We start from the raw sequence: 70,293 nt of genomic DNA, 5'->3' as shown, positions 1-70,293 counted from the left end.
TTCCCCAAAAAGGGCCCTATTTTCCCCGCTTTCCCCAAAAAGGGCCCTATGTTCCCAGCTTTCCCCAAAAAGGGTCCTATGTTCCCCGCTTTCCCCAAAAAGGGTTCTATGTTCCCAGCTTTCCCTTAAAAGGGTCCTATGTTCCCAGCTTTCCCCTTAAAAGGGGTCTATGTTCCCAGCTTTCCCCAAAAAGGGCCCTATGTTCCCCACTTTCCCCTTAAAAGGGTCCTATGTTCCCCGCTTTCCCCAAAAAGGGTCCTATGTTCCCCACTTTCCCCTTAAAAGGGTCCTATGTTCCCCACTTTCCCCTTAAAAGGGTCCTATGTTCCCCACTTTCCCCAAAAAGGGTCCTATGTTCCCAGCTTTCCCCAAAAAGGGTCCTATGTTCCCAGCTTTCCCCAAAAAGGGTCCTATGTTCCCAGCTTTCCCCAAAAAAGGGCCATATGTTCCCAGCTTTCCCCAAAAAGGGTCCTATGTTCCCCACTTTCCCTGATGAGGTTGAAGAAGATGATGGAGATGATGATGAGGATGAGGATGATGATGATGATGATGATGAGGATGTGACCTGATGATGAAGGTGTGTTTGTTGTTCTGTGGTGCAGGAGAAGAGAGACGGAGCTCTGCAGAAGATCGGGGAGCTGCTGCAGAGCTCTCCGTCCATCCTGGGCTCTAAAGGTCAGTGTGTGTGTGTGTGTGTGTGTGTGTGTGTGTGTGTAACGGTGTGTGTACAGCAGCCTTTGTGCGTGTTCTTCAGGCCGTAGCTCAACCACCATATGAGACGTGTTACCAGAGTTTCCACAGTCTGACTTTTCTCCTCCACTTTCCGATGTCGACCATCGGGTCAGTCTGTCGCGCCTCTAACGGCCGCGTGACATCGTGGAAATGTGACCGACAGCCCATAATAATAATAATAATAATAATAATAGATCTGATTATTTAGCTCAAAAGAGGAATGGATAAAAAACTTTGTGTGTTCGCTCTGTCACGCGTCAGAAACTAGAGCGGTGTGGCTGCTGTGATGTCACTATGACATCATCAGGTTCAGACCTGCTCCTAACCCCCCCCCCCCCCCCCCCCCCCCCCCAACAGCTAAAACCATCATCGGTCTGGTGAGTGGACACTCGGTGGAGAAGGAGACGGTTACCACAGCAACCAAACCGCGGCGAGGACGCAGGAAACTTTTCAAGACGAACACCTCAACGCCCCTGCTCGACTCCCCCCTCACGGTGAGAGGGCCCGTCGCCGCTAGCAACCAAACTGCCTCCGGTTTTCTCCTTAGAGGTCAAGGCAGTTCAACTGTGTGTGTGTGTGTGTGTGTGTGTGTGTGTGTGTGTTCGTCCAGGTGGGCGAAGCCGATGCCGTAGAGAAAGAGAGTGACCACGCCACCATCAGGAGGCAGCTACGCTCTAAAACCTGCAGGAAGTGACATCATCACTGCGACGTCACTACGCTGTGGAAACGTTTGTTTTTAAAACTGTACAGTTTGATTTTTACTTTTATTTCTGTTGCTGATGAAACTTTGATAGAAAATAAAATCTGTTCCAAGCTGCTGCTCTGCTTCACTTCACTGCTACGCACACACTGACGGGGGGGGGTGTGGTGACTGGTCTATGTGCCGTGGGCGATTGTGTTGGGCAGGAAGTCAAACACAGAAACATGAGAGAATCCGGTCAATTTTCAAAATAATACATGTTCGGAATGACGGCCCTTTGGGGATTTTCGGAATGGTCATCCCTCAGAATGGAGGTCATTTATTCTGGATGTGATCAGGAAGTGACCAGAAACACAGTCGTTTACTCAGGACTCAGCTTTATTGGTTCTGTCCAACAGGTTACAGCATCTGAACAACAGAACAACACAGTGATGACATGGACTCTGGTTCTGGTTCTGGTTCTGGTTCTGGGTCTAGGTGGTACCAGAGGACCCAGGACCAGGACGTTTCCTGAGTGGATCATTGACTTGACGTCTTATTTTTCTAACACAACAAAGCAACAAAATGATTTCCTAGATCTAAAGAACTGATCCTCTAAGACGTAACCACGGTGACTGTGATGTCACAGGAAGTCAAAGAGCTGCCTAATCACCAATAATTTCATTGATAGAAGTTTTAATTGTCACACACATGCAGAAAAGCTCCTCCTACACCTGCTGACCCCACCCACCTCCACAGGAAGAAATTAATAAGTCACACAGCAAACAGAGTGGGCGGAGCTACTATCATTAATCAAACTGCTCAGCATTACATCACAGAAAACCCAGAGTAAATTATAGCTGCTACACAGCGATGATTCAGGTTCGGGCTGTTTTTAGCAAATGTAGACAATTCTGAGCAACAAACATGTGAATAGGAAGAGAGTCATTTCAAGGTTGAACTACAACCTCTGACACCAAAGTTTATTTTTCTAACACAACAAAGCAACAAAATGATTTTCTAGATCTGAAGAACTGATCCTCTAAGACGTAACCATGGTGACTGTCTGATGTCACAGGAAGTCAAAGAGCTGCCTAATCACCAATAATTTCATTGATTGAAGTTTTAATTGTCACACACATGCAGAAAAGCTCCTCCTACACCTGCTGACCCCACCCAACTCCACAGGAAGAAATTAATAAGTCACACAGCAAACAGAGTGGGCGGAGCTACTATCATTAATCAAACTGATCAACATTACATCACAGAAAACCCAGAGTAAATAAGTTTGAGGTGTAGGAGGTGGAGCAGCTCCTTCACAGGTCTGCGAAGGCGAACAGCGCGAATGGGTATGGCGTGTAGAGGCCGGTCAACAGCGGCTCGGTGAACCGGGCGTTGAAGGTGTACATGTGGCTCACTGTGCTGTGAGACACGTTGTAGAAGCTCAGGGAACCAGCCGGCCAATCCAGGAACACTCCCATCCGGAAGTTGCTGATGCGGAACGGTTCACCTCTCCACACCATTCCGTTGTGATACGCAGCGAACCCCATTTCCCGGCCCACGAACCAGGACAGGTTGTTGCTCCCGATCCCGGTGTCGGAGCCTATTCCTTTACGTCCGATTCCCTTATACGTCACACCGACGCCGATTGGAGAGTCGGTCGCAACCCACTCCACCTCCCAGTAGTGGCGCCCGGTCAGCCCCTCCTTGCAGAGCACCTGAGGACGGGGATCGAACCTCTGCGGGAGGTTGGGGTACGACTGCCAGTCTGCAAAGCTCGCCTTCTTGTTGTCCTCGGACACAGCGATGCGGTAGAAGGCCGTGTCCCGGTCCAGGTTCAGATCACAGGCATCTGTTTTTGAGTGAACACAGAGAGTCAACAGACTGAACTGATCACACGTTAAAGCAGCCGGGTCAAACATTGTTTTTCTGGTTGCCAAAAATTATTCTATGCAAATATAGCCTGCCTAAACACAAACAAATAACCTTAATGAATTGAAAGGGGTGTCTCGAGACATTAAAGCAGAAGTAAGTGATATATTTGTGTTAATATAAGTCTTAAATAGTTAAATCTTCCGACAGCAATCACTTACATAGAGTGTTTGGACCGAAACACGGGTCTCCCAGTCCCTCTGCTCTGCTCTGAGCCGAGGAGAAAACATTTATCGTATCCTACAGTTTTTATCCAATGAGGAGAGAGAACGGCATGCAGGGCTGTGTGTGCAGCCAAGGGACGCCGTGAATGTGGTGACGTAGGGACGAGGACTGTTATGGTGCGTTCAAGGAAACTCGTAACTCGTGTTTTTCCGACCTGTGAAGTGGTACCAGTTCGATCTGGTACAAGTTCACGGGTCAGAAGTTACGAGTGGCCGTTATAGTGACTTTCACAGGTAAAACAGGTCGGAGAAACACGAGTGGGTTGCCTGGAACGCTACAAAATCGTAAGTTGTGACTTGAAGCTGTAATTTACGGTTTCAAAAGCCTGCCTGGAACGCAGCATTAGCCAAAACCACCGGATCGCTTACTTCTGCTTTAAGCGATTTAAGCAAATAAACGCCCGGGCCTTTATTTGGTGTTTTACGGTAGTACGGATTCAAATTGTACCTAGTGCTGTGTAGGAAGAGTGTGAACCACAGCCTGTAGTGAGACATTTCATCTATAGAGGATCTTTACAAATCAGAAGCAGAAGCTGTGACTTACACCAGATTAAGTCCCATCTGTCTGTGACCTTGGTCACGTCCTGGATCACCGGCGTGGAGAAGTCCTCGGTGACCAGATCTCCTTTCTTGTAGTGGTAGATCGTGGCTCCTTCGTATTTCTCATTTGGAAGAGCAGCCATGAGGAACTTGAACTTGCCGCTCTTCTTCAGGGCTTTGGCCACGCCGTGGAAGTACGTGGCCTTCTCTCTCATTTTGGCAATCGCCTCCGGTTTGAAGAACCACTGGTCTTGTGCTGGTGGAGTGAAACTCTTACCATGCGGACGGTCATGCTGCAGCTGGTCGGACATCTGGTTCAGGAAGGGGTCGGTGGAGTCCAGAGAGGTGAAGACGAAGCAGAGCACATGCTCCATACTCCGGTCCAACAAAACTCTGTCCAGGTCTGACTTGCTCTGGACGATCTCCACTTCCTGTGGCTCCACACACGACTGGATGACGTTGATTTTTCTCTCTTCGTTGTCCAGCCACTTGCTCAGGTTCTCGTGACTGAACATTGACGTCTCCTTGGCATCAAAGAGCTTCTCCAACGAGCTGTTGTCTTCTTCTCCTGCTCGGATGGAAGGAAACTTCTCCCTCATGGTTTTCTGGAGCGATGCGGTGTAGACTTGACACAGATCATTGAAGCTTTTCAACCGTTTAGAAATCTGGGGAAACATCTTGACCATCTTCTCCTCCAGGGAATCGCTGCACCTCACCTCTATCTCCCTCATTTTTTCCAGAGTGTTTTCCACTTTACTCAGAAGACCTGGAGAGATCTCACCCTTCAGATCGAGAGCGGACGGTTGCAGTTTCTTCAGCGGTGTCAGCCAGACCTTGACAGGAGCAACCTTCGGGTTTTTTCGGAGCAGCTGTGGAAGCTGTTGGTAAGTCTTCACAGCCTCTTCAAAGGATGCAGGGTTGCTGTCAAGGATGAGGTCTCCATAGAAATTGCAGGAGAATTTGTCAATCAGAGCTTTTTCTTCACTGTTGAGCTTGACGCTGGTGCTGCCTCCAATGTCTAGTAAGGGGATCTTCTTCACCATCGCCTCCATTTTGCCCTGAACACTCTGCACACTGCTGGTGTCCATCTTCTCGCTGTCAAACACAAAGAAGGCGTTGGCTCCGTAGAGGATCCCAGTGACCACGTGTGTCGCAGTGCAGTTGTGTTGAGCTTCCTTGTCACTGAGTTTACCGGCGTCCAGGTGAGCGACATTCAGCTTCTCAAAGACGGTGGTGGCTTTGTACTGGAAGGTCACCCTGCTCTGCTTGTTGGATTTCTTCCTGTCCTTCAGGTAACTGGCAGATCCTCCCACTTCGACTAGTCCGCCCAGGAAGCTGGCCTTTAGAGAGGCTTCGATTTCCAGCAGGGACGACTTGGATTCAAATGAGTCTGACGTAGTGATCTCAGACGTGCTGCTCTCCTTTGAGGAGCTCAAGGTTTTCTCCGTAATAGTGTTTTTATCCCATACTGTGAAAACTAAAGACGAAACAAAACATCAGTCAGTTTCATAAAATGTGTCATATGATGTAACATTTCATATGTTTGTGCAGGGAGGTGGGGGCTCGCCACCACCAGTTTCACAGAGAGATCGCTTGATCCCCTCTCATGTTGTGATGAGATGTTGTCAGATCATCAGACTATTCCCTCGTGTCCCCTATGGAACAATCCCTTATTATCAACAGGTGGGAATCCATTATCTGACACAGCATGGGGGAGTCTGAATATACAGTAGCCAAGTGCTGAGGGATGGTTCAATGCTTCCACTAACTACGCTTAAGGTGAATTTTGGACTGTGAGGCAGCGCTTTCTTTACATATCTACAACTTATAAAGACAATTTAAACAGATTATCAATGACGGGCAGTGCCATCGGTTGTCACAAGGAGTTGGATGAGAAGTTGGAGGCTATTGCTCATGAAAGAGGAGTGGTATCCAAACTTTATAGGCTTTTATCCCTTTCCTCCCCCAATTGCAATATCACGACTCAATTGCAGTGGCAGCAAGATCTGGGAATTAATCTATCATCTTCTGAATGGGATGGCTTGTGGAGAAACTCAATTAATACTAGCAAATGTGTAAGATATAGAGTGATACAAATGAAGATAATGCATAGGGCATATCTGACTCCGGTCAGACTAAAAAAGATGGACCAGAGCTTATCGGCTCAATGTTGGCATGGATGTGGAGAAGTGGGAACGCTCCTCCATATGCTATGGCACTGCCCAGTCATTGAGTCCCTGTGGAGAGATGTGGCACTTGTCCTGTCAGGGATCCTCAAAGTTGACCTTCAGCTTTCCCCCAAAATATGCCTGCTCGGGACCTGTGTTGAGAATATCCAATGCAATAAACACCAAAGAGTGGTTGCCCTTGTGTGCCTCTCAACAAAGCGTAAGATTTTAATGAACTGGAAGGTGAGGAAACCTTCCTGCTTCTACAGACATAGATGGCTGGAGGAATTCCTTTCTCTCCTGAGCATGGAAAGAGCCACCTCCATCCTGGGGGAGTTAGATGAGGATACAAGCGCGCTCTGGGTCAGCATAAGATCTTTTCTTGGTGTACAAGCTCACAGATACTTCTTTCCTGTTTAATTTCTCTTACATATGCACTGTAGTGCAATGTAGTTTTATGTACAGTTCTCTGTAGTTTTCTCAATCAAATCGCTATCAAATAAACTTTATTTGTCCCACCAGGGGAAATTTGTCTTGGGCAAGGGAGTTATGACAGCTGCCGTGTACATGTAAATGTGAAGTGTATTTCAGCCGTAACCGAAAAAGCTTTGCCTTGTTGTTGTTAATGCTCTGAATCAGAGTGATTTCATCTTCATGCTGTTTCATTTCAGCCTTCAACTCGTCTTGGACTCACCTGTGTTGAGCTCCTCTTTTCGAGCGTCGTACAGCATCCCTAAGGTGAAAGGTCGACCCAGGGCAGCCATCACTATCTGGTCTGAAGCCATGTCTCCAACTTGAAGAGAAGAAGAAAAGAGGCGAGAAAAGCTTAACAATAGGGAACTCTATGGAGGAATATGGGTTATTATAAGACTATCGTGTATCTCTAGGATTGATATTGTACTGCTGTTACTCCCTTTGGTGCAAACATCTGTTCTCCATGTGATTTCTCTTTATGGTATTTCTATTGCATTTTATTTACTTGTATTTCAGTTCATAGGGTCCTATGTCAGTGATGGTTTTGTTTTGTTTTGTGAAAAAATGAAGAAAAAAAAAGGAAACAGGGAAAACCAGGAGAAAGCTCAGGGTGAGCAACAGAGGAGGGATCCCTCACCCAGGACGGACAGACGGGACAGAGACGTTGTTACAGACAAGACAACAGTTTATAACACAGAATGTGAGAAACATGGAAATGTTAACAACAGCTGAAGGAGGAAGCTTCTGGTGGGAGGAAAGGCAGGGAGGGAAAGAAAGAGGAAAGTGGGGATGATAAAGGAGGTGAAGCAGGAGAACATAGGAGGTGAAGAGGAGATGATGGAGCGGGTTAGAGTCTTACCGTGGCAGTGCAGGCCGCTGAGACGTGAGGAGATGAAGAGGAGACGAAGAGGAGTCTTACGGTGGCAGTGCAGGACAGGACCGAAGTGAAGGTCTGAGCAGCTGAGAGCGACTTTATAAACCTTTCTCCTCCTTCTCCTCCTCCTCCTCCTCCTCCATCCCTCCATCCCAAACATGGCCTGGACCTCATCCTCCTTCTCCTCCTCCTCCCCCTCTCTCCCCTGCTTGATTCCTTATAGGGCAGAACCTGAAGCAAGCAGCCAATCAGATGATCAGAATCTGATAAACAACAAAGCAACAACTGAACTCATCAATGACATGACTCAACAGATGTTTCTTCTCTTTATTGTCGTATTATTTAATAGTCTAGGCAGATTTTCTTTTTCTTTAATATATTTTTTAGGTGCTTTTTTGCCTTTTAATGTACAGTACAGTTGAAGGAGACAGGAAATGGGAGGCGGGGGGGGGGGATGACATGAATGACATGCAGGATAGGGCTGCGGGATTCGAACCGGGGTCGCCTGCAGAGGACTATAGCCTCACCTGGGGCCGGTGCTCTACCAACTGAGCTAAACACCGCCCCGCAGATTTTCTAAGAATGTGCTTATTTAAAGTGATGAAGGCATCATGTTAATATTTATATATAACATTTCTAGGGGTATTAAGAGATGCTGAATCCAAAACCATGGCTGAAGCAATAGACCATTACCCAAGACAGCTTAATGTCATCAGAGCCACACTTATGAATCATGTTCCTGGAAGAAAATAAACCAAGCCTCCAGTCAGCTGAACTTTAAGACAAATTCAGTTGAAATTACATCATGTATGTAGCATGTAATACTGAATTAAATAACATAACCCTAATTGGAAGAATTTTAAGTTCAATTCAGTTGAACTATCAATGGATGAATGTGAAGCATTACTCTAAATAGTTTTGAGCCGTGAGTCTGTCTGGCTATATAGGCCTAATGTATATGGCTAGTATATAAATGCAGTCTAGTTACCATTTTTGCATTAGAATGGATGCAGGTCAAGACGACCACTCTTATTTTCTCTCTCTTTTACACCAGAATTCCCCAAACGCGACTTTTAGGAAAAGTCATCCAGTGGGAGACGAAAACAGAGTTAAATGTATTTAATAGGAGAGAGAGGTCGTGACCTCATGGCGGTTCTAGTGTAAAGCTTTCTTGGGAAATAGTCTATTGCTTAGTATCTTCCTAGCATATGATTCATAACTGTGGCTCTGATGACATTAGGCTTTCTTGGGTAATAGTCTTACACAGCAGTTTGAAAACTCCAAATCACCACCCTCAAAGGGGGGTTGGGCGAGGGGCCGGCAACCCCTCCTTGTTAAAACTTATATGCTACAGAAACATCAGATTGGCCCATTGCCATAATCCCTATAGCCATAGCAGTAGGTTCGTTACCTTTAATTGTCGGTGCAAGCTGTTTTTAGAACGGCGGAGCAGAGCCGTGAGCTGCTCAGAGCTACGCTACGGAGGCTCATTATGGGATTTCTTGGTTTCCCTCATCAAACTCATCAAATACACAACCCAACAACTCCACAACGCTCTGGTGGACAAGTTGTGACCTGCACATTCACCACGCTATGAGATAATAACACAACGTTACCACACAGAGTTGTTGTAGAGGGAAATTCATGCAAAACCACTGATTCGTGTTCCTGCCGGAGCAGTTTTTCATCAACAGTCTCTGTATTTCCCTCTAAAACAACTCTGTCTGGTAACGTTGTGTTATTATCTCATAGCGCAGGCACGTGCACACATAGGGCCCAAAGGGTGCTTGAGCCCCTGCCCTTTTTGCCTCGTATTAAAAAGTGCCCTTTTAAAAAAATATATATATTATTATTTTTTTTCAATAAATGCATTCCTGTTGTGCATGAGGATGTAAACAACCGCGCTGTAAAAATGCCACGGTTATCTACCGTACGCATTTCCTTGTAGGCCTAATACACACGGTATTGTGTATGTGTTGGTGTCTGTGTTGTCCGCTGCTGCTCCGCTCTGTCCCTCACTGAGGGGCGGGGGGTGGGGGGGCTGCCCCGCGGTGCGCGCTCCCTCACATGCACGTCCAGAGAGAGAGAGAGAGAGAAGTAGAAGCTGCTACCTCATCGATAACTCTGTGTGTGCTGCACATAGATGAGACGTGACAGTGGAGCGACTTGTGTCGAATCTTAGTTATAAATCCACCAACATAACTTCCTTGTCGGTTCTGACAAGTCACCGTCCACTTATTCAACGAGCTTAATAAGAGTCATATATCAGAAAAGCGCTCATTTGTGTTTGTTTAGCTAACTGCTTGTTAAGAGTTAAGCCCCACCCCGTCCTCTGTCTAACATCACCTGGATGTAGTGAACAACAACAACAGGAGGAATCACTCACTCAGCTTGATTTCACTGACCTATTTGAATTTGTTTCCAGATATTGAGTTACTGGTAATTGTGACTTTGCTGTGGTAAATATTGCAGCTGTTCTGAAATATGCACAGTAGCAGTCACAGTAGTCATTTCTTGGTTGTGTGTGTGTAGCCTGTAGGCTTAGCCTACTTCTATTTTGCACTTGCACTTTTTTTTTCTGCAAGCCATGTTAATGTGCACCCAATAGGCTACCTTATTAGCCTTAGCCTACCAGTTCAGAAGTCATGACTGAAATTGGTCCAGCGTGTTGACTGCAGTCCTTGAAGGGGGACAGCTCTCCATTCCGACACCCCTCCACTTCGACACCCCGCTGTTCCGAAATAGCCCCACTTCGAAACACCGCTACTCCGACACCCCCTCCTCCCCCCCGCAGCTGTCCAAGGTGCTGAACCGCGTGACGTTGTTTACATTCTGCTTTGTGGCTTGTCTGTGAAACATGCGCTGCTCAGGGACTGGGCAGATCTGTCCCACTTGCTTTCTCCCCGACTCCGTTGTTGGAGATCTCCCACACAGTAATAGAAATACACTTTTTATCTTTTTCTCCCCCCCTGCTCCGCTCGAGCGCGGCTGAAGCCGGCTTGAGCTCACACGGGCGCGAGGCTGCTGCAGCCACCGCTCGTGCTGACAGCTGACTGAGGGAGATGCTTTGGTTGGGCTTAGGCAATGAAGAAAGGAGTTGGTTAAGTTTAGTAAAAAAGACCAGGTAGAGGCTTGACAGGCTAGAAGCATAATGAACGTTATATGTCATTAATATGAAGTATTTGCTTGCAGTTAATTATGCACATGATCCGTTTGACCCCAAAAAGGAAAAAAGGATCAATGCGCACTGCGCACTGGGGGTTTCCCCCAATAGCCTTTTCGGAGTAGCGGGGTCTTTAGAAAAAATAGAAAACCCCGCTATTACGATGAATGGAAGTCTATTGTCGGAAAGGCGGGGCTTCGGAAAGGCGGGGTGTAACCGTCCTGAAGGCGTGCAGGCTTTCTCTACCGACTAAATAGTAACTGTAATTTATTTTAATTTATTTATTTTTATATTAAGGCCCGAAAAAATTGTACATACTGCCCTTTTCTGATGTTGAGCCCCTGCCCCTCTATAGTTATGTGCACGTCCCTGTCATAGCGTGGTGAATGTGCAGCTCACAACTTGTGTCTATGGATGTGAAGCATTACTCTAAATAGTTTTGAGCCGTGAGTCTGTCTGGCTATATAGGCCTAATGTATATGGCTAGTATATAAATGCAGTCTAGTTACCATTTTTGCATTAGAATGGATGCAGGTCAAGACGACCACTCTTATTTTCTCTCTCTTTTACACCAGAATTCCCCAAACGCGACTTTTAGGAAAAGTCATCCAGTGGGAGACGAAAACAGAGTTAAATGTATTTAATAGGAGAGAGAGGTCGTGACCTCATGGCGGTTCTAGTGTAAAGCTTTCTTGGGTAATAGTCTATGTAAGGGATAATGTATAGTTCGGAGGTTGTTATGGAGAAATAATACAACCTGAAGGGGTTTATTTCTCCATAACAACCGACCAACTATACATTATCCCGCTTAGAACACGGCCTACAACTAAATCATTCAATAATGTAACACAAAATAATGATACAAAGAGATTTTATTCATGTAAAATTAGACCGTTGCTCGGGACGCCGCTCTGACCAGCGCAGCACAGAAAAGAGAAAGTATGCAGGATATTTACTTTGTTTCATTTTTACCGTCATTAAATAGCTTCGGACTAATAGTGATGTTAGATAAACGACTTGTAACCTGTTACAGGGAGAGTGGAGGCTCCTTATTTCCACATCGTGGCTGAAAAGTAAACTTGCATCAGAACCTCTGACCGTGTCACAGCTCCTCTCCTCTCTGTAGCTCCGCGACACAAACGCATCCCATAATCTCTTGTTTATGACAGGTACGACTACACAAAATACACGTAACGTGTATGGTAATCCATCGATCCACTGATTGATTATCAAAGGCTTCAAATGCACGAACGGGAGGAGGCTCAGCAAAACAGCGGCCGTGACCGGACATGCAGAGTCGGCCGTTGCTATGGAGTCCCTAGCAACGGTCCGCTCAGCGGTGGTCTATCGAGAAATAAACACCGCAGAATATTGGTGATTGACCAATCAGAATCGAGTATTCAAGAGAGCCGTGTTCTAATGCTTATTATCTTCCTAGCATATGATTCATAACTGTGGCTCTGATGACATTAGGCTTTCTTTTTTTTTGATCAAGGTATTTTTATTTAGTTTTACAAGTTATAGTTTACAATTTAACATAAGTTCAACAGAACACACAGGGAAGACATTAGGCTTTCTTGGGTAATAGTCTTACACAGCAGTTTGAAAAAGAGCATTGTGCTCGAAACGTCACTATGCTATTAAATCCTTGAAAGGGAGCTCTTATGGTGTGTAGATTTTTTCTTTTTTCTTTGTTCTAGTATTCCCTCCTTTATCCAGCACCCATCCCAACTGGGCCTACCTGATGTGCGTGTTTTTTTTCCCACAATTTTAATAGTCTGTTGCTCCATGGTTTTGGTCCCCAATATTGATGAAGGAGAACCTGAGTTTACTGCAGAAAACACACCAAAATGGTCTGTGAACCTCATGTAAATGTCAGGGTTATACTGTGGCCCTCTGCTTCACTACAAGCACAGACTGTTTTCATGCCAGACATACCAGGTGGGTGGGCCATTTTTGGAAATAATATATGTTATATCATAGTTGGAGCCTTGATTATTTTTCCCCACACAACCTAGAGAGAGGCTGAGATAGCCTAGGGATAGAAAAGCACTGAGGTAGTGTTGTTCTTGTTTATGTTTGAATATATAGGCCTAATGTTATTTTTTATTTTCAAGAAAAACTCCTATAGGCCAGGCTGGACAACCTAGAGAGGGAGGCTGAAATAGAAATAGGAAAGCAGTGCCCCCATCACTATCTGGTCTGAAGCCATGTCTCCAACCTGAGGACAAGAGAGGTGAGAAATGAAAAGAAAAGAAATAGGTACCTGTTTTTAGGGCAAGATTTATCTGCTGTTGCAGCTTTTATGTGAGCGCCACAGGAATTTTAGGATTTTTATGGTTTTTATGTGAGATCTTTTAATGTGAGTTTTTATGTTGGTGTCTGTATGTTTATGCTTAACTGAGCCCAAACTGATGACAATGTTCTGTCCCTGTGACAGACAATAAAGGTTTTTGAATTGAATTGAATTGGATTGAGAAAAGCCTGTCTTCCTGCAGCTTTCACTCCACCGTAGCAGGAGTTGGTTGGGTCTGGTGTGCCGGGACAGCTTGTGCACGACCCAATGCCTGTCTGGCCTCACGTAGTATGAGGCTGTAATCCACCACCTGGAAGACAATAGGCGAGGGGAGAGGACTAACAAACCAACTCCAAATCACCACCCTCAAAGGGGGGTTGGGCGAGGGGCCGGCAACCCCTCCCTGTTAAAATTTATATGCTACAGAAACATCAGATTGGCCCATTGCCATAATCCCTATAGTCATAGCAGTAGGTTCGTTACCTTTAATTGTCGGTGCAAGCTATTTTTAGAACGGCGGAGCAGAGCCGTGAGCTGCTCAGAGCTACGCTACGGAGGCTCATTATGGGATTTCTTGGTTCCCCTCATCAAACTCATCAAATACACAATCCAACAACTCCACAACGCTCTGGTGGACAAGTTGTGAGCTGCACATTCACCACGCTAGGGTTCAGTCCCATGCCAGATTCACTCAACTCCAAGGACATGTGCCCCCCCCTCCTAGGGGGGGGCACAATAAGCGTTTAAATTTAAAAACTTTAAAAATTCCTACCATACCAACGGTAGATGCTACAGTGTTGAAACTTCACCACAATGTAGCCTCAATACTGCTGAAACTTTTGTCCACTTAAACTTATTACAAATTATGAAGTCCATCACTCTGTTTTTTTCAATAACTGTAAAACTTTTAAAATGTATCTCCTCCCACAATTTTTGCTCAATTGACACCAAACTTGCTACAGAGCATCTCCAGACCGTCCTCCACAAAACTTGTTTCTCGGATTTTTGATTAAGCAAAAATTGAGCCTACAGTGCATGAAAACGTTTGACTGTAAACACTACTGTAAACATATACCATCAAATTCTTGCTAAATACATTTTCAAACTTCCTGAAAAAAATGAGAATATTCTGGAGTCATGGTTGATGAAGTTTAGCAAATATCAGAATTTTAATTCAAAAACTGAATTTTTGAGAACATTTTGAATTCTGCTCTCATGGGAACAACTGCAGCCAATGTGAGACTGGAATTTTTAAACATCATATTTTCTCTTATGAAGCAAAACACTTATCATTAAAAACAAATCACCAACATTTCCATGCTGTCAAGATGCAATTTATGTATTATCAGATTTTTGTTTAGATGACTGAATTTCTGACTTTTGACCATTTCATCACAACAGCTGCCCGGGCACTGGCTCACCTGAGTGGATAAATGAAGCTACACAGCAGGTCTCACTACCAGCCAATTAGCTCAGCGAGTTAGGAGCTGGTTCTTGGTGTCAGAGATTGTGAGTTCGAGACCCAGCAAGGGTGATGATGACAATGACAGATCAAAATGTCACATGTCCTCAAGCTGTTTTGCTGTCTAGATGCAATTTATGTATTAACAGATTTTTGTTTAGATAATAGAATTTCTGACTTTTTGACCATTTTTGAAATCTGCGTTCACAACAGCTGCCCGGGCACTGACTCACCTGAGTGGATAAATGAAGCTACACAGCAGGTCTCACCATCAGCCAATTAGCTCAGCGAGTTAGGAGCTGGTTCTTGGTGTCAGAGGTTGTGAGTTCGAGACCCAGCGAGGGTGAAGATGATGATGACAGATCAAAATGTCAGTTGTCCTCAACACGAAACACAAAACAGTTGTACTGATGGTGGCATCACAGCAAGCCTCTAAGTTTAAAAATCCAAATAGCTTGGACTGGACCATGTGCGAAGGCTCCTAACATCTTAGAGTCACAGTAGATGTTTTACAAATACATATCATTATTTTACCTCAAAAACTGATTTTTCTTTTTACTGTGGTTTCAAATCTGCCTACACGACAGTGAATGGCTTACCCAATTTGTGAAGCCACTGTTGCACTGCCACTTGTCAATTAGCTCAGTGCGATAGACAACGGTCTTTGGTTCTAGAGGTTGTGGGTTCAATCCTCAACTGATGCAAATTGGACATTAAGGTCAACTGTCCTGTCTTCCTATTTGCTCAGAATTGCCTAAATATGCCCAAAAGTAGCCCGGACCCGACCCATTGCTGCGCAGCAGCTATAATCAGTCTCTGTATTTCCCTCTAAAACAACTCTGTCTGGTAACGTTGTGTTATTATCTCATAGCGTGGTGAATGTGCAGCTCACAACTTGTGTCTATGGATGTGAAGCATTACTCTAAATAGTTTTGAGCCGTGAGTCTGTCTGGCTATATAGGCCTAATGTATATGGCTAGTATATAAATGCAGTCTAGTTACCATTTTTTTTGCATTAGAATGGATGCAGGTCAAGACGACCACTCTTATTTTCTCTCTCTTTTACACCAGAATTCCCCAAACGCGACTTTTAGGAAAAGTCATCCAGTGGGAGACGAAAACAGAGTTAAATGTATTTAATAGGAGAGAGAGGTCGTGACCTCATGGTGGTTCTAGTGTAAAGCTTTCTTGGGTAATAGTCTATTGCTTATTATCTTTCTAGCATATGATTCATAACTGTGCCCTGATGACATTAGGCTTTCTTGGGTACTAGTCTATTGCTTCAGCCATGGTTTTGGTCCCCAATTGACTAATTCAGTAAAAGTAGCCTGATAAAAATAACAATAATGATGATAGCTAAGTAATTATTCATTGTTAAACTACTATTGGTTAAGTGTCCGTGAAGGTTCTCAGTCATCCAGGTCGTCTTATTCTTGTGGAGTTGTAGTAAAAAGCAACTGGACTTCTTTTCTTGCTTGAAGGCGTTTCACCCCTCATCTTCAGTTCTTTTCCACATATCCACATACTATTGGTTAATGTATTTTGGCAATATCTCAGAAGTTTCTTCACATCACATCTCAAATCTGAAAATGGCATTGACTTGTCCATGTAGGAGAATTTACAAAAGCACATTTAATCCATGTTTGCACCTTGTTTATTCAAAAAGATAGAAAAATAGATTTCAGCCTGACTGTGACAGTCATGTTGGACTTCTCAATTTTGAGGCATTGGGGGACATTTCTCAGCTTCATATACAGCAGATTTGGATTCAGCACCCCTTGATACCACTAGAGATGTTGTATACTATAAATATTCACACCGGGGACGTGGCAAATAAACAACAGGAAATTGTGAAATGTTTGGGGGTGCATTCACACTGCAAACTGCGAATATGCTGCAGATGCGAGTTTCGCTTATCTCATGTTGAGATTATGAACTGGGTTTATTATCTCAACATAATCAATAACTGATCAACAGCTCAGTGTTTTTATCTTTTTATTAGTGGACAGATGAGATCAATAACCACCAGAAGGCCCAATAACAGATCAAAAACAGTGTAAATGTTCTGTGATTGTCTTTTTTCCAGTTTTTGTGTCTGACCCTGGTCGTGTGAGGTCACAATGATGCATTCAGGGTCAGTGGGTGAACAATGGCGTCGCCCTCTGAGATATTTAAAATAAAAAACATCAACAGTTAAAAATTTAAAAATGATTTAAAAAATATTCAACGTCACTGAGGAGTTCTTGAGTCAGCTGACCTCACCCAGGGCATCATGGGAGCTGTAGTTCAGAGTCAACAGCTGAAGTCAGTGATGGAGGTGTCACCATCTTCATGAAATAAAACACTAAGTTTTGTCACCCTCCAACCGCTTTCATTTGATTGACACCTGGCTCGTCCAATCACAGCACTCGGTACCGTCCAGATGTCTTTGGCATGACAGAATCTAACTGGTCGTTTCCTCCGAGGCCACGGCCTAAGGGACCGCCTCCTTGTTGAAGTCTGATTGGTCCGACAGGCTCAGGGCCTCAGGCCTGGTGTCTTTGGTTTCCTCGGCAACGGTGGACAAATGGCGGCAGCGGTAGCAGCGTCGAAACCCGACGGCGGTGGAGAGGATGAGTGCGCTGGCCAGCAGGGCGGAGCCACTGAGCAGGAAGGTGGCGGTGTATCTCCCCGTGACGTCAACGAGCCAACCTGCCAATCAGATAAGAGATAGAAGTGATCAGGTTAGAGCACTGGAACAGAGAGTAAGGACCATAGAGATATATGGGTCATTCCAGAATTGGAGGACATTTAAGGACTGAAACACCTCAAAATTTTACTATTTATTTGATCATTTTCTGCTATATATTTAAGAAATACAGGTAATTAATCATCAAATAATTATGTTTGGCCAGCTCAGGACTCAAAGTGACACTTTTTATTAGATATTTTATATATTGTGTGTGCTGCTTGGTGCAACCCTGTTACCAATACTCAGGAACCTGTAAAGGTATTATATAAGTATTTATCTATAAATATTTGCCAAAATACATAATAAATATAATCATACACACTACCAAAATGACAATAGGATAAACCCTCATGAGCTGATACAGTCATTTAAGATAATTTTAAGATAAATGACACAGTAACAGGGTTGAAATTAGAGTAACAGGGTTGAACAAAGTAACAGGGTTGAATAGATTCATTACTTTTGATTGTAGATTATGACATAAATCGCAACCCTGTTACTCTGGAGTAACAGGGTTGCAAGTAACAGGGTTGCAAATCAATGCTTATGTCAGCTGTTTAGCAGAAGAAAGATGCTAGCTATGGAATGTAATGTTACTGTAAGGTTGAGAACAAACTTAGTTATTTAAAGGAACAAAGAAAACTTTGAAAATATTTTGCCTTATTCTGGTAATATGAGTAACAGGGTTGCACTGGTTAGAGTGACGCACTCAATCAGGGCAGACGAAATATGAAAAATATGAAAAATAGAAGAGAGGACTTACTTTGTGTCTACCCATGCTATTATCTAACAGTTTGATAATACAAATTATTTTGTGTCATGTGTCTTATACTTCTTTTTCTTCTTCTTCTCTGCTAAAAAGGTTTTGGTAACAGGGTTGCGTGGATGTTGTGGGACACAACTTTAGTGCAAAATTACTTTTATTTAAAATATGTTTATGATTAAACTAAGTGTTTTTACACTTACAAAAGACATAAATCAACAAAATCATACAAAAAAATTAAAATTTTAAACTTATTTTAACCGCTTTATTTGACATGCATGTTGGCCATTAAGAGGGTGGGACAAGAGAAAAAGGCCATTTTAGGGGGTGCTTAGAGTTATTATGTATTTTAAATAATATTTTGGAACCAGTTTTTGTATAACTATATTTATATTTTGTCTCAGAGTAATTATAATTTTCACCACAAATGCAAGTTTTGGAATTTCATGCATGATTTATTGAAAATGAATGGGTGGGACATGAAATGTCCTCCAATTCTGGAATGACCCTTATATAGTATCCATGGTAACGACAGCATCGGTCCAATGGCAGCGCCTCCTGGTGGAGGAATAAAGAACTGACATCTCTGCATTGGTGGTGAATGAGCAGTGTGGTGTTTTCAATAATTTAAAGCAGAACTTTGCAAGTCGGCCGGAAATAGCTCGCTCCTTCGTTGGTTTCTCTTTTTTTCCCCCTCCGGAGCTCCCCCACAGTTCTGGGAGGCACATGTCACTGTCGTAAAACCTCGCCGCCGCCACCTCCTCCACCCCCTACACGTGCTTGTGTTTACTGCTGTTTGCTAAGCCCTGCTAACACCGAGCTAACGCTAACGCTAACACCGAGCTAACGCTATGCTAACACGGAGCTAACGCTAACACGGAGCTAACGCTAACACGGAGCTAACGCTAACACCAAGCTAACGCTAATACAGCCACACACAGGCACAAAGACACAGACACACACACAGGAATAAAGGTTCCAAAACGCGAAGGTGTGTGTGTGTGTGTCATGATGTATTACATTATCTTATAAAAGACCCATGGTGTGTGTATCTGTGTTAGCATTAGCTCCCCGTTAGCCACAAGCTGAACTTCATCAGTAAACTTTTCATGTTACCATGGTTTCCTCCGACTTTCCCAACTCAAACCAATCACGATTCGTGACATGCATGACGTCATATGCGTTCTTATCTCGTACTGCCGTAAGGCAGTTTCTCGCGATACTTCTATCCATTGACGAGATTTGTAACACCGAGACGGACGACTGATCTTGCAAGTGCGGTTTTCAGCCAGTGGGGGGGGTGAGCGTATTGGCCTAGACCCCATTCACTTCATAACAGGTCACTCAACCATCACAGTGACTCTGAGCTACAATAATTACAGCCCAAATCCTGCATAGTTCTGCTTTAAGGACATTTCTAGATCACCCACGTTAATAGCATCATTGAGGATCCTTTACAGATAAACATTAACACATAGGAGAGTAAAAAAATAAATAAAAGAAACAGTTGTCTACATTAATGTTTCAATCTACATTTTGTAATTGTATTCACCTGAAATTTTAGCTTTAACATCATGTTTATTCTTTGTATGTGTGCCTTTTTTTGAGAATTGAAGGAAAGTGTGAATTGGTGCTCTGCTTGGACATGTTTTGCTTAGAAGTAAACAAATCGAAGGTAGATGTTATAAGAGAGAAAGACGCACATACATTTATAGATATATAAAGATGTTGCATTAGGTGTTAACAGTAGTTAACAGTAATAGATTAGATAATGAGTGGCTCTTGTGAAATGTACCCTAGGAGAATGTCTTTCCTGTTGTTCACATTTTTCCTGTGAGAGCCTTGCTTAAGTTTATGTTGGCCTCGTCCAGAGGATGAATGCAAGGTCGTAAAACTCAGGGTTGCCAACTTTTGGTCCTGGGCTGGAGTGAGATTCTGTTGGCGGGGGGGGGGGTTTGGTCTATAATAATAGTTATGTTTATTGTAGTTTTTCTGTCACACACACACACACACACACACACACACACACACACACACACACACACACACACACACACACACACACACACACACATTATTCCTGCAAACTGAGTAGGCTAGAGGTGTAATAGGTGACCAAATACGTATATCCCTCTAGGGGGGTCTGGGGGCACCCCCCCAGGAAAAAAATGTGATTTTAACATGTATTTGAAGCATTCTGGTGTACTCTGAGAAGAAAATAAAGGGAAAACACAACATTTGCTTCAGATAAGAGGGAAAAAAGCAGATCTGTGGTTCCTATCATTGTATGGCTGGAGTGTATGAAACTGGTCTAGTGGGGAGCTGTGGCTTTTGGCCTGGACCAGCCTATTGAGCCTATTAATATATGAAAGGACAGAACAGACATGTCCAGTGATTTTCAGTCTTCTATTACAGCCTGATGATACAAGTCAGGTCCTGAAATGTGTGTTTCTCTTCTGTAATAAACATTCTACATACCCATTCAGAGTTTACAGGTATGGCACACGTGCATGCATGCGCACACACGTACACACAGACGTACACACACACACACACACACACACACACACACCTGTTGCTGCGCTGTCTCTCTCTCCTCTGCTCTCTGGACTGAGCTGCCTGGCTGTACTTTTGTGCTACCCAGTCTGCATCTTGATTTTATAGTTTTCAACGGACTGGCCCAACCAGCCCGACCGCAGGCGTCAGTTCGAGCCGCGTTCAGTCTGAAAACATAACTCGGTCAGGTCAGGTTGTGTCTCGGGCTTCGCTCTCTCCCTCTCTTTTTTGGCCATCGGATTCGGACCAAGTCGGGTCCAGGCTTCAGCACCGTGCCACTGTTGGTGGGGGGGTGGGGGGGGTCGCGGATCGACAACTCCCCGTCCTACTGTGCTGTGATCACAGGCTTGAGCAGCCGTCCAATCGACACGCGGATAAGCATCGCGCGCACCAACCAGAGAGCCTATTGACGAGTGCCAAAGCTTGCTTTAAATTTTTTTTTTTTTTTGCCAAATCGCTTGATTTTGGCGTGAGAATTGTTTGAGTGGCGTGAGAGCGTGAGACAGGACCTAAAAGCGTGTGACACACGCCAGATGCGTGAGAGTTGGCAACCCTGTAAAACTCTATAGGCTAGATCCTGTCTCATGTCCATAGACGCAAGACATGAACTGTGTATTAAACACTTACAGGAATTGTTCATGTTATGCAATGTTGAACACTTAATGCCTATTATGGTAAGCTATATCCTTATGTTGGGAGAAGGTGTTGAGCCATTGAGAGGAAGATCTCACTTTGGCACCAGGGATGCTTCAGGATTCGGCATTTTTTGTCCACTGTTCTTCTTCTTGTTAATAAACTTCTTTTTAAATACAAATGAAGACGTGTCGGCGGTGATACCTTCTTATCATCAACACATCAATATACCACATAATAAACAAATTATAAGTATAATTCGATATGACCAAGACACCTAAAAACAAAAACACGGCCGTTTTCATCAATTTACCAGCAAGTGGGCAACACACATACATTGGAGTGAATGGGTTTTCTGGGCGCTTTTGCAATCGGGGCGCAAAACCCTTAAACCCTTAAACCCTTAAACCCTTAAACCCTTAAACCCTTACCACGGGAGTCAATGGTCCTCTTTTACAGTGCTGTGATGTCATGGCATCAGCCTGCACCTCCCACTGACCAATCACAAGCCAGCGCCTACGGACCGTCAGCGTGTCTCTGACACCTGAGCGCACGTTGCTCTGGCAACAAGGTCTGTTCCACTTTGAGCCAGTTTAAAGGTTGAATATTGAGAATGTTTATTAAAAGCTATAGTAATTATAATAATAATAATAATATATAGTAAAGTAACATATCCACTGTGCGTTTAGAGGGAGCAGAACACAAGTGTTGCTTTCACATACAAAATTATATTTAGTCTGAATTAAATAATTTCATAAATTTTGATGGGTTCGACAATGACTTATTTTCCAGTTGTTGCAATCCCTCTCTTGACCAGTAGATGGTGGTGTTCTGCTCATTCTCCATGTTCAACCTTTAGATATAATTATCAGGAAGTGTCTCTCACTCACCTCCGATGGGCGGGCTGATGAGGTATGGGATGGCGTGGAGGAAGTAGACGACGCCCAGCGCCGAGGACAGGTAGGGAGCCCCCACCACGTCCGACGTTACCACGGGGATCAGAGCCACGTAGGCGCCGTCGAAGTATCCATAGAGGACGGCGAAGGGCACGAGGAGCGGGAAGGAGCGGAGCAGCGGCACGACGAGGCAGCACATCCCCTCCATCGCCACGGAAACCACGTAGCAGGCCAAACGGTACGGCTTCAAACACCTGAGGAACAGGAAGGAGGAGGAGCTCAGAGGCCGCCATCTTTATTCCCCTGGAGGACCAGGAACAAACTGACTACAACGACATCTTTCATTTATTTTGGTCTCGCCCTTTCTCAACCAAATTATGGGAAGATATTTGTAACCTGATTTGTTTTTCGATTGAACCTCTTTTTTCCCTGCAGCTTTGAACATGTATTGTTTGGCTTCACTGACAATCCATCTTCTAAAGAAAAACAATACTATATCATCAATCTTATTATACAATTAGCCAAATGGCACATTCATAAATGTCGTTAACACTAATCAAAAACCACTTTTTCTTATTTTTGAAAATGAATGAATACATTAAGTCTATTAAAAAATCCATCAACATGAAAGCTATAAAAACATTTGAATTTATGTACACTTTACAATGTTTTTGTATGAAAGCTTGTCTCTGCATTGTATTGTCTGTATTGAAACCCCCTGCCGATGTTCTGTTGGTGTATTGAATTGTACTGCACCATGTTGACTTAATAAAGTTTCTAAAAAAAAATAAAAAACAGACAACAAAGAAAGAAAGAAACAAACCAACAGACAAAAAAGTTTCAAGTTTTTCAGGTCAGAGTTCACTCGGTTTGTCCAGAGTCTCCAACTTCCCATGATGCCGTTGGGCCTCTGGGCCTCGGTCAAATATTAAATCAGTTTTCAATTATTGATCAGAGACAAAGACGGAGACGCAGCTGGAGATCAGAGGTCGCCGTGGGGACAGTGGTGCAGTCTGTGATACTCAGGTTTACTCAGTAGACCCACTGGAAATGCATAAATATGTTAGTATACCCAGTACAACAAAACTATCCAACTGAAGTTAAGTTCAAGGGGGTCCCCAACTTTTTCTTGAAATCTTACCACTTTTTTCTAGAAATGTTTCAACTTTTTGGAGAAATTGTGCCACTTTTTTCCAGAAATTTCTCTATAATCTTTCAAAAATGTAGCTACGCCTAATTTAAACGTACATTGATAGTTTGTGTATTTCTGGTGTGTTGTCCAATGGGGGTCCGTGGTCTAGTTTGTGTCAGTTTTGGGTCCTTGATATAAAACAGTTTGAGAACCACCGGTCTATGTGATACAAGTATGAACAGTTTGCCACCTAGAAAGCGGTTTACCCACTACACAACTGGTGTAGTTGTGGTAGGAAACATGTCTGACGGGTGCATTATGGGATGGCATCAACAGAGTGACGTGTGAGGTCATCGTTCGCCCTACCTGCGGTCCGTGAGCCAGCCGAAGGTGATGTTGCCCACGATGCCGATGACGCCGAGGATGGACATGAGGAAGGCGGCGTGCTGCGAGCCGACGCCGGCGCTCAGCGCGTACGGCACCAGGTAGACGAAGGGGAGGCTGCAGCCGCTCGCCAGGAACAGGAAGGACACGGCCAGGCCCAGGAAGTCCGGCAGCAGCAGGAAGCGGAAGTCCTGACTGGACAGCAGGCCGGCGCCGAAGCCCCGCCCCCTCTGCGTCTGAGGGGCGGGGCTTCCCGACACACCTGAGCCCAGCAGGCCGGGCGCCGAGTCCTCGGACGGTTTGAGCGCCAGGTTACCTGTGACCAGTGGTGGACAGTAACGGAGTAAATTTAGTAAGTGTGTTACGTATTGGGTGAAACAGATGCTGACAACCTTTATTTGGAGAGAGTGACATACATACGAAAAGGAAGGCAAGGCATATTCCAAGAGATATGGAAACCGTTTAATGTGTTTGTTAATTGTATCGATTTAGCAAATGACAATGAAGAGGAATAAGTAGTCACGTAAACCTTGTAACAGGATTAATGAGTTCAAATACCCGCAATTGTATTAAACCCTTAAATTATGTACAAAATGTATTATGGCTGAGAAGTGGATGTTTGTGATGTGTGTATGTAATGTTTGTTTGTCTGGTTTGTACAACACTTGTACCATAACAGGTGCCTTCATTAATGGAGCACAGATCTACATATTGATATAACTGCATGTAATACAAGTGTATGTGTATGTAAGAAAATGTTAATAAATATATTGTTTAAAAAAAAGAATTACCTGAGTACTGTACTTAAGTACATATCCAGAGTATTTGTACTTTACTTGAGTATTATTTTTCTTTGGTACTTATTACTCTTACTTGAATACATTTCCAAGACTAATATTTTCACTTTTACTCGAGTTAATTTGTAGGAAGGCTGAAAAGTGCTCATTACTTTCAGGTCTTTTTCTAAAATCCTATTGGACACAAGCTGTGTTTGTGAAAGAAGGAAACCTATCACAGTGCAGCTCTCCACTCGGATCTATGTAAAAGCGGAAATACGATACCGCCAAAGTAGCCACGCTCTCGACTGCGTTTGTCAACTCAAAACTATACCGCGAGTCGCGAAAATGACAACTGCTGTCCTCTTATGATCCCATTCATTTGATTTGTTTTTCTAGGTGTTTCTGCAGCTTTATAGAACATTGTGGTTGTAAAAGCAGCACATCAGTGCAGCTGCTTTCAAAGAGTTCATTCTCACTAACAAGAGTTAAAAGCTCCTTACATTCATTTACAAACTATTAGAGTCATTCACTGATGTGAACAATAAGACATTTACTCTGACTCTGACTTTGACTTAAAGTAGCCTACCTTTAAAAGCATGTACTTTTGGATACTTAAGTACCTTTAAAAGCAAGTACTTTTTTACTCTTACTGGAGTAACATGTGGACTGAGCTACTTTTACTTGTAACGGAGTAAATTTGACCAGTAGTATTTGTACTCTTACTCAAGTACTGGGGTCGAGTACTCTGTCCATCTCTGCCTGTGACTGGCTCCTCTGCTGCTGGCTTTGGCTCCTCCTCCTCCTCCTCCTCCAGCACCGTGATTGGTCGAAGCAGCGCGCCACACACACACAGGTTGGCCACGAAGGCGCTGAGGACGAGCAGCGCCCCCCGCCACGAGTACGACTCGATCAGCAGCTGCACCAGCGGCGCCAGCACGAAGGTCCCGATGCCGCTGCCCGACATGGCCACGCCGTACGCCAACGCCTTCCTCCGCCGGAAATACAGACCCACCATGGAGATGGCCGGAGTGTAGCAGAGAGCGAAGCCCACACCTGGACGGACGGGGGGGATGGGGGAGGACAGGTAGAGACAGGTAAAGACAGATAGAGACAGGTAGAGACAGGTGAGACAGGTGAGACAGGTAAAGACAGGTGAGACAGGTAAAGACAGGTAGAGACAGGTTAGACAGGTAGAGACAGGTGAGACAGGTGAGACAGGTAGAGACAGGTGAGACAGGTGAGACAGGTAGAGACAGGTAGAGGACAGGTAGAGACAGGTAGAGACAGGTAGAGACAGGTAGAGACAGGTAGAGACAGGTGAGACAGGTAGAGACAGGTTAGACAGGTTAGACAGGTGAGACAGGTAGAGACAGGTGAGACAGGTGAGACAGGTAGAGACAGGTAGAGGACAGGTAGAGACAGGTAGAGACAGGTAGAGGACAGGTAGAGACAGGTAGAGACAGGTAGAGACAGGTGAGACAGGTAGAGACAGGTTAGACAGGTTAGACAGGTTAGACAGGTAGAGACAGGTGAGTCTTGGGCCACTTGCCCAAGACAAATTTCCCTTCCGGGACAAATAAAGTTTATTTGATTTTGATTTGATTTGAGGACAGGTGAGACAGGTAGAGACAGGTAGAGACGGGTGAAGACAGATAGAGACAGGTGTGTACCTTTGAGGACAGGTAGAGACAGGTGAAGACAGATAGAGACAGGTAGAGACAGGTGAGTCTTGGGCCACTTGCCCAAGACAAATTTCCCTTCCGGGATAAAGAAAGTTTATTTGATTTTGATTTGATTTGAGGACAGGTGAGACAGGTAGAGACAGGTGAAGACAGGTAGAGACAGATAGAGACAGATAGAGAGAGGTGTGTACCTGTGAGGACAAGTAGAGACAGGTGAAGACAGATAGAGACAGGTGTGTACCTGTGAGGACAGGTAGAGACAGGTGAGGACAGGTGAGGACAGGTGTGTACCTGTGAGGACAGGTAGAGACAGGTGAGGACAGGTGAGGACAGGTGTGTACCTGTGAGCACGCCCATGCTGAAGTAGAGCAGCTCCAGACTGGAGGTGAAGGAGCTGAGCAGGAGGCCACAGGAGGAGAAGACTCCGCCCACCATGACGGACACACGACACGACCAGCGAAGACCAATCAGACTGCCCACAGGAGCTACACACACACACACACACACACACACACACACACACACACACACACACACACACACACACACACAGATTCAACTTCTACTGTCAAACACCTACAATACAACAATGGTCTAGTCTGGTTCTGGTTCAGTTTGGGTCTGGTTCTGTTCCTAGTCTGGTCAGGTTTGGTGCTGGTCTGGTCCAGTCCTGGTCTAGTCCTGGTCCAGTCCTGGTCTAGTCCTGGTCAGGTCTAGTCCTGGTCCTGGTCTGGTCCTGGTCCTGGTCAGGTCTAGTCCTGGTCCTGGTCTGGTCCTGGTTCTGGTCTGGTCCTGGTCCAGTACTGACCACAGAGCATGGTGGTGCAGTCCACCAGACTGTGGATCCAGGCCGTTGCTGCGTAATCGGCTCCAAAATGATCCTGAAACTCCACGAAGAAGATGGAGATGCACCTGGAGACGGAGACCAGAAGGTAGGCATCAGTGATCAGTGGCCCCCCCCACCTCTATTAAAGGGATATTCTGGCGTAAGTTTAAGCCATGGTCCAACGCACCGTAACACCGAGTTAGACCCCCCCTCGAGAGATGAAGTCTGCTAACCGCTAGCTTCTCTAGCTGTAGCAACTTTATCAATGACCGCACCATAACAAACAGCGCAGTATACGGATCCACTAGCCACCGATCAAAAAGCCACTTACAGCCACAAATAATGCTCAGAACAGCACCAAACATCATCAACAGTACAAACAGGGTCGCATCCCATAATACGAGGCATCAAACATCTGTTAGCTTTGCCTGGTTTCTATTGAAAAGAAACGAAAACAACTCACCCACTCTCCTCCAGTTATACGCTATGCAGCAACTTTACGTGTCCAGCACAGAGTCCAGGCACTGACAACACACGTCCGAGGCCGACTGGCAGCACAAACATCTGGTTTCAGCACAGACATCTGGTTTCAGCACAAACATCTGGTTTCAGCACAAACATCTGGTTTCAGCACAAACATCTGGTTTCAGTGGCCACCGACAGGCAGTGACCACCACACTGATCGCGCGTGTGACGTTGCGTCTAATCTCGCGCTTGTTTACGTGATTCTCTCCGTTCATTTCCCTGTGAACACTCGATAATAACGTTTATAAACTGATACAAGGAACAAGATACATAGGAACTTTGGCTGCATTATATGGAGTAATACACACACATTCATCCTTGAGCTGCAGGACTCTACTTCACTCGGTAATCGCCTCCACGCCAGCTGACTACCTGTAACCATGGCTACAACAGCTGACTACCTGTAACCATGGCTACAACTAGCAGACATCACAGATAGGATATGGGGGAATCAAGTGGTCAGTCTGGTGGTCACTGCCTGTCGGTGGCCACTGAAACCAGATGTTTGTGCTGAAACCAGATGTTTGTGCTGTCGGTGGTCGCTGAAACCAGATGTTTGTGCTGAAACCAGATGTTTGTGCTGAAACCAGATGTTTGTGCTGCCAGTCGGCCTCAGACGTGTGTTGTCAGTGCCTGGACTCTGTGCTGGACACGGAAAGTTGCTGCATAGCGTATAACTGGAGCAGAGTGGGTGAGTTGTTTTCGTCTCTTTTCAATAGAAACCAGGCTAAGCTAACAGATGTTTGATGCCTCGTATTATGGGATGGGACCCTGTTTATACTGTTGATGATGTTTGGTGCTGTTCTGAACATTATTTGTGGCTGTAAGTGGCTTTTTGATCGGTGGATAGTGGATCCGTATGCTGTGCTGTTTGTTATGGTGCGGTCATTGCTAAAGTTGCTACAACCAGAGAAGCTAGCGGTTAGCAGACTTCATTTCTCGAGGGGGGGTCTAACTCGGTGTTACGGTGTGTTGGACCATGGGTTAAACTTACGCCAGAATATCCCTTTAAATATGAAAAGAAGCAGACCCCCCCACCTCTATGAAATATGAAAAGAAGCCCCCACATGGTTGATTTTTACACAGCTGACTTGTATCATCAGGACAGACATGTATATAATGTATATAAGCCTCTACAGTGGCTGTATGTTTGGGGGGGGGGGCATGTCCTGACAGGCAAGGCAAGGCAAGGCAAGGCAAGGCAATTTTATTTGTATAGCCCGTTTTTACAAACAGTTTGTCTCAAAGGGCTTTACATGGCATCGTAACAACATCCTCTGTCTTTAGACCCTCACATCGACTGAGGAAAAACTCCATGGAAAACCCTTTTAACAGGGAAAAATCTGAGAAACCTCAGGGTGAGCAACAGAGGAGGGATCCCTCACCCAGGACGGACAGACGTGCAATAGATGTTGTTACATACAAGACAGTTTACAGTTTATGTCACAGAATGTGCGAAATATGGAAATGTTAGCAGCTGAACTACTTCTGTCAGGTTTTGTTCCTGCTCTGTTAAATGTGAAACGAGGCTGAACATCACAGGACACGTCTGGAGTCTTACATACTTGTACTTTTTCAACGTTTTGAACAATACTATGCACCTTATGTAGATTTTCTAATTGTGAGGTTCATTGGATTTTATGTTCCCCCAGAAGGAAACTGTAGCGGTAACTTGTTAGAATGAATGCATTTTGCACTATGCTGTGTGTACCTCACGTTTTTAGGTGATGGGCACCTGTATTTACCATATCTGAAATTGCACTTTGTAATTTTATCACAGTGTCTTTTCTTTCTTATAAAAATCTGTTACCCTGAACTGTGTATTTCAACCTGCACTTATTCATGATGTCTGTCTCTATGTCAAGGACAAGGCCTACAGATGGAAATTAGTGTTAAATCTGGTGCAGCCATCTTTTAATTTATTTGAATGATTAATGTCACTGCACGCTGTCCTTTTCTAAACTAAATAAATGTCCTTTTGTTTTCTTGTCTCCTACTTTCCTCCTAATTTGAGCCCAAAACTCACTTGTCATTGTGTAACCTGATGATTGATGTCTGTCAATCGCTTTCCCTTTATTTTTTCTCAGTCAGCAGCATTGGGGGGGGGGGTCAGGTGTTTGTTCAGGTGTCAGAATCTCAGACCGAGACCTTCAGAGCTGTAGTGTGTGTGTGTGTGTGTGCGCGCGTGTGTGTTGGGTGTTGACAGAAGCAGACGCTCCCGTCAGTAAAACAAGCTGCAGTTTATAACGGACAGAGACTGAAGCTGTTGTTGTTGTGTCATCATGGTTAGCTTAGCTTAGCATGTTAGACATAAAACTTTTTATTGATCCAATTCACTTGTAACAGGATCAAAGAACAACAACAACAATTTTATTTATATAGGACATTTCATGCGACAAGCGCAAACTCAATGTGCTTTCACAAAAACTAAACAAAGCACAACATTACATAGCTCGTAAAATACGTATAGAAAACAAAAAGAAGAAAATGTTGCAAATTAAAAACAATTTAAAAACTAAAAAACTTGTTAGGATAGAGGGAAATATTGCAAATTTAAAAAAAATTAAAAACTAAAAGCTTGTGAAAAAAGAAATGTTTTTAGTCTGCTTTTAAAAGAAGATACTGTTGCAGCAGACCTGAGTTCGTGAGGTAGGGAATTCCAAAGAGTAGGACCATAATGACTAAAAGCACCATGAGCTGAGTTTGAGTGTATTCTTGGAATAGTGAGTAGTAAAGAAGAACAAGATACGTAAAGAAGTAAGGAATAAAAATATGAAGAATTCACTATGAACAAAAAATTATATAAAAAGATGAGATGAGAGTCAGATGATTATTTGATTAATGTTATGACTGATCAATCTGACAGAAAATTTTGATTGATTAGTTGATCAGTTTACAGCTCAGCGCTCACACACACTTCACTAGTTCACGTCATCTCTTTATCAGTGTGTGTGTGTGTGTGTGTGTGTGTTACCTGGTCACAGCTCGTGTGCAGACCGTCACCATGAAGCAGCAGCCGACGATCACCCAGCCCCAACCGCCGTCCGGAGGAGAAACCCCCCCACTCTGCTTCTGCCCCGGGGCCATGGCTGCAGATGCAGACCGGGTCGGTCCTGGTCCTGGTCCTGGTCCTGGTCCCTGGTCCTGGTCCTGGTCCCTGGTCCCTGGTCCCTGGTCCCTGGTCCTGGTCCTGGTCCTGGTCCTGGTCCTGGTCCTGGTCCTGGTCCCTGGTCCTGGTCCCTGGTCCTGGTCCCTGGTCCTGGTTCTGGTCCTGGTCCCTGGTCCTGGTTCTGGTCCTGGTTCTGGTCCTGGTCCCTGGTCCTGGTTCTGGTCCTAGTCCTGGTCCTGGTCCTGGTCCTGAGGCGGTCTGGTCTGGTCCCTCTAATTGAAGAGGTGAACAGTTTGTCCTGCTGATCTGAATCCTGCAGGTCGACTCCTCCACGTCAACATCCAGCAGAGGTCAGAGGTCAGTGCGGGGGGGCGAGGGTGGGCGGTTGGGGGTGGTGGGGGGGTGGAGTCAAGCAGAACCAGACCGGAGCGGAGCAGAGAGGCACCGGTCTCCTCTGAATCATTAACCTCCTCTCAGTGTGATATTAACCGAGCGCTCCCTCGTCCACAGGAGCGTTTGATTCGTGTCTCGGTGGCCGAGGCGTCAACAACATGTGCAGCTGTGACGGGGAGCGCTTCATTCACCACCCGACACCCCTGCCCCGGGTGGGGTAGGGTGGGGGTCCGAGGGAGGGGAGGCCTCCGTCAAGGTGTCAGGTGTCAGAAAACAAGCGCCTCCAGTCTGACACCACATCTCCCAGTATGTTGGTGTTTATTTATGGCCTGTTTACTGCCAGAGCCACAACGGGGTCACAGAGGCCAGGACCAGGACCAGGGTCACACAGACCGGTTATCAATAATCTATAATCAATAATCACCAGTAGAGCTGATCGGTTATAACTGATTATATCTTACTAACTATGGGAACAGTTATTGATCAATTACTGATCATTTATTGATTGGTTATTGTTATTGGTTATCTATGAGCTGATGATTCATCAGATGAAGATTGTTCAACTCCACATGAAACAAACAGCAGCTTCCACCACTAGATGGCACTGTTTCACTGAAGGTAACACACTCAGAGGTGAAGACCATGTCATGTCCATCTGTCATCCATCTGTCCATCCATTCATCCATCCATCCATCTGTCCATTTATCATCCATCCATCCATCGGCCCATCCAACCATCCATCTATCCATCTGTCTGTCTGTCCATCCATTCATCCATCTACCCATCCATCCACCCATCCATCCATCCATCTGTCTGTCTGTCCATCCATTCATCCATCTACTCATCCATCCATCCATCCATCCATCCATCCAGACTTCTCCTTCCCTGACAACAGCATCCAGCTCTGTGCCTGTACCTGTCAGCAGCGTGTATGAGATGTGATGGTAGATGGAGGTAGAGCGGGTCATTTATTAACCAGAAGGTCAGTGGTTCGATTCCCAGCTCCTCCAATGTCTAAGGGCGTTTTGACAGGTTCGGACGTCACTTTTCAGTTTGATCCAAACCTAAATTCACGTCACCTACGTCACGCTAACCAGATAGTAGAGTAGAGTAGAGTAGAGTAGAGTAGATAATACTTTATTCATCCCTAGGAGGGAAATTCAAATTAGTCCAGTAGCTCACACAACAATGACACAAAAAAGAAAGAAAGATGGAGAAGGGCCGCCGGATGGAGCAGGACCTCTGGATGGAGCAGGACCTCTGGATGGAGCAGGGCCTCTGGATGCAGCAGGACCTCTGGATGGAGCAGGACCTCTGGATGGAGCAGGATGGAGCAGGACCACCAGGTGGAGCAAGACCTCTGGATGGAGCAGGATGGAGCAGGACCTCTGGATGGAGCAGGACCTCTGGATGTAGCAGGACCTCCGGATGGAGCAGGACCTCCGGATGCAGCAGGACCTCTGGATGGAGCAGTACCTCTGGATGGAGCAGGACCTCCGGATGGAGCAGGGCCTCTGGATGCAGCAGGACCACTGGATGGAGCAGGACCTCTGGATGCAGCAGGACCTCCGGATGCAGCAGGACCTCTGGATGGAGCAGGACCTCTGGGTGGAGCAGGACCTCTGGATGCAGCAGGACCTCTGGATGCAGCAGGACCTCTGTATGGAGCAGGACCACCAGGTGGAGCAGGACCTCTGGATGGAGGAGGACCTCTGGATGTAGCAGGACCTCCGGATGGAGCAGGACCTCCGGATGCAGCAGGACCTCTGGATGGAGCAGGACCTCTGGATGGAGCAGGACCTCCGGATGGAGCAGGGCCTCTGGATGCAGCAGGACCACTGGATGGAGCAGGACCTCTGGATGCAGCAGGACCTCCGGATGCAGCAGGACCTCTGGATGGAGCAGGACCTCTGGGTGGAGCAGGACCTCTGGATGCAGAAGGACCTCTGGATGGAGCAGGACCTCTGGATGTAGCAGGACCTCTGGATGCAGCAGGACCTCCGGATGCAGCAGGACCTCCGGATGGAGCAGGACCTCCGGATGGACCAGGACCTCCGGATGGAGCAGGACCTCAGGATGGAGCAGGACCACTAGGTGGAGCAGGACCTCTGGATGGAGCAGGGCCTCTGGATGCAGCAGGACCTCTGGATGGAGCAGGATGGAGCAGGACCACCAGGTGGAGCAGGACCTCTGGATGCAGCAGGACCTCTGGATGCAGCAGGACCTCTGGATGGAGCAGGACCTCTGGATGTAGCAGGACCTCTGGAGGCAGCAGGACCTCCGGATGCAGCAGGACCTCCGGATGCAGCAGGACCTCCGGATGGAGCAGGACCTCCGGATGGAGCAGGACCTCTGGATGGAGCAGGACCTCCGGATGGAGCAGGACCTCCGGATGGAGCAGGACCTCCGGACGGAGCAGGACCTCTGGATGGAGCAGGGCCTCTGGATGCAGCAGGACCTCTGGATGGAGCAGGATGGAGCAGGACCACCAGGTGGAGCAGGACCTCTGGATGCAGCAGGACCTCTGGATGCAGCAGGACCTCTGGATGGAGCAGGACCCATATGGAGCAGGACCTCTGGATGGAGCAGGACCTCTGGATGCAGCAGGACCTCTGGATGGAGCAGGACCTCTGGATGCAGCAGGACCTCTGGATGGAGCAGGACCTCTGGATGCAGCAGGACCTCTGGATGGAGCATGATGGAGCAGGACCACCAGGTGGAGCAGGACCTCTGGATGCAGCAGGACCTCTGGATGGAGCAGGACCTCTGGATGGAGCAGGACCACCAGGTGGAGCAGGACCGCCAGGTGGAGCAGGACCTCTGGATGGAGCAGGACCTCTGGATGGAGCAGGACCTCTGGATGGAGCAGGACCTCTGGATGGAGCAGGACCCCTGGATGGAGCAGGACTGCCAGGTGGAGCAGGACCGCCAGGTGGAGGATGTATGAATGTGTGTGAATGATTAGCTCCCAAAAAGTCTGTCTACTAACAGAGCTATAAGGGTGAATGCAATAAAAACAATGTAAAGTGCTTTGAGTGGCCCGAGTGACTAGAAAAGGTTCATGGTTAGGCAGCTCCTCCTCCACCTGACTGGACATTGGATTTTTGCAAATACGATTACAGGCTGTAGGTGGAGCCAGAGGAGTTGGAGTTTTTCCTAAATGGCCTATTTCACATGCAACTATCAGAATATAGTGACAGTCCCAGCAGATATGACTGAATAACTGTTGCCAACTGAAGCTGTAACTGTTTGTTTGATTTTAGCGCTGTGTGTTCATGAATGCTATGCTAGCAGACTTCATGGATCAGGAGTCAGACTTTTACAGGACTCATGTGGAGCTTGAAACTATTGATAACTTATAAATGTAGATGATGTTCTGAAGACTCTGATGTTGTTCAGCCTGTGATCACTGACGTCTGGGTTCACTCGTGTTGACGGGTCATTTATTCTGGATGTGATCAGGAAGTGACCAGAAACACAGTCGTTTACTCAGGACTCAGCTTTATTGGTTCAATCCAACAGGTGACAGCATCTGAACAACAGAACAACACAGTGATGACATGGACTCTGGTTCTGGTTCTGGTTCTGGTTCTGGGTCTAGGTGGTACCAGAGGACCCAGGACCAGGACGTTTCCTGAGTGGTTCATTGACATGACGTCTTATTTTTCTAGCACATCAAAGCAACAAAATGATTTTCTAGATCTGAAGAACTGATTTTCACCCTACTAGCTCTAAGACGTAACCATGGTGACTGTGATGTCACAGGAAGTCAAAGAGCTGCCTAATAACCAATAATTGTCACACACATGCAGAAAAGCTCCTCCTACACCTGCTGACCCCACCCACCTCCACAGGAAGAAATTAATAAGTCACACAGCAAACAGAGTGGGCGGAGCTACTATCATTAATCAATCATTAATCAATCAATCAATCATCATTAATCAAACTGATCAACATTACATCACAGAAAACCCAGAGTATATAAGGTGGAGGTGTAGAGAGTGGAGGTGTAGGAGGTGGAGCAGCTCCCTCACAGGTCTGTGCACAGGGCTGCGTAGGCGGAGTTGGTGTAGATGTAGAAGCCGGGGAACAGCGGCTCGGTGAACCGGTCCTTGAAGGTGTACATGTGTTTCAGTGTGTTGTATGACACGTTGTAGAAGCTCAGGGAACCAGCCGGCCAATCCAGGAACACTCCGACCCGGTCGCAGCCGGTGGGAGGCAGGGAGTCGGACCACACCTTCCCGTTGTGATACGCGCAGAGCCCATTTGTCGATCCGAAGTACCAGGACAGGAGGTTTGTCCCGAGTTCAGAGTCGGAGCCGTCTCCTTTACGTGCGATTCCTTTGTACGTCAGACCGATGCCGACTTCGGCGTCGCCCCCGGTCCACTCCACCTCGAAGTAGTGGCGCCCGGTCAGCTCCTCCTTGCAGAGCACCTGAGGACGCTTGTTGAACCTCTGCGGGAGGTCGAGTTTCTTCTGCCAGTCTCCAAGTGTCGCCCTCTTCTCGTCCTCAGACACAGTAAGGCAGTTGTTGGCTGTGTCCTTGTCCAGGTTCAGATCAAAGGCATCTGTTTTTGAGTGAACACAGAGAGTCAATAGACTGAGCTGATCACATGTTAAAGCAGCTGCTGGAGGCTTCAGGTACATTAAGTGACGACTGAGAGGTTGAAAAGTGAACACAATGAAACACTATGTGTCTTTGTGAATGAAGCATAAATGTAGATTGTACAAATTACTTTGCTCATCAATACCCATATCTGACTAAACGTTGGGGGTTGTGTGGTTTAAATGTGGCCAAACATTTTTCTTTACTTTGGGACTTTCAGGTATGGCTCTTTGTTCCATCTGTTGTTCTGTGTGTTTGTGCAACACTGAATATTCAATCTATAGTATACATATATAATAAAAACTGTTAGGTCAGAGTGGGCATGACCTGACCTTCGAAGACTACTAGAGAAATTGTGAATATTTAAGTGCAATAGAGATGAGATGATCACAGAGACCGGAGCTGCTTTATGTAATGACCTGGTTAAAGTGAGGTCTTTGTTGGATATAATAAAGATTGAAACTGCATCTAGTGCTGTGTAGAAATAAGGAGTGTGAACCACTGCCTGTAGTGAGACATCTTCTCTACTGTATAGAGGATCTTTACAAATTAGAAGCAGAAGCTGTGACTTACACCAGACTAAGTCCCGTCTGTCTGTGACCTTGGTCACGTCCTGGATCACCGGCCTGGAGAAGTCCTCGGTGACCAGAGCTCCTTTCTCGTAGTGGTAGATCGTGGCTCCTTCGTATTTCTCATTTGGAAGAGCAGCCATGAGGAACTTGAACTTGCTGCTCTTCTTCAGGGCTTTGGCCACGCCGTGGAAGTACGTGGCCTTCTCTCTCATTTTGGCAATCACCTCTGGTTTGAAGAACCACTGGTCTTGTGCTGGTGGAGTGAAACTCTTACCATGCAGAGCGTCATGCAGGTGCAGCTGGTCGGACATCTGGTTCAGGAAGGGGTTGGTGGAGTCCAGAGAGGTGAAGACGAAGCAGAGCACATGCTCCACACTCCGGTCAAACAAAACTCTGTCCAGGTCTGACTTGCTCTGGGCGATCTCCACTTCCTGCAGCTCCACACACGACTGGATGACGTTGATTTTTCTCTCTTCGTTGTCCAGCCACTTGCTCAGGTTCTCGTGACTGAACACAGACGTCTCCTTGGCATCAAAGAGCTTCTCCAACGAGCTGTCGTCTTCTTCTCCTGCTCGGATGGAAGGAAACTTCTCCCTCATGGTTTTCTGGAGTGATGCGGTGTAGTCTTGACACAGACCACTGAAGCGTTTCAGCCGTTTAGAAACCTGGGGAATCATCTTAACCACCTTCTCCTCCAGGGAATCGCTGCACCTCACCTCTATCTCCCTCATTTCTTCCAGAGTGTTTTCCACTTTACTCAGAAGACCTGGACAGATCTCACCCTTCAGCTCGAGAGCGGATGGTAGCAGTTTCTTCAGCGGTGTCAGCCAGACCTTGACAGGAGCAACCTTCTGGTTTTTTCGGAGCAGCTGTGGAAGCTCTTGGTAAGCCTTCACAGCATCTTCAAAGGATGCAGGGTTGCTGTCAAGGATGAGGTCTCCATAGAATTTGCAGGATAATTTGGCAGTCAGATCTTTTTCTTCACGGTTTAGATTGAGGCCGACGCTGCCCTCCATGCTCAGTTTGGGGATCTTATTCACCATCGCCTCCATTTTGACCTGAACACTCTGCACGCTGCTGGTGTCCATCTTCTCGCTGTCGAACACAAAGAAGGCGTTGGCTCCGTAGAGGATCCCAGTGACGACGTGTGTCGCAGTGCAGTTGTGTTGAGCTTCCTTGTCACGGAGTTTACCGGCGTCCAGGTGAGCGACATTCAGCTTCTCAAAGACGGTGGTGGCTTTGTACTGGAAGGTCACCCTGTTCTGCTTGTTGGATTTCTTCCTGTCATTCAGGTAACTGGCAGATCCTCCAACTTCGAACAGTCCGCCCAGGAAGCTGGCCTTTAGAGAGGCTTCGATTTCCAGCTTGGACGACTTGGATTCAAATGAGTCTGACGTAGTGATCTCAGACGTGCTGCTCTCCTTTGAGGAACTCAAGGTTTTCTCCTCAAGAGTCGTTTTATCCCACAGTGTGAAACCTAAAGATGAAACAAAACATCAGTTAGTTTCATAAAATGTCTATGGATATTCTCATTCATCCAGGTCATCGTTATCTCTTGGCAACAAGTTGAATCAAAAGCAACTGGACTAGTATTTGCCTAGGAAGACGTAATGCATCGGTCTGTGTGAACGAGAATGACAGAGAAAGAGCGCTAAGCAGAGATGAATGAACAGAACGATATTGCGGTGAGAGAAAAAGTAGCGGAATCAATTTGTGGCGCTTGGTCTTGATTCTGTGGCACTGCGCCACACATTGGTCTATGTATGGGAAACAAGAGTTAGGTGTGAATGTGAGGTGTGTTGCCAATCGCCACAGACCCCTGATGCCTTTATCGTGAGCCGATCACCACTCTGGTGACACAATGTGGTCGGGGCGCTCTGAGGACAGTCCGCTGCGGTCGGAGGTCACGCCAGGGGCCCCGTTGCTCCCAAGGGAGAGAGGGCGCAGCAAGCTTGGGGATAAAGGGACATAAACTGCACTCGCGCTTTCAAAGCACTCGTGAGCTGTTTTGTATCCTGCATCTCTGCCCCCTGGAGCAATACTGTAGCCTGCCAGGAGAAAAACAACTCGAGCGTGTGCAGACTCCACTCTCAATACTTTCCCCTGCTTGCATGTGCACAGGCTGCTCGTTCGCGAAATTCTCCTCTCCTCGCTTGGAAAACTTTCCCCTGCTCAACTAAAAGCCTCTCCCATATAGACGCCTGTCTCAATTATAGGCTAATGGTTAGGTGGCTAGGTGAAGGGGCAGGGATTGAACCCACACCTCCCGGTTAAGAGTCATGCGCACTAACCACTTGGCCAAGTAGCCAGGGCGCATTATGAACTGGAGGCATAGTGACAGGACCCGTCAACTGTCACATCAGCACCTGGAGAAATAGCCTACTGTATCGACACACATCTGCATCTGGACATGTGCTGCTCTCATATCGAGAGTTGCTGATGCCTATTATTAACTACAGGCCTTCTGTTTTTTTGTTTTTTATATATATAATTTTTTAATATTATGTTAATAATTTTCAGGGAGAAAGAAGTAGAATATGAACAAAACAGTTGTACCAAAATATAAAATGTACAGTCAAGTCAAGTGCAACAGGTTCCAAGTTACAAAAAAATGATCAGCGTTTTATCAGATTAACGTCAACGATGGAGGCAAGAAAACACAGCACTCAGACAACTCCCTCCCCCCACACATAAAACAGTCAGACTCCATCACAACCTTCAAGTCACAACTCAAAACTCGCACACAACTTATAACTGGTCACTGTTTTGATTGTTTGTTTGTTTTGTTTTGTTTTTCCACAATGTCTTGTTTTTAATGTCGTTAAGATTTTATGCTCTGTAAGGCGACCTTGGGTGTCAAGAAAGGCGCCTCTAAATTAAATGTATTATTATTATTATTATTATTATTAAGATGGCTGTAGAGGAGCAGACACACAGTTTGGCATGTCCTGTGGGTTTGCCCGAAAAATAATGTAAATACAAAAAAGACCTCAGATTTTGCCATCTATTGTCTTTTATCTTCTTCTTTGTGATCAATTTTTTAAATTAATTTTCCATTTATTTTTTTAGAAAAAGAAAGAAAAACAAATCAAAATGAAAGCTGCGTTTTTAATTCAAGATCAAGAGGGGTCGCTATTCTCTTCAACAAACGACTAGAGGTGAACATACTTTCGACAAATAAAGATGACCAGGACCGTCTGGTTAAAATAAAATGTGATATTAATAAAATTCCCTACACCTTGATCTGCTTATATGGACCTAACATAGATGATACTAATTTTTTTAGAGAACTCTTATTGGACTTGACACAAGTACATGGCCAGTGTATAGTGGGTGGAGACTACAACCTGGTCTTAGATCCCTCGACAGATCACTCTACCAAGACCAAACAGTCTTTAACAACTGCTGGCTCAACTTTGAGAGAAGGGATGAAAAATCTCTCCCTTGTGGATGCCTGGAGAATGAAAAACCCCACCCAGAGAGACTATTCCTCCTATTCTAAGGTTCATGACTCATATTCAAGGATAGACCTATTTCTCATATCCAGAACACTGTGCATGAAAACTGTGGAATGTATTTATTTAGCTTCAACCTTATCAGATCACTGTCCTCTTAAGATAAGTATTGAAAACACCTCCAGCCCTCTTGCTCCCTTTAGATGGAGGTTAAAACCCCATCTTTTGAGTGATCAGTCTTTTAATGAGTACATTAGTAATTAAATTAAAGCTTTTCTGGAAAGCAACAGAGATTCAGCCTCACATATGATCACACATGATTATCTCTTTCACTGCTCAAAAAAGAAAAGAAAAACAAAGTAAACTCACTAGACTGGAACAAACTATCCATGAGCTAGAAAAAGAACATGCACAGACTAAAAACCCTGAAACAACACACCTATTGACACAAAAGAGATTAGAATATTGTAATTTGTGTACTCAAAAGGCAGAGGCAGACATGGCTAGAACCAGATTTCACTACTATGAAAAAGGAGAAAAAACTGGCAAATTACTTAGCTGGCAAATTAGAAAGGAGGAAAATGCAAGAATCATACATAACATTAAAAATAAAGAGGGTGTAATTATTTCAGATCCCACTGGTATCAATAAATGTTTTGAAGAATATTATTATGACCTGTATAAATCACAGGGTGGCATGGACCCCCTTCTGTGTAGGAGATTTTTTGATAACTGCCCGGTCCCTAAACTAAGTGAAGAAAACAGACACCAATTGGATGCAGAAATTACTAAGGAGGAAGTAATACATGCTGTAAATAAGCTACAAATAGGAAAAGCACCAGGTCAAGATGGGTTCCCTGCAGAATTTAAAAAAAAATCCAGTTCTCCTCTGCTCTGTGTCCATGTTTTCTTTCCCCCTGGGCTGGGCGGGGCCTTCCAGGACCTACTGCTTCCACCCTCTGCTCACCTGCTGCTCATCTACCTGATTCCCTGATCTCCACTGCAGTCATAAGCCGGTCTCTCCCTCCACTCATCGCCAGTTCGTTGTTTCACCCACCTCGTGGTAACGCTACTCGGCTCCTTGACTTTGTGATCAAAGCATCTTTTGACTCCAGCTCTGTTTTTGCCTTTGCTCACCAGTTTTTGTGTTTTCTCCTCCAGCCCTGCCATTTGCCTGCCCCCAGCCCCGCCTCGCCCAGCCCTGCAGCTTTTGTTTCTCCTTTTTTTTTAAACCTTTGCCTGAATAAATTTCCCTTGTTCTGCATTGTGGGTTCATTTCAGTTTTTTTTTAACTCTTGACACGGGCTTAAAGGCAGACAGGGCTCTGATCATCTCTGAAAACTATTTCACCTCATCCATGACTCCTCCAACAACTCTGAGGATAGACTAGTGTTCTCCATGGATGCGGAAAAGGCATTCGACAGGGTCGAATGGCCTTTCTTATTCCAAACTATGAATGAAATTAACTTTGGTACCAAATTTATAAACACTGTTAAAACATTATACAGAGCCCCCAAAGCACAAATTGCCATAAATGGTGTGTTATCTAGACCAATTGAACTCAAGAGGGGCACAAGGCAGGGATGTCCACTATCCCCTTTACTGTTCGCTCTGGCAATCGAACTGCAGTAAACTCACTGTCCAGCTTGTATGACAGTGTAAATTTGCTGTCCCCTCAAAATAACTCAACATACAGCTATTACTGTCTGAACCGCTGGCAACAAAAGTAAGTACACCCCTAAGTGAAAATGTCCAAATTGTGCCAAAAGTGTCAATTTTTGGTGTGGCTACCATTTTTTCCAGCACTGCCTTAACTGTATTGGAGTTCACTAGAGCATGAGAGGAACCAGCCACTAGCTGCCGACCTCGCTTTGCCTTTTCGATTTGCCAGTGAAATATGCTCATTGAAAACCGTTGGGGAAATACTGTGAGCTCATTGGAGATTTTGATGTTATTGTTATTGTTAAGTGTTCCATGACATTCTATGCCAAAAACGTCTATAAAAAAGTTGTATTTTGTATCCAGTATTGGCTAAAATATTACAATATGATTCAAAAAGGCTTTTTTTATTGTTGTTTTATCTATTTCCTTCAATATTCAATCTTTAATCTTGACAATTATGCATACAAATTGTACAGGTTGGCCATTCTTGTGACCAAAACAGACCATATGCCTGAATTGAGTATTTGAATATAATAGCGCCTCTAGTGGTCACCAGCAAAAAAAATCAAGATGACAACACCCCTAAAATTATGTCTATAGGTTTCTTCTAACAAAAAAATAGGTTGTCAAACTTTACCCAGACATGTGAGCAAAAGTCTTAGATTAATCACAATGTGTGAGAGTCAATGGTGTGTTATCATCTAAGTTATTTTCTTCAACGGGATCCCCACAGGGCTGTCCTTTCTTCACTGCTTTTCATTCTCTACACAAACTCATGTAGGAGTACATATGAGAACAGGCATATTCTGAAGTCTTTTAAAGGACAGTGAAACTGAGCATGGTGCTGTGGTAGATGATTTTATAACATGTTGCAATGACTTCTTCATGTCAATCAATGTGTTAAAAAACAACAGACATGCTTATGGATTTCCGAAAATCCCAACCTAGCAGTACTCCTCGGACAATCATCCAGGAAAAAGGAGGTTGAGATTGTATCAGAATATAAATACTTAGGGACTGTCATTGACAATAAGCTGAGCTTTAAAGCAAACACAGATGCAGTATGTAAAAAGGTTCAGCAGCGCCCGTTCATTCAAATTGAATTCATTCAGTCTGCAATGTTTTAATGACTTTGTTTGATCTAGTCTGTTCTCACTTATTGCTGTGTGGCCTGGTTTGGATTCCTCACCCTGTCCAACAAAAACAGGCTAGCAAGGCTTACCAAAGTGGCAAACAAGGTGATGGGGTGCAGCAAGCCCAACTTCAGGATATATACCTCAAGCGAATATGGACCAAAGCTAAACTTATTCTTGACTGTCCTGACCACCACTTTATAAGGAGTTTGACCTCCTCCCATCTGGACGCCGTTTTAGGAGCCTGAGACCAGAACGCGGCGTGCCAGGGTCTCCTTTATCCCTGTTGCCATAGACAGCCTAGGCTCACCTATACTCTCAGGCCTCTGCACTTAAATGCACTTTGGTATTAAAGTGTTTTATTATTATTTTTTATTTTTTTCCCAATTCTTGCAGCACTATGCACTTGAATGCATTGTGTAGACTGTTTACATTTTTATTATGCACTGAGAGCATTATGCATTATTATTATTAACAGTAATTTATTATTAGTAGTATGCTTTTATTATTCGTACTGTTCTTTATGTATTACTGCACTATGTTGTGGCTAGTGACATGTTGATGTCTTTGATGCTGTCTTTTGTCTATTATGTTTGTAATGCTTGCTGCAAATCCAATTTCCCTCGGGATATAAATAAAACTGAACTAAACTGAACTGAATATTCAGTTTCATTTAGATTGTTCTTCCTTAGCCTAAAATTGTCAGTAACTCTGTCTAGTGCTAAGGCCCCACCTTCAAACCTTACCATTCACGAAAGAAAAGCCATGGTTAAATTTACTAAAAACTACAAATCCCAGGAGTCTACTGTTCTGAATCGGAGTGATTTCATCTTCATGTTGTTTCATTTCAGCCTTCAACTCGTCTTGGACTCACCTGGGATCAGCTCATCTCTTCGAGCGTCGTACAGCATCCCTAAGGTGAAAGGTCGACCCAGGGCAGCCATCTTTATCCGGTCTGAGGCCATGTCTCCAATCTGAGGACAAGAACACAGGAGAATGATGCTCAGGTGTCTCTATGGAAACACCTGTTCTCAGACAGAGGTGACTCAGTCAGTAGCTGGGTTTCCATCCAAATGTATCGAATTTAAGAGCGGATTTTGTGAAAATGCACAAAAAGTAAATGCGAATTTATGACCGTTTCCATTCATTATTGTTTTGCGATTATTGGGAGAGGAGGAGGAGTGCGCCGTGAGATTACGTCATAAGAGAGCGTGAATGTATCCATGACAACAGTTGACACTCAGCCAACACTCAACATCATGGACAATTTACGTACTTTCCGGACTATAGACGCACCTGTATAAGCCGCACCAGCTACATTTTTAAAAGAAAATACTGTACATATAGGCCGCACTTGAATATAAGCCTCAGGTTTTCATGTTGTAACATGAGATATTTACACAGAAAGACAGTAGAACTGAGACAGTCCGCTCGCTTTTCCACTGTTTTGGTTCCGCTCCTCTCCTCCATGTGCATCTGTTGACAACGAAGCCGGTGAAACATCAATAAATGGAGCGGTGGATAACGTTACATAACATATACGATGTTACGGCGCGTGTGTTTGTGTCGTCTTAACCGTCATAAACACAACATTACGGGTTACGAAGCGTTTGTGTTGCGGTGCAGCAGAGAGGAGAGCTGGGAGACCGGGGCGTCGCTGGGTGAAGTCCAGCAGCTTCACCACAAACTCTGCCTCAATTCGCATAATCTGTTTCCATAACAAAAAGTCGCATTTTCATTTTATCAATATGCTGACGAATCCATCCCCCCAAAGCATAAAAACTTTTATGCACATTTACTGCCTTTTTTCGAATTTCTGGCGTTTCCATTCAAGTATTTATTCGCAATTTTTGAAAATGCGAATAAAAAAAGGTGGATGGAAACGCAACTAGTGTCTTTGTCCTCAGGTGTGTGTCCTTACCTGGTGCAGGTGTAGATAGATAGGTATCAGCTGACTTGTCTTCTGGACTTCACTGGAGCTTCCAGTCTGATGCCCTGTGAGGTCTCAGGGGTTTATATCTTGTTGGCTCCTCCCACAACACACACCTCCTCTTTGTTCATACGTGTTTTCCAGTTCTCAGGAACAGTGCCTTCATCTGAAAGTCAAAGTCTGTCAGTTTTTTTAATCTGTTTGCTTTTGTGATAAAATGTTTCATAAGAATTTGAAAGGCAAGGCAATTTTATTAGTATAACCCAAGGGCGTAGGTTTGTTCTTAACATTGGTAGGGACGCAACTTTTTTTTCCCCCCACAGTGACGTCATGTGCTACGAGTCAACCCCATCATACATTAGCTTATAGGTTGGAGGTGCTAACAAACCAAACACACAGCCTAGATTGTGTGTGTCTGTCTGTAAAATAAACAAAATGTTCATGTTTACCAAAATAGGCAACAAGAACAATAACAACAGTAACAACAGCAGTGACACACACAAGCAGCGGTGGCTCGCATGCTAAGTTAGCATTGCTAACATCACTCACGATTGGCACTTGTTGAGAAACACTGCAGGAGGAGCATTTGCATCTGCCAATGATGGCTGAACGTGAGCTAAATTCTCTCCTCCTGGAAATCCATGTCATATATTTGTCCTTCTTTTTAAAGGCTTTGTTTACTTTCACAATCAAAAGCTATGAGCTAGATGGAAAATGCACCGCGCCGCCATGTTGGAACTTTGTTTTTGCAAAGATTGTCAAAGCACAGCAAGATGTATCACTCTTAACCCCCCCCCACAACACACACCTCCTCTTTGTGTTTTCCAGTTCTCAGGAACACTGCCTTCATCTGAAAGTCAACGTTTTTTTTATCTGTTTTTTGTTGTTTTTGTGATAAAATGTTTCATAAGAATTTGAAAGGAAGGCAATTTTATTAGTGTAACCCAAGGGCGTAGGTTTGTTCTTAACATTGGTAGGGACACAACTTTTTTTTCCCCCCCACAGTGACGTCATGTGCTACGAGTCAACTCCATCATACATTTTTTTTAAAGTATATTTTTTTGACTTTTTTTTTGCCTTTATTTGATAGCACACAGTAGAGATAGACAGGAAAGGGGGAGGCAGAGAGAGGGGGAACGACATGCAGGAAAGGTCTTCCTGCCTTCATCTGAAAGTCAACGTTTTTTTTAATCTGTTTTTTGTTGTTTTTGTGATAAAATGTTTCAGAAGAATTTGAAAGGAAGGCAATTTCATTAGTATAACCTGCTTTAACCAACAGTGTGTCTCAAAGGGCAGGGTTAGGGTTAGAGAAGAGAGGAGAGGAGATGAGAGGAGAGGAGAGGAGAGGGGAGGAGGGGAAGTCCTCTCACAACACACACCTCCTCTTTGTTCATACGTGTTTTCCAGTTCTCAGGAACACTGTCTTCATCTGAAAGTCAACGTTTTTTTTATCTGTTTTTTGTTGTTTTTGTGATGTAATGTTTCATAAGAATTTGAAAGGAAGGCAATTGTGTCTCAAAGGGCAGGGTTAGGGTTAGAGAGGAGAGCAGAGAAGTGGATCTCCTGCACAGTTTCTGTCACACCTGGGCTCTGACTGTCAACCTGAACAAAACTAAAATACAGATTTTCCAGAAGAGGTCTGGGAATCACAGCCTTCAACATCAATTCTATCTGGACAAAGTCAAATTAGAGCATGCAAAAAAATTACACATACTTAGGTCTTACAGTAATATTAGTTCATCAGGCTGTGAATGAGCTGAGAGGCAAAACGAGAAGGGCATTTTATGCAATTAAGAGAAACATCAAAACAGATATTCCAATTAAAATATGGTTAAAAATCTATAAATCTGTAATAGAACCCATCGCTCTATATGGCAGTGAAATATGGGGCCCACATTTAAAATTCACTGACTGGGACAATCACCCAATCAAGAAATTCCATGTAGAATTTTGTAGAAACATATTACACCTGCAGAGACACATCCCAAATAATAAATATAATATAATAAGCAGAACTGGGTCAGTATCTCCTACATTACAATTGAAAAAAGAGCCATCAAATTCTACAACCACGTAATAACAAGTGACCCCCAGAGCTTCCACTACAAAGCTCTAAAATCCCAAGAGATAAACCTGGAGAAAAGTCCCCTCAGTCAGCTCGCCCTGACTCTCAGCTCCCTGACCTCAACACCAGACCCCCAGGACAGACCCCAAACCATCCGGTCCAACCAGACCATGAGCAGACAGAAAGAGAAATACATGACCTACTGGAAAGACACCACCAAGAACCAAAGTAAAATGGATTGTTATTCAGCCTTAAACAGGCCGTACACAGTGGCAGAATACAGACTGAGCTCTGGAAACCGGCCCACACAGACAGACTGGACTCTGCTCGCTCTGCTCACAGGGACAAGTAGAGACAGCACTGCAAAAATTCAAAATCTTTCCAAGAATATTTGTCTTATTTCTAGTCAAAATGTCTAATTTCTAGTCAAAACAATCTCATTATACTTAAAATAAGACTCATCACATTAAAAAGCAGCTTGTTTTTAGACACTTTTTACTTCTTTCAAGCAGATTTTCACTTGAAATAAGTAGAAAAATCTGATAGTGGAGCAAGTTTTTCTTTCTTATTACAAGCACAAAAAACTTGCTTTCACAGGCAGATTTTTCTACTTATTTCAAGTGAAAATTAGTTTGAATCAAATGAAAATGATCTGAAAACAAGTTCATTTTTAGGTGATGAGTCTTATAGAGTTTAGTTTTGACTAGAAATTAGACTTTTTTTTTTTTTTTACAAGAAATAAGACAAATATTCTTGGAAAGATTTTGAGTTTTTGCAATGTGAGCAACATTTTCTATTCCACTGTGACAAATATGAACAAATTAGACAAATGTACTTCCCCAGATTTAAACACCACTGTGAAGAATTTGAGACACTTCCAGATGGAGACAAATTAAAATATGTTTAGGTGAGAAACCAAAGTGCTGCAGACTAGCAGCTGAGTGGAGTGAGGAGAGGAGAAGAGAGGATGAGAGGAGAGGAGAGGAGAGGAGAGGAGAGGAGAGGAGAGGAGAGGAGAGGAGAGGTGGGGAGGTCCTCCCACAACACACACCTCCTCTTTGTTCATACGTATTTTCCGGTTCTCAGGAACACTGTCTTCATCTGAAAGTCAATGTTTTTTTATCTGTTTTTTTTGTTTTTGTGATAAAATGTTTCATAAGAATTTGAAAGGAAGCAAATTTTATTAGTATAACCCGCTTTAACCAACAGTGTGTCTCAAAGGGCAGGGTTAGGGTTAGAGAAGAGAGGAGAGGAGAGGAGAGGAGAGGAGAGGAGAGGAGAGGAGAGGAGAGGAGAGGCCCTAATAAACACATGAAATACAACAATACAGTATCATACAACAGGACCATTGGTTGCAGCAGGATCTCTGGGTGGAGCAGGACCGCCAGGTGGAGCAGGACCTCTGGATGGAGCAGGACCTCTGGATGGAGCAGGACCTCTGGATGGAGCAGGACCTCCGGATGGAGCAGGACCTCCGGATGGAGCAGGACCTCTGGATGGAGCAGGACCGCCAGGTGGAGCAGGACCTCTGGATGGAGCAGGACCTCCGGATGGAGCAGGACCTCCGGATGGAGCAGGACCTCTGGATGGAGCAGGACCTCTGGATGGAGCAGGACCGCCAGGTGGAGCAGGACCTCTGGATGCAGCAGGACCTCTGGATGGAGCAGGACCTCTGGATGGAGCAGGACTGCCAGGTGGAGCAGGACCGCTGGATGCAACAGGACCTTTGGATGGAGCAGGACCTCTGGGTGGAGCAGAACCCCTGGGTGGAGCAGGACCTCTAGGTGGAGCAGGACCCCTGAGTGGAGCAGGACCTCTAGGTGGGCAGGACCTCTGGATGGAGCAGGACCTCTGGATGGAGCAGGACCTCTGGATGCAGCAGGACCTCTGGATGGAGCAGGACCGCCAGGTGGAGCAGGACCTCTGGATGCAGCAGGACCTCTGGATGGAGCAGGACCTCTGGATGGAGCAGGACCTCCGGATGGAGCAGGACCTCTGGATGGAGCAGGACCTCTGGATGGAGCAGGACCTCCGGATGGAGCAGGACCTCTGGATGGAGCAGGACCTCTGGATGGAGCAGGACCGCCGGGTGGAGCAGGACCTCTGGATGGAGCAGGACCTCTGGATGCAGCAGGACCTCTGGATGGAGCAGGACCTCTGGATGGAGCAGGACCTCTGGATGGAGCAGGACTGCCAGGTGGAGCAGGACCTCTGGATGCAACAGGACCTTTGGATGCAGCAGGACCTCTGGGTGGAGCAGAACCCCTGGGTGGAGCAGGACCTCTAGGTGGAGCAGGACCCCTGAGTGGAGCAGGACCTCTAGGTGGGCAGGACCTCTGGATGGAGCAGGACCTCTGGATGCAGCAGGACCTTTGGATGCAGCAGGACCTTTGGATGCAGCAGGACCTCTGGATGCAGCAGGACCCTTTGGATGCAGCAGGACCTCTGGATGCAGCAGGACATCTGGATGGAGCAGGACCTCTGGATGGAGCGGGACCGCCAGGTGGAGCAGGACCGCCAGGTGGAGGATGTATGAATGTTTGTGAATGATTAGCTCCCAAAAAGTCTGTCTACTAACAGAGCTATAAGGGTGAATGCAATAAAAACAATGTAAAGTGCTTGGAGTGGCCCGAGTGACTAGAAAAGGTTCATGGTTAGGCAGCTCCTCCTCCACCTGACTGAACATTGGATTTTTGCAAATACGATTACAGGCTGTAGGTGGAGCCAGAGGAGTTGGAGTTTTTCCTAAATGGCCTATTTCACATGCAACTATCAGAATATAGTGACAGTCCCAGCAGATATGACTGAATAACTGTTGCCAACTGAAGCTGTAACTGCTTGTTTGATTTTAGCGCTGTGTGTTCATGAATGCTATGCTAGTAGACTTCATGGATCAGGAGTCAGACTTTTACAGGACTCATGTGGAGCTTGAAACTATTGATAAATGTAGATGATGTTCTGAAGACTCTGATGTTGTTCAGCCTGTGATCACTGACGTCTGGGTTCACTGGTGTTGACAGGTCATTTATTCTGGATGTGATCAGGAAGTGACCAGAAACACAGTTATTTACTCAGGACTCAGCTTTATTGGTTCAATCCAACAGGTTACAGCATCTGAACAACAAAACAACACAGTGATGACATGGACTCTGGTTCTTGTTCTGGTTCTGGTTCTGGGTCTAGGTGGTACCAGAGGACCCAGGACCAGGACGTTTCCTGAGTAGTTCATTGAGTTGAACAAAACATCACATCTTATTTTTCTAACACAACAAACAACAAAATTACTTACTATCTCTGAAGAACTGATTTTCACCCTACTAGCGCTAAGACATAACCATGGTGACTGTCTGATGTCACAGGAAGTCAAAGAGCTGCCTAATCATCAATAATTTTATTGAAAGAAGTTTTAATTGTCACACACATGCAGAAAAGCTCCTCCTACACCTGCTGACCCCACCCACCTCCACAGGAAGAAATTAATAAGTCACACAGCAAACAGAGTGGGCGGAGCTACTATCATTAATCAAACTGATCAACATTACATCACAGAAAAACCCAGAGTATATAAGGTGGAGGTGTAGGAGGTGGAGCAGCTCCCTCACAGGTCTGTGCACAGGGCTGCATAGGCGGAGTTGGTGTTGATGAAGAAGCCGGGCAACAGCAGCTCGGCGAACTGGTCCTTGAAGGTGTACATGTGTTTCAGTGTGTTGTGAGACACATCGTAGAAGCTCAGGGAACCGGCCGGCCAATCCAGGAACACTCCGACCCGGTCGCAGCCGGTGGGGGGCAGGGAGTCGGACCACACCTTCCCCTTGTGATGCGCACGGAGCCCATTAGCCAGCCCGAAGTACCAGGACAGGAGGTTGCTCCCGAGCCCAGAGTCGTTGCCGTTTCCTTTACGTACGATTCCTTTGTATGTCAGACCGATGCCGACTTCGGTGCCGCCCTCGGTCCACTCCACCTCGAAGTAGTGGCGCCCGGTCAGCCCCTCCTTGCAGAGCACCTGAGGACGCTTGTTGAACCTCTGCGGAAGGTTGGGGTACGACTGACACTCTCCATGTGTCGCCTTCTTGTTGTCCTCGGACACAGCGATGCGGTGGTTGGCCGTGTCCCGGTCCAGGTTCAGATCACAGGCGTCTGTTTTTGAGTGAACACAGAGAGTCAATAGACTGAACTGATCACATGTTAAAGGAGCTGCTGGAGGCTTCAGGTACATTAAAGCAGAAGTAAGCGATCCGGTCGTTTTGGGTAATGCTGCGTTCCAGGCAGGCTTTTGAAACCGTAAATTACAGCTTCAAGTCACAACTTACGACTCTGTAGCGTTCCAGGCAACCCACTCGTGTTTCTCCGACCTGTTTTACCTGTGAAAGTCACTATACCGGCCACTCGTAACTTCTGACCTGTGAACTCGTACCAGATCGAACTGGTACGACTTCACAGGTCGGAAAAACACGAGTTACGAGTTGCCTTGAACGCACCATAACAGTCCTCGTCCCTACGTCACCACATTCAGGCGCAATCTCCTCATTGGATAAAAATTGTAGGATACGAGAAAAGTTTTCTCCTCGGCTCAGAGCAGAGCAGAGTGACTGACAGACCCATGTTTCGGTCCAAACACTCTATGTAAGTGATTGCTGTCGGAAGATATAACTATTTAAGACTTATATTAACACAAATATTCCGCTTACTTCTGCTTTAAGTGATGACTGGGAGGTTGGAAAGTGAACACAATGTAACACTCAATGTCTTTGTGAATGAAGCATAAATGTAGATCGTACAAATGACTTTGCTCATAACGTATCTGACAAAACGTTGGAGGTTGTGTGGTTTAAATGTGGCCAAACATTTTTCTTTACTTTGGGACTTTAAGGTATGGCTCTTTGTTCCATCTGTTGTTCTGTGTGTTTGTGCAACACTGAATATTGAATCTATAGTATACATATATAATAAAAACTGTTATGTCTGAGTGGGTTTGACCAGATGCTCCGACATTTGAAGACTGCTAGAAAAATTGTGACCATTTAAGGTGCAACAGAGATTAGATCAATAAAGTGAAGGGACTGGGACAAAGTGGCTCACTGGTACATCACAGAGACCGGACCTGCTTTAATGACCTGGTTAAAGTGAGGTCTTTGTTGGATATAATAAAGATTGAAACTGCATCTAGTGCTGTGTAGAAATATGGAGTGTGAACCACTGCCTGTAGTGAGACATCTTCTCTATAGAGGATCTTTACAAATTAGAAGCAGAAGCTGTGACTTACACCAGACTAAGTCCTGTCTGTCTGTGACCTTGGTCACGTCCTGGATCACCGGCGTGGAGAAGTCCTCGGTGGCCAGAGCTCCTTTCTCGTAGTGGTAGATCGTGGCTCCTTCGTATTTCTCATTTGGAAGAGCAGCCATGAGGAACTTGAACTTGCTGCTCTTCTTCAGGGCTTTGGCCACGCCGTGGAAGTACGTGGCCTTCTCTCTCATTTTGGCAATCACCTCTGGTTTGAAGAACCACTGGTCTTGTGCTGGTGGAGTGAAACTCTTACCATGCAGACGGTCATGCTGCAGCTGGTCGGACATCTGGTCCAGGAAGGGGTCGGTGGAGTCCAGAGAGGTGAAGACGAAGCAGAGCACATGCTCCACGCTCCGGTCCAACAAAACTCTGTCCAGGTCTGACTTGCTCTGGGCGATCTCCACTTCCTGCAGCTCCACACACGACTGGATGACATTGATTTTTCTCTCTTCGTTGTCCAGCCACTTGCTCAGGTTCTCATGACTGAACATTGACGTCTCATTGGCATCAAAGAGCTTCTCCAACGAGCTGTTGTCTTCTGTTCCTGCTCGGATGGAAGGAAACTTCTCCCTCATGGTTTTCTGGAGCGATGCGGTGTAGTCTTGACACATATCATAGAAGCATTTCAACCGTTTAGAAATCTGGGGAATCATCTTGACCACCCTCTCCTCCAGGGAATCGCTGCACCTCACCTCTATCTCCCTCATTATTTCCAGAGTGTTTTCCACTTTACTCAGAAGACTTGGAGAGATCTCACCCTTCAGCTCGAGAGCGGACGGTTTCAGTTTCTTCAGCGGTGTCAGCCAGACCTTGACAGGAGCATCCTTCTGCTTTTTTCGGAGCAGCTTTGGAAGCTGTTGGTAAGCCTTCACAGCCTCTTCAAAGGATGCAGGGTTGCTGTCAAGGATGAGGTCTCCATAAAATTTGCAGGAGAATTTGTCAGTCAGAGCTTTTTCCTCATTGTCGAGCTTGACGCTGGTACTGCCTCCAATGTCTAGTAAGGGGATCTTCTTCACCATCGCCTCCATTTTGCCCTGAACACTCTGCACGCTGCTGGTGTCCATCTTCTCGCTGTCGAACACAAAGAAGGCGTTGGCTCCGTAGAGGATCCCAGTGACCACGTGTGTCGCAGTGCAGTTGTGTTGAGCTTCCTTGTCATGGAGTTTACCAACATCCAGGTGAGCGACATTCAGCTGCTCAAAGACGGTGGTGGCTTTGTACTGGAAGGTCACCCTGCTCTGCTTGTTGGATTTCTTCCTGTCATTCAGGTAACTGGCAGATCCTCCCACTTCGACCAGTCCGCCCAGGAAGCTGGCCTTTAGAGAGGCTTCGATTTCCAGCAGGGACGACTTGGATTCAAATGAGTCTGACGTAGTGATCTCAAATGTGCTGCTCTCCTTTGAGGAGCTCGAGGTTTTCTCCTCAAGAGTCGTTTTATCCAACAGTGTGAAACCTAAAGATGAAACAAAACATCAGTTAGTTTCATAAAATGTCTATGGATATTCTTATCCATCCAATTCGTTATCTCTGGCAACATATTGAATCGAAAGCAACTGGACTAGTACATGCAAGGTGAAGAGGGCCTGGGCGGAGATTGAACCCACACCTCCCGGGTAAGAGTCACGCACGCTTGCCAGTCACCCAAAGGGACATCCCCTTGGCCAAGTAGCCAGGGCACATGATCAATTGGAGGCATAGTGACAGGAATCTCAACTGTCAAACTTGTCTAGGAAGATGTTTGGCCTCTTATCCAAGGGGCTTCATCAGTTCGTAATGCATCGGTCTGTGTGAACGAGAATGACAGAGAAAGAGCGCTATGCGGAGGTGAATGAACAGAACAATATTGCATTGAGAGAAAAAGTAGCGGAATCAATTTGTGGTGCTTGGTCTTGATTCTGTGGCACTGCGCCACACATTGGTCTATGTATGGGAAACAAGAGTTATGTGTGAATGTGGGGTGTGTTGCCAACATCGCCACAGACCCCTGATGCCTTTATCGTGAGCCGATCACCACTCTAATAAGGTCTACATCGGTGAAACGGGCAGATGTTTCCACACCCGTAAAAAAGAACAGAAATAATGTGAAAAAGAAACGGAAAAACGGCACACTAGATCCGAAAAAGAGAAAGCATACCAGGAAAATCTAAAATCAGCCATATCAGACCACTGCAAAAGACAAAATCACATAATGAACTGGAAGAAGGCCAGAGTCATATGCACAGAAGAAAACAGATACCAACGATGGATTATGGAGGTGGTGGAGATCAGGGGGATGAGGGAGCGACCTGTCAAACCTGACAGCAAGGTCATGCCTCTGTAACATCATCTGATAAGGCACATCACCGTCTAACATCACAGTGACAGTTCTGAAGAAGACGGAAGAACACGCCGAAACTGTTAACAAAGGTATGAGAAACACCTTCTTGTCTTGAAAAAGAAAAAAGGAAAAAAAAACGTACTACTATTACATTGGTCATAGGACAAAGTGTGTGGGGCCTTTCATCTCTGGGCAACAATCCTTTTTGCGTCTGGGATTGTAACAGTCAGTAGAACAGATAGGATAGGAATTCCCTACCATGTGGAAAAAAGTACCTATTAGGGGTGTGACTGTGTACACATGTAAACGTTTAAAGAAAAAAATCCCTAAACGATACACGCAATTGGAGACATGCAGCAGGTCTCAAGGTGAACAGCCTCTCAGACCCTTAACTTCGGGCGGGCTGGGGTCCGAAGCAGGGCTAGGCTCGAGCCGTGGCTCGGAGAGCAGTCGCCCCATCGCCCTCCTTGTCTTATCTAGTCCCACCCCCGGTACCCTCAGAATACATTCTCTTCACCACATTTTTTCTTTTAACATTCCAACATAACATGATACAACAGCAGGTAGTAGTACAGAGCTGCAGTCTGGCTCCTGACTGTCAAAACAGATCACATGTGTGTCTGCACACATGTCCATATCGGTCCATCTTGAGCGAACAACAACCTTGCCTTGTTGTCTGGCATGTCATTGTCTCAGTCCTGTATTCGTATGGTCCAATGGCAAAGATCGAGTAGTGATATGATTGATTGGCTGATTTAATACCATCAGTTATCTCAACATTGTTATTGAAAAACATCCTGCATTGCACACATACTGGCAGTGACCTTGAACAGTGTTTTGCAAACATCCTTCATTATTTGGATACACAGTGGTTATTGTTATCAACCCATACCATCTAGACACAGTGTCTACAGATCCATGTCTCTGAGCTTAATCAGCCATCATTAATCCTTCTGTAGCAGTCAAGGGTCAAATGAACATATTTCTTTTTTTTTTTTTTTTTTTTAAGTATATTTTTTGGCTTTTTTCATGCCTTTATTCAATAGGACAGTTGAGAGTGTGACAGGAAATGGGAGGCAGAGATGGGGGGAATGACATGCAGGATAGGGCCGTCCGACGCGGGACTCGAACCGGGGCCGCCTGCAGCGAGGACTATAGCCTCAACACATGGGGCGGGTGCTCTACCAACTGAGCTAAACACCGCCCCGAACATATTTCTTTTTGAAAACGCACAGGTTTCCCGATTTTTTAACCTCGTCATCCAAGTTATTTCACTGTTTGATACCAGTAACTGGGATGGAAAAAGATTTTAATGTAGTTCGTACCCTTCTCTGCCTGAATATCATGTTTCCTCTCAGATTGTGTTTCACCTCTCCATCTAAAAATAGTGCTTATAGGTTGTGTTGGAGGTTTTTGTTGGTAGCCTTGTACATAAACTGTAATGTGCAATAGTTTATTAAATCATATAATTCGAGGATTTTTGCTTTGATAAATAACTGGTTTGTGTGTGCCCTGTAATTGGCATAATGGAAAATTCACACCTCCTTTTTGGAGTATAAACATGGGGTGTGTGCCACTTTTATACGTGTTTCACAACACAGAGAGGTCTTCGTCACCCTGACGAAGACCTCTCTGTGGTCAAAGCATCAGGGCTGAGCATCTCATTCACAATTGCTTTGCAGGCGGGAAATATTTATTTACTTAACATTATTTGTTTATTTGGGTGGGACAGTGCACATTAATGAACATATAAAAACATGTAAATGTGCCGGATTATAGCAGCAATGCTAATTTCCATCCGGAGTCCCATAACATAAAAACAGTAAAGTGACAATACCTTCTCTAAACAGAGGTGGGGGCCTAAGACACAATCTATCTGCCACCTACAATGCTGTCTTGGGAGCTCTCCCCAGTAAGTTTAAACCCCATACACACCTGGAGACATGTGACCCCCCTCCAGTTTCGGGGGTGTGGTCATGTGACTTGAGTCTCGGGGATGTGGTCATGTGACTTTGGTTTCACTAGAAACCAATCACAGGACCACCCACTCTGGGTTTAAATCCCTGGGTTTCTGGCATTAGTCTCAGAACTGAAGAAGCCTCTTGGATGAGGGGTGAAACATCTTCAAGCAAGAGAAGAAGTCCAGTTGCCTTTTTACTACAACTCCACAAGAATAAGATGACCTGGATGACTGAGAACCTTCATGGACATTAATGTCTCTGCCACACCGTGTGCCTTTTTTGATTTGGCTTTGAGTTCAGCCACTAAGTAGCTAGTTTTGAGAGATCTCTCAGACACCTTCATGTTTTTTTCTCATTACAGTTGCCTGTTTCTCCATGCTTTGACGCATACAAACAAAATAGTCCATGCTCTTATTTTGAAGGGACAGGTGTTTCGTTTGGAGATGTAGTGCTAAGGCCCCACATTCGAACCTTACCATACATAAAAGAAAAGCCATGGTAAAATTTACTAAAAAATTAAGCGTATAGCGTTAGTTCTGGCAGGCCATGACGTCAAGCTCTAATCAGCACAGCGTAACTGTCTTCACCTGTGCAGGTCAGCTGATGGCTCAGCTGACTCCCCTATTGGGGAACTGCATTCAGGGCGCGCTGTTTAAACTGCTCTAGCCCGACGTCACCTCCCTTGCTGCTGCTGCTTCCTCTGCCGGCTTTTTTGCAAGACGGGCTCCCGCATGAGGGAAGGATCGCTGGTTGTGTTCGTGCTCGCCCTGCTGCTCCCGATGTCGTCGCCCCCGTCCACGATGCGGACCCGCGGCGGCTGGCGCGGTGTCGTGTCATGGGGCTTCAGCGAAGCTCTGGAACGGAGGACGCCGTCTGCGACGACGGGGGAGGGGGCTCCTTCTCTCCGTCGGGGCTCTCACCTGGCAGGTGGGGGCGGCGTCACACACAGCTGTTCCATTGACCGGCGACGGCTGATTCCGGGACTGTGGAGTTTCTGTTTGCCAGCGATGCTGCCAAGCGGTCGGAGCGTCACACAAGGAACGGTTTGCTTTATTCTTAATTTGCGCTGGGTTTCAACCTCCATAGCGATAATACAGAATCATATTTGGCATTGAATTATTCACTGACGCAGCTCCTTTTGCGGGTTTTGGGGGGTTCGTCTATTTCCTTTTAAATGGGCTACATTTGTTTCCAACTTAAATAGCCTCCTGACATCTCTTGTTGCTAGAGGGTCAGGGATTTGCCGGCGTGGTCGTTTTGGGGGGTTTCTTTGCTCCCTGTTTTCTTGTCTGTAACAACATCTATTGCACGTCTGTCCGTCCTGGGTGAGGGATCCCTCCTCTGTTGCTCACCCTGAGGTTTCTCCGATTTTTCCCTGTTAAAAGGGTTTTCCATGGAGTTTTTCCTCAGTCGATGTGAGGGTCAAAGGACAGAGGATGTTGTTACGATGCCATGTAAAGCCTTTGAGACAAACTGTTTGTAAAAACGGGCTATACAAATAAAATTGCCTTGCCTTACTGCGCCTGTCAATAGAGCATTCTAGATGCACAAAAAGCTATGAGCCTTTCATTGTAAATAATTGATTTAATATTATTATTGTTATTATTATTAATAATGGTTATTATTATTGTAAAAATTATTATTGTTAAGAGGTAGCGTGTGGCTTATTCCCTATTAAATTTTATAGGCAAAAATTAATTCCATTCTAGATAGCCTCCTGGCATCTCTTAGCAGAGGTTCCAGGATTTGCCGGTGTGGTTGTTTTGGGGGTTTTCTTTGCTGCTGCGCTCCCTGCTTATGCCGTTCATGATGGCTCGTGAAGGGCAGGAAGGTGCTCTTCCTGCCTCAGGCTTTCCACGCAAGCGCGTGGAAGAGCAGGGGGTCCCAGAACAGTACCATACCGCCAAATTAAACTGTGCAAGTAAATAAATATTATTTTGACATAGTGGCCTGCCAGAACTACAATGTTTGTACATGTTTTTTCAGTTCAGCCTTCAACTCGTCTTGGACTCACCTGGGATCAGCTCATCTTTTTGAGCGTCGTACAGCATCCCTAAGGTGAAAGGTCGACCCAGGGCAGCCATCACTATCTGGTCTGAGGCCATGTCTCCAATCTGAGGACAAGAAAAGAGGTGAATGATGCTCAGGTGTCTCTATGGAAACACCTGTCCTCAGACAGAGGTGACTCAGTCAGTAGCCATGTTTCCATCTAAAGTGATTCGAATTACTGGGAAATGCGCATTAAAAGTAATTCGAATCCACCAGTTGTATAATAACAACAAATGACGGTGTCCTCAAGGCAGGGCAAGAGCCTTGAGGAAGAGAGGGAGAAGTCCGGCCAAGCCTCCATCCAGAATGGACCAAAACATAGCACAGACAGTTCAGAAACAATTTGGAATGAGTCAAAAGCAATTTATTAACAGTCAAACTAGCGTTGAAGACTCCATATTGCTACGGATCTATTTTCTGACCCCACTTGCAGCTGTGTCTGGGGCCACTTAATCTTTTAGTGGTACGCAGTACCGTACCGTACCGGCTTACATTCACCCCTGGGGTCTCATTTATAAAACTGTGCGTAGGAATTACTCACAGGGCACATTTACAGTAATTAGACTGATCAATAAAACTTTGAATAATTAGCTGAATCAGTTACATTCTGAGGAACGATCAAACATGACACTTCTCCTGATAACTTCTCCTGCTTTAGAGTTTAGAGTTTAAGTTAGATTCTAAGATGTTTTCTGAAACAATTGCTCAGTCCAGTGCAAAAAATAATGTCGCTGAATTAAATTATTCTGATAACATGAATCTAATGCATGATACGGGTTGAAATTAAATGTATGTGTGGCAAGGTGAAGAGGGCCCAGGCAGGGATTGAACCCACACCTCCCAGGTGAGAGTCATGCGCGCTTACCAGTCACCCAAAGGGACATCTCCTTGACCAAGTAGCCAGGGCGCATGATCAATTGGAGGCATAGTGACAGGACCACCACTGTCACATGTGAATGGCGATAATAAAAACATAATTGTTCTTCTCACTCTACATTTCCTGAGTCTGACTTCAGTTCACCACCACACCGTCTGTGTCGCCAATTCCCCTTTTCCTCCAAACCGTGCGTACGCATGGCTCAGAGTTTGCTTAGGGCTGCGCACATTCTCCCGTCAAGTTTGTTTTTTATAGATCACAACCTTGACGTGGAAAGTCACGTACGCCACTTTCAGGCCCCGTTTTGTGCATACGCAACGGTTATAAATGAGACCCCCGGTCCTTACCTGGTGCAGGTGTAGATAGATAGGTATCAGCTGACTTGTCTTCTGGACTTCACTGGAGCTTCTAGTCTGAGGCCCTGTGAGGTCTCAGGGGTTTATATCCTGTTGGCTCCTCCCACAACCCACATCTCCTCTTTGTTCATACTTGTTTCCAAGTTATCAGGAACACTGCCCTCATCTGAAAGTCAAAGTGAAAGTCAAAGTTTGTCCCAGCAGAACCTGTTTCAATAAGTTCCTGGAGCCAATCATCCAAATTTGAAGTGGGGCACGTGGAGTGTTTTTTTTTTTGTTTGTTTGTTTGTTTGTTTGCTTTTGTGATCAAATGTTTCATAATAATAATAATACATTTTATTTGTAAAGCACTTTTCATAAAGTAATCTCAAAGTGCTACAGAAACAAAATAAACAAAAGACTAAGAGAAAAAAAGAAAAAAGAATGATTTGGAAAGAAAATGTCTTGATTTAGAAAGTTTGAAACAATGTACTTTGTTTGGAGATTTATAAGAATGAAGAATAAGAATTAAGCTTTTATGTTACAGACAGCTTTTATTCTAAACAAGGGAGGAATATGTAGTAGTTAGTACTGTGAGATATCGCGAGAGAGCCAGAACGAGAGTAGAGAACGAGAACTGAGAACGGAAGGTAAAAGAACATGGCGGCTGACAGAAATGTGTTAATAAAGTAAACATAAAACTGAACTAAAGGACTGCTTATTTTAAACAACACAACAAGTGCCCAGACACATTTTAATGTGTGGGTTACATAAGAATCTGAAAGGCATCTTCATACATCCAACAGCACAGTAGCAGTCAAAGGCCTATACACAACCAAGTGGTTACGGTTGTCAGGATCTGGTTGGCCTCTGCTCTCTCTCTCTGTGTCCCAGCGCTGGGCGGGGCCTTCTGGTCGCCTCGCTCTCCTGGTTGTGACTTGAGAATACGTTTTGACCCCTGTCCTTGGATTTTGGACGGGCACTTCTGATCTTGGACTTCCCTGTTTTGTGTTTCGTTCCTCTAGTCTTGACATTTTCCTGCTCTCAGCCCTGCTGTCACCTGTGACCTGTTCCACCTACCCATGTCCTCGTTGGTCTGCATTCATGTTGGTTTTGAGCTCTTTAGTCTGAATAAACTGTCTTTACACCAGATCTGCATCGTGTGTTCAGTCTCTGTTCTGTGTAGTTTATTGACAACAGTAATAGATATAGAATGAGGCGGCGAAATAGATAAATAAAACGCGCCATGGAGCCTCAATTCAACTTTATTACTGATTATAGATCAGTTTGAATCACCGATCAGAATCTGTTCGACCTTTGGAGTCATTTCATCAGAGAGATAACGACTGAACCGCTGTAAAACACTTCACTTCACACACACTCTCACTCTCTCACACACTCTGCTGCCGGTGAGTACCGTCATGTTGTTACTGCAGGTTCTGTTCTGGTCCAGACTCAGCTGTGTTTCCTGTGTGTGTGTGTGTGTGTGTGTGTGTGTGTGTGTCCAGGTGTCCTCAGAGCCTCAGGTGTCTGTTCTGTCTCAGGTTGTTTGTGTCTCAGGTGAGAAACAGGAAGTAGCTGTGATCAGTGATTTGTCTCGACTCCACGGCTGACAGACAACATGGCCGCCAAAAGGTCGGGGTGCTGCGGTCTCTCGACTCTGGAGGCCACGCTGGCCGTCCTGTTCGTCGTCATGACAACCGTGTGTGTGACGCTGATCGCACTGATGGTTACGAGGGAAACACACACAGGTGACGACACACACACACACACACAGACAGTTGCAGACTCTGGTCAATAGAAACGTTGTTATTAAGTGTCATTCAGTTAACTCTAACCCTACAAACCCAGGTGTTATGACATTGAGATAATCTATGACATGTTCATGGCAGTGACATGTCACTCTTATGATCAGACCTTCAGGTAAAGTGTTACCAACCCCAGACGTAACAGCTTAAAGAATGGAAATGAAACACTGACCAGCACTTTACGACAGTACAACTGTAGCCCTTCTTTCTTACTGTTTCCTATTCTTTACTGTAATTCATTAACTGCTGCTGATATTGTGTCTTCCCTTATATTTATGGCATTGTACTCTCTGTACTGTGTTATTTATGGGATGTCTGTCTGTCTTTTAATGTGAGGTCCAGAACCGACTTCTCCTCCTGTGGTTCCGTCAGGTCCAGAACCAACTCCTCCTCCTCAGGAGAAGCCGTACCTGGTCGGCGTGGGCCGGGCCGACTGCACCGGGCCGCCGGCCGAGATCCCACTGGTCAGTACAACACACACACACACACACACACGCTGGTGCTGCGTTCAAGGCCTCCTGTTGCTATAGGAGACGGTGCGTTCAGGAGCTTCTACACAAACAAATACAGAGGAGAACTGGAACCTGGGAGTGCTGAATGTTGTACATTGTCCTCCATAAGCAAATAAATAAATAGAAATTGAAATTGAAATTGATGTTATGAGACGATCTCACACAGTTGTGTATCTGTGTGTCTGTGTGTGTGTGTGTGTGTGTGTGTGTGTATCTGTGTGTGTGTGTTTAGATGGGTTATGCCAACCCTCAGCAGACGGCTGCAGGTATTCACACTCGTCTGTACAGTCGAGCCTTCATCATCGATGACGGGAAGAGGAGAGTGGTCTTCGTCACCGCCGACGTGGGAATGATCTCACAGAGACTCCGACTGGAGGTCACACACACACACACACACACACACACACACACACACAACACAAACACACACACACACACACACAGATACACACACCATACACACACTCTCTCTCTCTCTCTCAAACTCTGATGCTTCATTCATAACAACACTCTGACAAAAAGGATTTACCCTGTAGATACACAAAACACAAGTTTCTGTCAGTACTTCAAACTGTGTGTGTGTGTCTGTGTCTGTGTGTGTGTGTGTGTGTCTGTGTGTGTGTGTGTGTGCGTGTGTGTGTGTCTGTGTGTGTGTGTGTGTGCGTGTGCAGGTCCTGCAGGCGCTGCAGCAGAAGTACGGGGATCTGTACCGACAGGACAACGTGGTTCTGAGTGGGACTCACACTCACTGTGGCCCGGCCGGATACTTCCAGTACACACTGTTCATGATCAGCAGCAAAGGATACATCAAGGACGCCATCGGGCCGCTGGTGGACGGCATCGTCAAGGTGTGTGTCTGTGTGTGTGTGTCTGTGTGTGTCTGTGTGTGTGTGTCCGTCTGTGTCCGTCCAGGGGTCGACGGTATAAATGGCCCGGATGTACTTTTAAAACAGCCTGGGCCACCAGAACGCTCCAAGCACTGGTCCGGTGGGGCAGGGAAAAATAATGCCTTGGAAAAAAAACAAGTAAAAAATGTAAAAAAAATCTAATTTCACATGAATTCCCTGTGGTTTGAAAAGATTTCTGTGAAATCGTCTCGGTAGCTATTTACCGCTCCCGACCCGATCAAAGAGACAACTACTTTCTGTGCCCTGGGACGTAACACCATCTGCAAGCAACTCAGTGTCACAGCTCACACACTGCTGCTGATTGAAGGTTGTCACAAGAACCGATAAGAACCTTTTTTTTCGGGAGGGCCAGATATGTCATCGGCTACACGTGGCCACTCGTCTACTAAAGTGGGCGTGGCCACTAGACCCCTAAAGTGGGCGTGGCCACTAGACCCCTAAAGTGGGCGTGGCCACTAGACCCCTAAAGTGGGCGTGGCCACTTGTCCCCTAAAGTGGGCGTGGCCACTAGACCCCTAAAGTGTGCGTGGCCACTAGACCCCTAAAGTGTGCGTGGCCACTAGACCCCTAAAGTGGGCGTGACCACTAGACCCCTAAAGTGGGCGTGACCACTAGACCCCTAAAGTGGGCGTGACCACTAGACCCCTAAAGTGGGCGTGGCCACTTGTCCCCTAAAGTGGGCGTGGCCACTAGACCCCTAAAGTGGGCGTGGCCACTCGTGCCTAAAGTGTGCATGACCACTCGTCCCCTAAAGAGGGCGTGGCCACTCGTCTGTCCCGACAGGACTCGACACGACGCACTGAGGGCAAAGTTTTACGGTACCGAAAAAAAAGGTTCTTATCGGTTCTTGTGACAACCTTCAATCAGCAGACAAGTGGCACGCACACTTTAGGGGACAAATGGCCACTAGCTGTGTCTGTGTTGACTGACCGTTGCTCTCCAGAGTATAGACCGAGCCCATCGCAGCCTGAGACTAGCTGTGTCTGTGTTGACTGACCGTTGCTCTCCAGAGTATAGATCGAGCCCATCGCAGCCTGAGACCCGGGCGGATCTTCAGGAGCAGAGGTCACCTGGACGACAGCAGCCTGAACCGCAGCCCCCAGTCCTACCTGAACAACCCCGAGGACGAGAGACACAGGTTTGTTTGTTTGTTTATTAGATCCCCATTAGCTGCTGTACAAGACAGCAGCTATTCTTCCTGGGGTCAAAACGTCTTACAAACATTTCTGTTTCAGAATTTAACACAGAACATTCAACATAGATCATCATCATTCATACAGTGGACAACAGCAACACAAAACATAAAAAAGCTCACATCTCATTTACAAACTGTTGTTAAAGTACAAAGAAACAGAAATCATGCAGCGTCTCTGATGGTCAGAGAGTCACTCCTTCTGGTAAAAACAAAAACATCTTTAGTCCCTGTTTAAAAGAGGCAGCACAACCTTCTCGCATCAAAAACCTCGGCAGAGCATTCCATGCAGCCATCGCTCTATAATAAACAGTTTTTTGTTTTGCGTTTGTTCTACATGGGGGCAACAAGGAAAGAACTTCTGAAGACTGCCGTGTAGAGTAGTTATGACTTTCAGAAAAAAAACACTAATTTATTATAAAAAATGACTGGGTTTTTTGTTATTGTGACATTTTTTACAAAACAAGCCAGAGAACAATGCAATCTGCTTTTGACGCTTAACCGGGCCAGCTGATTGTTCATTTCATTTACCCTTGTTCTATAAGGGCACTGAAGAACACAGGTCAGACAGAGAGAGACGCCGGTTATCTGATTATTGATTATTGATTATCGATCGTGAGCTCATTGCTTTCTCCCTCTGTCCAGGTACAAGGAGAACACAGACAAACAGGTGGTGGTGCTGAAGCTCACCGATCTGGACGGAGACGGGATCGGGATGATCAGGTGACCCAGACGGTAACCATGACGACGTTGGAGCTCTGAGCTCAACGCGTGAACAGATGTTAACGGATGTTTAACAGCTGCGTCCTGCTCTGGTTGCAGCTGGTTCGCCGTCCACGCCGTCAGCATGAACTACACCAACCGGCTGGTGAGCAGCGACAACATGGGCTACGCCTCCTACCTGCTGGAGCAGGACAAGAACCCCGGACGTCTGCCGGGACAGGTGAGTCCACTGAGTCCACTGAGTCCACTGAGTCCACTGAGTCCACCTGAGTCCACCTGAGTCCACTGAGTCCACCTGAGTCCACCTGAGTCCACCTGAGTCCACCTGAGTCCACCTGAGTCCCCTGAGTCCACCCGAGTCCACCTGAGTCCACTGAGTCCACTGAGTTCACCTGAGTCCACCTGAGTCCACTGAGTCCACTGAGTCCACCTGAGTCCACCTGAGTCCACTGAGTCCATTGAGTCCGCCTGAGTCCACTGAGTCCACCTGAGTCCACCTGAGTCCACTGAGTCCACTGAGTCCACCTGAGTCCACCTGAGTCCACTGAGTCCACCTGAGTCCACCTGACAAACTTTCATTTGAAGGCACAGATTAGATGCTGATATTGTTAACTCATTGAGTGCCGCGCTCCTTTCCAAAGTTTTAGTCAAGTGTACCGGCAATTTAGACCATTTTTGTAGAGCCGCAGTGTATTCTATATTAATGCCACCAACACATACTGTGGCTGTGATGGTCTCTGGGCCACAGCAGGTCGGGAACACCGGAACGTGATGGTCTCTGGGCCACAGCAGGTCGGGAACACCGGAATGTGATGGTCTCTGGGCCACAGCAGGTCGGGAACACCAGCCCCACCGGTGGTCGCGGTTCTTCTGTGGTACGGGTCGGTGATGCCGGTCTGCTTTGACCGAGGGATCATCACATTTTACCGCGGGAGGACCTTAGGGAGGACACGGTGTTGCTCCAGATGAAGACCGGGCGGGACAGTCGGCTGAGAGCTTCCTGTTTCAGCTACGAGCTGCTGGAGCCTCGCGGGTGAGAGCGGAGCAGCTGCTGCATCCACATGCAGAACTCCGTTTGCAAAAGCCGAGTTATGATAAAAACTTCCAGATTGTGAGCTGTCATGAGTTTTTGATCGTCATCTATTTCAGTTCTACTCGTCATAGAGTCCCCAAATTTACACATAAGGTGTGTTACAGTGTCTAGTTTCATAATTTAAAAAAAAGAAGCAAAAAACGTAAAATTACGTTTTTGGCACTCAATGCATGGGAACGAAAAACGAGAAATTACGTGGTTGGCACTCAATGAGATAACAGGGACTTTGTTGCACCCAAACATTAAGCATGTATCAGGTGCTGTTTTATCCGGTACAACCGACCCCCTCCCTCCCCACGGTGCGGCTTGAAAACTCCTCTTTGTCCGAAGCAGGAGATGACAGAAAGAGTCAGAGAACTGTAATCGAAGCTCTGCACCGTGCTGCCTGTTCTGTCATAGTTTATCAACGTTTTTCGTCATTCTTTGTTAGGATAATGTGTGTGTGTGTGTGTGTGTGTGTGTGTGTGTGTGTGTGTGTGTGTGTGTGTGTGCGTGTGTCAGGGAGACTTCGTGGCTGGTTTCTCCTCCAGTAACCTTGGCGACGTGAGTCCAAACACCAGAGGACCGCGCTGTGTGAACACTGGGCTGCCATGTGACTACCTGAACAGCTCCTGTCCTGTGGGAGGGGTAAATACACACATACATGAACACACACACACACACACACATACACATGCACGTACACGCACACACACACACACACACACACACACACACACACACACACACTCACAGTGTTTTCCGTGTGTGTGTGTGTCAGACCAAGATGTGTCAGGGGTTTGGACCTGGAGACGACATGTTCGACAGCACCAGGATCATTGGACTGAACATCTACAGGAAGGCAAAGGTACCTGTCTGTCTGTCTGTCTGTCTGTCTGTCTGTCTGTCTGTCTGTCTGTCTGTCTGTCTGTCTGTCTGTCTGTCTGTCTGTCTGTCTGTCTGCCTGTCTGTCTGTCTGTCTGTCTGTCTGTCTGTCTGTCTGTCTGCCTGTCTGTCTGTCTGTCTACCTGTCTGTCTCTCACCTGTCTGTCTACCTGTCTGTCTGTCCCCCTACAGGAGCTCTATGCAGCAGCAGAGGAGGAAGTGACTGGTTTCCTTCACTCAGCTCATCAGTGGATCAACATGACGGACGTCACTGTTCAGATCAACAGCACGCACACAGTGAGCAACACACACACACACACACACACACACACACACACACACACACACACACACACACACACACACACACACACACACACATGTTTGTAATGCTATCTTTGTGAGGACACTCATGGACATAATGTCTTCTTTAGCTCCCTACTCTAACCTTAACCATCCCAAACAAATGCCTAACCTTCACCGTTACTCTGAACTGAAACCTGATTATAACATAGTTACTAGGGCCGTTCACATGGAGTTATATGGAGTTTCCATTGTTTTCAATGTAGCCGCGTGCCTTGTGTGTGTGTGTTGCTCACTGTGTGTTGCTCACTGTGTGTGTGTGTGTAGGTCAGTACATGTAAACCAGCTCTCGGTCACAGTTTCGCAGCAGGAACAACAGACGGAGGAGGAGACCTCAACTTCACCCAGGGTGATTCTACTGTTTCTACTGTGTTTCTACTGTTTCTACTGTGATTCTACTGTTTCTACTGTGTTTCTACTGTTTCTACTGTGATTCTACTGTTTCTACTGTGTTTCTACTGTGATTCTACTGTTTCTACTGTGTTTCTACTGTTTCTACTGTGTCTCTACTGTGTTTCTACTGTGATTCTACTGTTTCTACTGTGTTTCTACTGCGTCTCTACTGTGATTCTACTGTTTCTACTGTGATTCTACTGTTTCTACTGTGTTTCTACTGTTTCTACTGTGTCTCTACTGTGTTTCTACTGTGATTCTACTGTTTCTACTGTGTTTCTACTGCGTCTCTACTGTGATTCTACTGTTTCTACTGTGATTCTACTGTTTCTACTGTGTTTCTACTGTTTCTACTGTGTCTCTACTGTGTTTCTACTGTGATTCTACTGTTTCTACTGTGTTTCTACTGCGTCTCTACTGTGATTCTACTGTTTCTACTGTGATTCTACTGTTTCTACTGTGTTTCTACTGTTTCTACTGTGTCTCTACTGTGTTTCTACTGTGATTCTACTGTTTCTACTGTGTTTCTACTGCGTCTCTACTGTGATTCTACTGTTTCTACTGTGATTCTACTGTTTCTACTGTGTTTCTACTGTTTCTACTGTGTTTCTACTGTGTCTCTACTGTGTTTCTACTGCGTCTCTACTGCGTCTCTACTGTGTTTCTACTGTGTTTCTACTGCGTCTCTACTGTGTTTCTACTGCGTCTCTACTGTGTTTCTACTGTGATTCTACTGTGATTCTACTGCGTCTCTACTGTTTTTCTACTGCGTCTCTACTGTGATTCTACTGCGTCTCTACTGTGTTTCTACTGCGTCTCTACTGCGTCTCTACTGTGTTTCTACTGTGTTTCTACTGCGTCTCTACTGTGTTTCTACTGCGTCTCTACTGTGTTTCTACTGTGTTTCTACTGCGTCTCTACTGTGTTTCTACTGCGTCTCTACTGTGATTCTACTGCGTCTCTACTGTTTTTCTACTGCGTCTCTACTGTGATTCTACTGCGTCTCTACTGTGTTTCTACTGCGTCTCTACTGCGTCTCTACTGTGATTCTACTGTGATTCTACTGCGTCTCTACTGTTTTTCTACTGCGTCTCTACTGCGTCTCTACTGTGATTCTACTGTGATTCTACTGCGTCTCTACTGTGTTTCTACTGCGTCTCTACTGTGTTTCTACTGTGTTTCTACTGCGTCTCTACTGTTTTTCTACTGTGTTTCTACTGTGATTCTACTGCGTCTCTACTGCGTCTCTACTGTGATTCTACTGCGTCTCTACTGTGTTTCTACTGTGTTTCTACTGCGTCTCTACTGTGTTTCTACTGCGTCTCTACTGCGTCTCTACTGTGATTCTACTGTGATTCTACTGCGTCTCTACTGTTTTTCTACTGCGTCTCTACTGTGATTCTACTGCGTCTCTACTGCGTCTCTACTGTGTTTCTACTGCGTCTCTACTGCGTCTCTACTGCGTCTCTACTGTTTTTCTACTGCGTCTCTACTGTGATTCTACTGCGTCTCTACTGTGTTTCTACTGCGTCTCTACTGTGTTTCTACTGTGATTCTACTGTGATTCTACTGCGTCTCTACTGTTTTTCTACTGCGTCTCTACTGTGATTCTACTGCGTCTCTACTGCGTCTCTACTGTGTTTCTACTGCGTCTCTACTGCGTCTCTACTGTTTTTCTACTGCGTCTCTACTGTGATTCTACTGCGTCTCTACTGTGTTTCTACTGCGTCTCTACTGTGATTCTACTGCGTCTCTACTGCGTCTCTACTGTTTCTACTGTGATTCTACTGTGTTTCTACTGCGTCTCTACTGTGATTCTACTGCGTCTCTACTGCGTCTCTACTGTTTCTACTGTGATTCTACTGTTTTTCTACTGCGTCTCTACTGTGATTCTACTGCGTCTCTACTGTTTCTACTGTGATTCTACTGTTTTTCTACTGCGTCTCTACTGTGTTTCTACTGCGTCTCTACTGTGATTCTACTGCGTCTCTACTGTTTCTACTGCGTCTCTACTGTGATTCTACTGCGTCTCTACTGTTTCTACTGCGTCTCTACTGTGATTCTACTGCGTCTCTACTGCGTCTCTACTGTTTCTACTGCGTCTCTACTGCGTCTCTACTGCGTCTCTACTGCGTCTCTACTGTGTTTCTACTGCGTCTCTACTGTGATTCTACTGCGTCTCTACTGTTTTTCTACTGCGTCTCTACTGTGATTCTACTGCGTCTCTACTGTGTTTCTACTGCGTCTCTACTGCGTCTCTACTGTGATTCTACTGTGATTCTACTGCGTCTCTACTGTTTTTCTACTGCGTCTCTACTGCGTCTCTACTGTGATTCTACTGTGATTCTACTGCGTCTCTACTGTGTTTCTACTGCGTCTCTACTGCGTCTCTACTGTGTTTCTACTGTGTTTCTACTGCGTCTCTACTGTTTTTCTACTGTGTTTCTACTGTGATTCTACTGCGTCTCTACTGCGTCTCTACTGTGATTCTACTGCGTCTCTACTGTGTTTCTACTGTGTTTCTACTGCGTCTCTACTGTGTTTCTACTGCGTCTCTACTGTGATTCTACTGCGTCTCTACTGCGTCTCTACTGTGTTTCTACTGTGTTTCTACTGCGTCTCTACTGTTTTTCTACTGTGTTTCTACTGTGATTCTACTGCGTCTCTACTGCGTCTCTACTGTGATTCTACTGCGTCTCTACTGTGTTTCTACTGTGTTTCTACTGCGTCTCTACTGTGTTTCTACTGCGTCTCTACTGCGTCTCTACTGTGATTCTACTGTGATTCTACTGCGTCTCTACTGTTTTTCTACTGCGTCTCTACTGTGATTCTACTGCGTCTCTACTGCGTCTCTACTGTGTTTCTACTGCGTCTCTACTGCGTCTCTACTGCGTCTCTACTGTTTTTCTACTGCGTCTCTACTGTGATTCTACTGCGTCTCTACTGTGTTTCTACTGCGTCTCTACTGTGTTTCTACTGTGATTCTACTGTGATTCTACTGCGTCTCTACTGTTTTTCTACTGCGTCTCTACTGTGATTCTACTGCGTCTCTACTGCGTCTCTACTGTGTTTCTACTGCGTCTCTACTGCGTCTCTACTGCGTCTCTACTGTTTTTCTACTGCGTCTCTACTGTGATTCTACTGCGTCTCTACTGTGTTTCTACTGCGTCTCTACTGTGATTCTACTGCGTCTCTACTGCGTCTCTACTGTTTCTACTGTGATTCTACTGTGTTTCTA

General features: G+C 45.6%; 5 protein-coding genes and 1 pseudogene across 6 annotated transcripts in view; 2 read left to right on the top strand and 4 right to left on the bottom strand.

Annotated features, from left to right (window-relative positions):
* Positions 1–1,484, top strand: part of LOC146967058 (uncharacterized) — a 48,555-nt gene extending 47,071 nt beyond the window's left edge. Inside the window, exons 29-31 of the mRNA XM_085761030.1 lie at positions 603–675; positions 1,090–1,226; positions 1,343–1,484. Coding sequence (XP_085617156.1) covers positions 603–675; positions 1,090–1,226; positions 1,343–1,426 — 294 coding nt within the window. The 3' untranslated portion in view covers positions 1,427–1,484. The remainder of the gene's footprint in view (positions 1–602; positions 676–1,089; positions 1,227–1,342) is intronic.
* A 1,242-nt stretch (positions 1,485–2,726) lies between these two features.
* LOC146967057 (stonustoxin subunit beta pseudogene) lies at positions 2,727–7,060 on the bottom strand (annotated as a pseudogene).
* A 9,821-nt stretch (positions 7,061–16,881) lies between these two features.
* slc16a12b (solute carrier family 16 member 12b) lies at positions 16,882–30,635 on the bottom strand. Its single transcript, XM_085760906.1, has 7 exons — positions 30,426–30,635; positions 26,909–27,012; positions 26,442–26,585; positions 25,121–25,471; positions 23,622–23,955; positions 22,118–22,377; positions 16,882–17,235 (listed from the first exon to the last, which is right to left on the bottom strand). The coding sequence occupies exons 1-7, from the start codon at positions 30,536–30,538 to the stop codon at positions 17,018–17,020; spliced, it is 1,524 nt and encodes a 507-aa protein (XP_085617032.1). The 5' UTR covers positions 30,539–30,635; the 3' UTR covers positions 16,882–17,017.
* A 4,292-nt stretch (positions 30,636–34,927) lies between these two features.
* LOC146967055 (stonustoxin subunit beta-like) lies at positions 34,928–43,347 on the bottom strand. The gene is made up of 3 exons (XM_085761372.1): positions 43,257–43,347; positions 36,134–37,609; positions 34,928–35,522 (listed from the first exon to the last, which is right to left on the bottom strand). The coding sequence occupies exons 1-3, from the start codon at positions 43,345–43,347 to the stop codon at positions 34,984–34,986; spliced, it is 2,106 nt and encodes a 701-aa protein (XP_085617498.1). The 3' UTR covers positions 34,928–34,983.
* Positions 43,348–49,975: 6,628 nt separating this feature from the next.
* LOC146967054 (neoverrucotoxin subunit alpha-like) lies at positions 49,976–58,043 on the bottom strand. The gene is made up of 3 exons (XM_085761342.1): positions 57,953–58,043; positions 51,641–53,113; positions 49,976–50,514 (listed from the first exon to the last, which is right to left on the bottom strand). Exons 1-3 carry the CDS (start codon positions 58,041–58,043, stop codon positions 49,976–49,978), a joined length of 2,103 nt encoding a protein of 700 aa, XP_085617468.1.
* Positions 58,044–60,721: 2,678 nt separating this feature from the next.
* Positions 60,722–70,293, top strand: part of asah2 (N-acylsphingosine amidohydrolase 2) — an 18,956-nt gene continuing 9,384 nt past the window's right edge. Inside the window, exons 1-11 of one of the 2 annotated variants that reach the window (XM_085761029.1) lie at positions 60,722–60,950; positions 61,380–61,471; positions 61,752–61,895; positions 62,191–62,367; positions 63,438–63,565; positions 64,265–64,342; positions 64,442–64,562; positions 65,937–66,062; positions 66,196–66,282; positions 66,492–66,596; positions 66,930–67,011. In XM_085761029.1, coding sequence (XP_085617155.1) covers positions 60,821–60,950; positions 61,380–61,471; positions 61,752–61,895; positions 62,191–62,367; positions 63,438–63,565; positions 64,265–64,342; positions 64,442–64,562; positions 65,937–66,062; positions 66,196–66,282; positions 66,492–66,596; positions 66,930–67,011 — 1,270 coding nt within the window. In that variant the 5' untranslated portion in view covers positions 60,722–60,820. Of the gene's footprint in view, positions 60,951–61,343; positions 61,472–61,751; positions 61,896–62,190; positions 62,368–63,437; positions 63,566–64,264; positions 64,343–64,441; positions 64,563–65,936; positions 66,063–66,195; positions 66,283–66,491; positions 66,597–66,929; positions 67,012–70,293 lie in introns of both variants that reach the window. The other variant, XM_085761028.1, reaches the window with a different exon arrangement.

The sequence above is a fragment of the Trachurus japonicus genome, chromosome 19 (genome assembly GCF_045865225.1).
Source record: "Trachurus japonicus isolate A0001 chromosome 19, Traja_1.0".
Classification (NCBI taxonomy): Eukaryota; Metazoa; Chordata; class Actinopteri; order Carangiformes; family Carangidae; genus Trachurus; species Trachurus japonicus.
This window is presented reverse-complemented; position numbering and strand designations above follow the sequence as displayed.

What these genes read in the sequence shown, in the direction of transcription:
- slc16a12b (XM_085760906.1), bottom strand. Translation starts at nt 30,538, where the DNA reads ATGGCCCCGGGGCAGAAGCAGAGTGGGGGGGTTTCTCCTCCGGACGGC. An exon ending in CTGCACCACCATGCTCTGTG is followed by an intron (nt 26,586 to 26,908) that starts GTCAGTACTGGA and finishes GTGTGTGTGTAG; the next exon opens with CTCCTGTGGGCAGTCTGATT. An exon ending in CAGCATGGGCGTGCTCACAG is followed by an intron (nt 25,472 to 26,441) that starts GTACACACCTGT and finishes CCGTCCGTCCAG; the next exon opens with GTGTGGGCTTCGCTCTCTGC.
- LOC146967055 (XM_085761372.1), bottom strand. Translation starts at nt 43,347, where the DNA reads ATGGCCTCAGACCGGATAAAGATGGCTGCCCTGGGTCGACCTTTCACC. An exon ending in AAGAGATGAGCTGATCCCAG is followed by an intron (nt 37,610 to 43,256) that starts GTGAGTCCAAGA and finishes TTTCATCTTTAG; the next exon opens with GTTTCACACTGTGGGATAAA. An exon ending in CAGACGGGACTTAGTCTGGT is followed by an intron (nt 35,523 to 36,133) that starts GTAAGTCACAGC and finishes ACTCAAAAACAG; the next exon opens with ATGCCTTTGATCTGAACCTG.
- LOC146967054 (XM_085761342.1), bottom strand. Translation starts at nt 58,043, where the DNA reads ATGGCCTCAGACCAGATAGTGATGGCTGCCCTGGGTCGACCTTTCACC. An exon ending in AAAAGATGAGCTGATCCCAG is followed by an intron (nt 53,114 to 57,952) that starts GTGAGTCCAAGA and finishes TTTCATCTTTAG; the next exon opens with GTTTCACACTGTTGGATAAA. An exon ending in CAGACAGGACTTAGTCTGGT is followed by an intron (nt 50,515 to 51,640) that starts GTAAGTCACAGC and finishes ACTCAAAAACAG; the next exon opens with ACGCCTGTGATCTGAACCTG.